The 72,089-nt window shown below is 36.4% G+C and overlaps 5 protein-coding genes across 5 annotated transcripts in view; all 5 read right to left on the bottom strand.

Annotated features, from left to right (window-relative positions):
* Positions 1 to 1,958: 1,958 nt before the first annotated feature.
* LOC128509303 (interferon-induced protein 44-like) lies at positions 1,959 to 6,867 on the bottom strand. The gene is made up of 7 exons (XM_053480980.1): positions 6,270 to 6,867; positions 5,451 to 5,502; positions 4,402 to 4,600; positions 3,989 to 4,141; positions 3,567 to 3,738; positions 2,494 to 2,594; positions 1,959 to 2,380 (listed from the first exon to the last, which is right to left on the bottom strand). The coding sequence occupies exons 1-7, from the start codon at positions 6,790 to 6,792 to the stop codon at positions 2,189 to 2,191; spliced, it is 1,392 nt and encodes a 463-aa protein (XP_053336955.1). The 5' UTR covers positions 6,793 to 6,867; the 3' UTR covers positions 1,959 to 2,188.
* Positions 6,868 to 10,045: 3,178 nt separating this feature from the next.
* On the bottom strand, positions 10,046 to 15,820 carry LOC128509283 (interferon-induced protein 44-like). Its single transcript, XM_053480939.1, has 7 exons — positions 15,258 to 15,820; positions 13,606 to 13,657; positions 12,224 to 12,422; positions 11,845 to 11,997; positions 11,418 to 11,589; positions 10,649 to 10,749; positions 10,046 to 10,533 (listed from the first exon to the last, which is right to left on the bottom strand). Exons 1-7 carry the CDS (start codon positions 15,775 to 15,777, stop codon positions 10,342 to 10,344), a joined length of 1,389 nt encoding a protein of 462 aa, XP_053336914.1. The 5' UTR covers positions 15,778 to 15,820; the 3' UTR covers positions 10,046 to 10,341.
* Positions 15,821 to 19,326: 3,506 nt separating this feature from the next.
* Positions 19,327 to 28,267, bottom strand: LOC128509274 (interferon-induced protein 44-like). The gene is made up of 7 exons (XM_053480928.1): positions 27,648 to 28,267; positions 24,337 to 24,388; positions 22,513 to 22,711; positions 22,095 to 22,247; positions 21,647 to 21,818; positions 20,938 to 21,038; positions 19,327 to 20,059 (listed from the first exon to the last, which is right to left on the bottom strand). The coding sequence occupies exons 1-7, from the start codon at positions 28,180 to 28,182 to the stop codon at positions 19,871 to 19,873; spliced, it is 1,401 nt and encodes a 466-aa protein (XP_053336903.1). The 5' UTR covers positions 28,183 to 28,267; the 3' UTR covers positions 19,327 to 19,870.
* Positions 28,268 to 29,712: 1,445 nt separating this feature from the next.
* LOC128509297 (uncharacterized) lies at positions 29,713 to 43,951 on the bottom strand. The gene is made up of 6 exons (XM_053480965.1): positions 43,860 to 43,951; positions 42,844 to 43,191; positions 42,456 to 42,599; positions 40,193 to 40,395; positions 30,847 to 31,079; positions 29,713 to 30,296 (listed from the first exon to the last, which is right to left on the bottom strand). Exons 1-5 carry the CDS (start codon positions 43,871 to 43,873, stop codon positions 30,850 to 30,852), a joined length of 939 nt encoding a protein of 312 aa, XP_053336940.1. The 5' UTR covers positions 43,874 to 43,951; the 3' UTR covers positions 29,713 to 30,296; positions 30,847 to 30,849.
* Positions 43,952 to 71,729: 27,778 nt separating this feature from the next.
* The window catches only part of LOC128541073 (uncharacterized), a 758-nt gene continuing 398 nt past the window's right edge, over positions 71,730 to 72,089 (bottom strand). The window contains exon 2 of the mRNA XM_053511188.1: positions 71,730 to 72,089. This exon is cut by the window's right edge and continues 193 nt beyond it. Coding sequence (XP_053367163.1) covers positions 71,730 to 72,089 — 360 coding nt within the window.

Raw genomic sequence — 72,089 nt, forward strand, 5'->3', positions numbered from 1 at the left:
TCCAAGATGAACATGAATAAATTATGTTGTATTTGCATGAAATTCAACAACTTAATATGTATTAGATTCAATCATGTTAAGATAAACCAAAGAGATCTTGTCACTATAAAAACCGGAAATATCAAAGCAAACATCGCGAGAAGACATCGGGAGAAGAGAACACAGCGTGTTGAGAAGACAAACGTTTGGCGAGCGTGTGGAAAAGGTAAGCAGGAATTAATTTCCATCTTTCGAAATACTGAACATAAATGTCACCTGCTGTTTAGCGATGTTTAGTCACGTTATTTTGGTTTAAGCTATTTCTTGCATTTTTAATCACACTTAAAATACCGACAGTTATATGCGCATGCTTAATCTGCGGTTCAGTTCTGGTTTCGGTTTCGTTAAAAGTCATAACGTACAGTTAAAGTACAAAAAGTTTCTGTTGGTGATTATTTTTTTCTATGATTAATACTTATTTGTGGTGTTTTAGGTTTTGTACATCTTTTCAAATTGAGACCTCATTTGTAAGTTGCTGCTGGTGTAAAATAAAAAAGTAAAAATTCTTTCCATAATTTAATTATGTTCATTCAACGAGTTATTTTTTTTTTTGTGCGGCTGTGAGCCTTATATATGTATATGTTTTTGGATTTATTTTAACAGCTCTTCGAAGAGACGCCACAGGTTCCATCCAGGCAATACCCTTGTCTTCAAATTTCTTTAGTGACAGCTTATTGGAATCTTTCTCTGATGCCTCTGCTTATGACTGCTGTACAAGTGTTTCTGTATTGGCTGGTTCTTTCTACATGATTACTTAACATCAATATATGATGTATACTACATCAACTACCCTTAAGAGAAATATTATTTGATAGCTGAAGTACTTTAAAGAAAAAAAATAATAAATCTGCTCTGAACTTTGTAGAACTTAATGTATTATACTGTAGATAAAAACAATGTTTCAGTCAAAGAATGAGCGAGAATATTAAAACCAAATGCTTTATTCTAGAGTTTTTTAGAAGTTTACTGTTTTGCATTCTTTTAGACTCTGCATTGAATTCTTACTTAGCCAAGTTAACTGTTGCAGGAAACCTTTTTAAAATTCAAATGTCATATATTTTTGATCATTTCTTGCGTATATTTGTTTTTAATTTAACTCTTGAGTTTGAAATGTAGAATAGATTTGGATTTTGCCAAACTAAAAAGATTTTAGATGGAATTTTTGTTGCAATTTTTTTACAACCATGTTTACCTTTGCAAGAAAACATTTTACCATGTTGACATTTTTTGCTATTTTTCATTTGGGAGTTTTTATATGGGATTGCAGAGTTTCATCTTTCTATTTTATATCAAGTATTAAGTTGAAGTTACATTCTTTGTAATAAATATTTGTGTGTTTTGTATCAATCTGTACTGTTTCCTTTTTTTTGCTGAGACCATAACTGAGCCTTTAAATCTCCTTTGTAAATGCTTTACAAAACATAAATAGTCCTTACTTTAGATTAGCTCACAACAATAGTTAACTAGCAAGTACTAAATGAGTTTTACCTATCTGAATAAATCATGATTTATATCACAGATGTGCATTCATTAAGCATTTGTTAACACAGTATTAGTATGTCTAAACAACTAGATGTACATTTAAATAGTTTATTAGTTATTTACTTACACTTTGTAAATGATCTTATGAACCACTCACAATCTCTTAATAACTGGTTTATATGTAATTTAATACTTCTTTGAAAAATATGAATTGATCATTAATAAAGCATCGTAAATGCAATTATCAAAGACATTATAAATATGCAGTACTAAAGCATTTATAATGGCATTTATAAAGTGGTTGCTAATGCCAACTAATGTGGAAGCGATGCTATCTAAATGATAAACAAAGTATTTAGTCATGCTTAACTAATGCTTCATAGTGTGCAGTTATTATAAATTGTTAACGCTGGTATACAGTATATGCATGCAGAGCATATTAGTGAAACAAAGGAATGTAGGATAGAAATGAGAAAAGAAACAAGAACATGCCAAAACAAAAGTTTTCACAGTGTCCATTTTTAATAAGGACAGGAATGATATCTTATGATGATATAAGGGAAATAAATCAGTTTAAACGTGCATGTGTTATGTCATGCAGTATAGACATCAGATTAAAGTCTATTTAATGACCATATATTTGTTTTTTTTTTCAATACAAATAAGTCTACACTAATTCATTTTTATGTGTACAGGGATACTGGTCCTCAAGTGTATCATCCACAGCCTGTAGAATGCTTGTAATCACACTCAGGATCAAGATGTCAGAGTTGCAGTCGACAGCCTGCTGGGTAACGTAGTTCTTAACTGGCAGCACGTAGGACAATGGTAATCCCACCAACTCCGCTGCTTTCTGCATCTGTGTACAAGCAATGGATGGACTAAAACAGTAAAGAGCTGCACAACAGAAAGACAACACTCAACAAATCCAAAAGTTTCTTGCATTGTATGTTTTCTACACGAACATCGTACCTTATCCTGCACAGTTCGGCTGGAGTAAACATTCTTCAAATTCTCCTTTACTGCAACGCACACCTGGTCCACATGAGTGAGCACAATCAGCTGAGGAATACCTGTAGAGTGTTAATAAAAATAAAAACGTGATGACAATCATTTATCAACCTATATCCTCACTTAGAACTGGCCATACAGAAAACAGCTGATAATATTAAAAGCTTATTTATAATCCAACTGAAATTTGTCCTCTACAACCACAAACTTAAATGTTTTTTTATTGGGATTTTATGACAAAACAAGAAAAAGTGGCACATAATTGTAAAGAAAAGGAAAATGATAGATGGTTTTCATACTTTTACAAATAAAAATCTTAAAAATGTGGCTTGCATTTGTATTCAGCCCTAATACCGCGACACTGCTCCGATACTCCAATACCGCTAACTAAAATCCAGTGGCACCTGATTAGTTAAGAGTCCACCTGTGTGTTATTTAATCTCAGTATAAATACAGCTGTTCAGTGAAGTCCTCAGAGGTTTGTTAGAGAACATTAGTGAACAAACCAGACAGGTCAGGGATAAAAATGTGAAGTTAGAAGGTTGACTTTATAAACAAATATATTGCACGTTTTGAACATCTAACTGAGCACCGTTCAATCCATCGTCTGAAAAATGGAAATAGCATGGCATGACTGCAAACCTACTGGCTGGGCAAAAAGAGCTTTAATCACACAGATTAGGCTCAGGTGGAAGAATCTATCTACATGGCAATATTGTACAGTATTAGTTGTGCACTCCACAAATCTGGCCTTTATGGAAAAGAGGCAAGAAGAAAGCCATTGTTGAAAGAAGGCCATAAGAAGACTTAAGGGGGAGGACTTCTTATGGCTCTTTTCTACAATGGCTTTATTTTTCCCACTCTTCCATAAAGGCCAGATTTGTAAGACACTGTCTTACAATATTAGTAAACTGTGCAGACAAACATTTGTCCAGGTGAGAAAAAAATAGATGCACAGATGTGATAAAATTGTGACTATCTAAAAGAACTACATGCACTGTAGAAGTAGCAGTTAAAGTAAAAGTCTTTCTCACCCAGGTCTGATAGGGTGGCATTTAGTTTCCTAAGTGTGGACTTCAGGCTGCTGGGGTATTGTGTCAACTTTGAGGCATCAAGTGTGAAGAGCACACAGTGAACCTGCTCATTTTTGGAAGGCTTTGCATTGTAGCCGCATACTGCATCTGTGATTGGAGTGTCAGGCTGGAACTGGAGCAACAAAGTGGAGAGAAAGCTCTAAAGTCTAAAAACAGAACTGACTATTTTTTTAAATTATCAATCAAACAAACTAAATTAAATCAGTAAATCGTGTGATGTTGAATTTTACTATGTTACAATGTATTTAATAAATAGCATTACTATTTTTTTTATATAATATAGAATAATAATAAATAAAAAGAATTTTCAGCACAGAGTAGCAATCTTAAAGCCAACGTCTACTCAGTGTCCAAAGCTGTACCTTGTATCCTTTCGGGACGTGGCCTTTGATGACAGCTAGGGCATCTGAGAAAGTGAGACCAGCAGTGTCATCATCTCCTAATGCCATCACATCATAGAGACTCAGAACAGTCGGAGAACCTCGTTTTTCTCCATGGACATCATAATTTGTCAGCTGAGTAAAAGATGAAATAAGTAGAATACTGTTTTTTATTTTGGGTATCTATCTCATTGTCTACAGTTCACATATTAAGTGAAATTTTTTTATGATATTAAAAACATTATGGTCTCCTGTATACTGTACATGCATATTACATATTACATGCATATTACTTCATGCTTATTTCTTTAAATATTTATTCATTTTAAATTTGTATTTTTAGAAATACAACACTTGTATTGTAAATATTGTATTGTATTGTAAATTTCCACAACCTTCTTGGTGAACCCATGAACTGCAGTGCCGACGTTGGGCAGACGAACAATCCGCTTGTACATGGTGGATCTGATGGAGTTGATGAAACAGGTTTTTCCAGAACCCACTGGGCCCAAGAGCAAAGCCTTAACCCGTGACACTGGATAGTTAGCCGGCAGTTTGAAAGAGACAAATTCCTCCCTTAGGGCTTCCCTTGTTCTAAAGACAATATACAACAGTAATTTTCCACTCCGCCTACTTACAGGTTAGGTTTATTTTTATTTAGTACAATGCTAGAAATTATGATTTATTATAAAATCTAATAATATAGTTTAATAATATAAATGCTTAAAATTAGATATTAAATATTATTTCATATGAAGTTTTATGTACCATAATTTTCAGCAAAAACAGTTTTCTCTTTCTTTCCCTATATATCTATTTCTTAGGTATGTACTGTACACTGGAGTCATTTATGGGAAGTAAACAATCAAATTCAAGTCCATTTTATAGACATACAGTGACAATTGTGGCTTTGCACAATTTACATTTAAAATGACCTCAAAAGAGCCACCACTGAACAGATATTATTTAGGTTAAAAAAAAAAAAAAAAAAAAAACACTTGTGCAAAACAGTCATTTGCAGCATTGCAGCACCCTAATATATTATCACTGGTGATCCTGTTGTGGTCTTAGGTGGCTAAAAAAAAAAAAAAAAACAGACATTGAAATAACAGTATGTTGCAAATTTACAAGTTTAAACCCCTCATTCACTCATCTTCTATACTGCTTTATCCTGTATTTAGGGTTGCGGGGACCTGAAGCCTATACCTGGAGGCTTAAGCCACGAGGCAGGGTAAACTCTGGACAGGGGGCCAATCCATAGCAGCCTAACCGGCAGATCTTTGGACTGTGGGAGGAAACCAGAGTACCCGGAGGAAACCCACTAAGCACGGGGAGAAAATGCAAACTCCATGCACAAAGAGATGGGAATCGAGCTCGGTTGAGAAACGAACCCAGACAAGTTTAAACCAGATTTTAAAAAATATATATTTTAAAAAAGATTTACGTCTCTGTCCAGGACACTTCGTTCCAAGGAGTTGGTAAAACATCAGCCACATCTGAAAGACAAACAAGCATCAATAGAAGCATCAGTTATTATGGTTTCACAACTGTCTGATTAAATTGAACAAATTCTGATATTTTAGCAGCCTTGACAATATACAACACCCACATAAAGAGCACATTGTATTGTAATAATTTATATATATATATATATATATATATATATATATATATATATATATATATATATATATATATATATACACACACACACACACACTGTATATATATTGGTACAACAATACAAGTTCTTGGAGAGAAATTAATGTGACTCTGGGGAAAAATAAATGTGACATTACATAAACTTATCATTCTAATAAATAAATGAATTATACAGTACACTTTAGCATGACAAATAGAAACATACATGCTTCTCTTCTGACAGTGACATGATAGCTTTAATGATGTTGCGAATACCAACAGAGGAAACAATACTACACGTTGCTGCAATAATGCAATAAAAAAATAAAAAAAATAAAAAAGGGAACAGATACTTTGAACTGTTAACTGTTAACCCCCCCCCACCCCCCCCCAAAAGGAAGATCTACCTAAGGAATCAATAACTAGAAGTAATAATCTCCTGTATGACTATCAGTTTCTCAGCTTTATTGTCCTCTTGCCTGACTAACTTCCAACCAAGCTTCTTTTCTAAACCAAGAACAGATAAAAGTAACCCTTCTGTTGAAATTAATGTAACTTTAGTTTGCTAAATTTAAGTTAAAGCTTAGTTTGGTTTACATCTGTTTTTTTTTTTTTTTTTTACCTTGGACATGGTGCAGTTCCACATCTAAACAGTAAATGTTGCTCTCCTGAGCCCATGTTGTTCCATAGGTCACATCTGTACAGAAGCTCACGGTCCAGGAGCCATTTTCCAGTTTTAGGTTTAAGCAGTTTCCAAAGGAGATACTAACTGAATTCTGTGCAGTTTTAAAGGAACGGGACTGAGCTGCATTTTGTTGGTTGCTGACTGTGACAGCTTTGGCTGGGTTTATCACTGGAAACTGAGTGGCATTAAGATCATTTATTTCAAACACAAATGCTTCTGGATCAGAGAAGTCTGTTCCATGTTTCAGGGATTTACTTGTAAAAGCTCCCCTGACTGACCCCGACTGCAGGAACACAGCGAGCAAATATTTTCCATGTGTGTCGAAACTGGAGAAGAACTGACTGCTTTGGGTTCCATGATGACGGCTCTTGTACAGAAGATGAAAACGAACAGGAAGGGAGAAAAACCTTCGAAGTTTCACCTCTTTTTCATTGCCCAGGGAAGACGCAATGAAAGACATAACAGAATTGTGTTGTTCAGAAAAGAACACAAGTAGCTGTTTTTTAGTAAAGGAAGTGCGCCACAAACAGTGAATATGAACCTTTGAGAAAACAAAAGTGAAACTTCACCAGACCTCAACCCAGTGCTGACGAGGTTTCTAAAAGGGCAAGCAGCAAATGCCTGCTCAGTATGCCTGCTCAGTACTATTATTATTATTATTATTATTATTGTTATTAAAGCGTACAGATGGACCACACAGATTGTTCAACATACACTGAAATGCTATACTACTGTCCCTAATTTAAAATAAAAATGTGTGAAAAAAAGAAGTCCTTCAAGAAGCCTGGAGAACTATTCCTATGTTTCTGTTCCTACAGACTACATAAAAAAAGTAACGAGACAGTACTCACGAGGAGCAGAACCATGCATATATAATCTGCACTGTTCAGAACTCCGCTGCTACCCAGCAGAGTTCTGAACAGGTAGCGATATGGCCAGGTAAACACATGGTTATCACACCTGAGTTTAATTTCTCTAGCCACACCCAGGCCAGATTATTGCCACACCTGTTCACAATCAAGAAATCACTAAATTAGGACCTGCTTGACAAAGTGAAGTGCAGATCAACGGTAGTTCAGTTTTAAATCCTATCGATTTTGGGTCTCCCACAAACCATCTCTGCCTCAATTCCTGGTTTAATTCTATACATTTAATCCAAAGAGCACTAAGGATAGCAACAAACTTACCAACTTGCATATAAATATTTATAGTCAAAATGTGATTTTTGACACCATGAGTAACTAACAGCACACATCCAACTGGCTGATTTCATTTTTTTTTTTATCAAGTTGTAAATTTCACAGTAATAGAAAAGGTTATGGTACCTTAATAAAATCTCTAGAAATCACATACATGATTGTTTGAGTTAGAGGTGTGAAGGTGTGCAATCTTTCAGACGTCAAATGTGACTTAGTTTCTAATACAAAAGTCTACTTTACACATTAACTGTATAATACAGATTAATGTTTGTGAGACTGTTTACTAATAAGATGAATTCAGCTCATTGTTTATGATCTTGTTACATGTCATTTGCCATACACAAGTAAACCAGAGTGAGTTTAGACTTCATGTCTTGAGAAATTTGGCGAATAAATGTTTAATTAAAATGGTAATGTGTCTATTGTTTGTGTTTATAATTTGGTGTCATTAGATACATTAACCTGAATTAAAATACTTCTTGAGTAAAGGGTAAATATAGTTTAAAAATTAAGTGTAACATTAATTCTGTGATGGAGCAGTATGAAATAAATTCAGTTAAAATGTTTAGTAAATGTAGCACATTTGTTTGTTTAATAATAGTTTAATTTCCAGTTTCTTCAACCTTGCATTTCAATTATATCTACTTAATTATTTTACTTATTTTAACTTGGGGTAACCATTGCATTAACTTTAGATGTTCATTACATTTACTCCTTTGTACATTTTTTACATCATCATACTAAATATAGTTATTCAGGTCTATTTAATTTTTTTTACTGACTTGTACTCAATTCATGAAGTATATTTTACATGATTTTGCAAATTTTACATTTACTCAATTTTAAGTGTAAAAATGACTCACCGAAAGAAAAAAGAGTACAGCACAATTTTATTTTTTAGAGTGTACTGTCAGTGTTTCCTATCCATGTGCTGATATTCAGTCCCAAATGAAATGCATGAGCTGAAGCATCCACAAACACATTCAGACTTAATCAGCTAACAAAAAACACTGAAACATAAGCTGGTATATATGAATAGTCATACAGTGGGGAAAAATATTTGATCTCCTACAGATTTTCTAAGTTTGCCCACTTACAAAGAAATGAAGGGTCTATAATTCTTATCATACTGTAGGTTTATGGTAAATGATTAAGACAGAATATCAACCAAAAATCCAGAAAACACACATGATACAAATGTTATGAATTAAGTTGCATTTTATAAAGGCAAATAAGTTTTTGATCCCCAAGCAAAACATGGCTTAGTACTTGGTAGAGAAACCCTTGATGGAAAGCACAGTGGGAAGATGTTTCTTGTAGTTGTTTACCAGATTTGCACACATCTTGGGATGCATTTTGATCCACTATTCTTTACAGATTTTCTCTAAATGTTTAAGGTTTCTTGCCTGTTGCTTGGCAACCTAAAGTTACACCTCTCTCGATAAATTTTCTATTGGATAAAGGTTTGAAGACTGGCTAGACCACTCCATGACCTTAATGTGCTTTTTCTTAAACCACTCCTTAGTTGCCTTGGCATTTTTGGGGTCATTTTCATGCTGGAAGACCCATCCACAATCTATCTTCAGGTGGTTCTCATACAAAATTTTACAACACATGGCCTCATCCATTGACCCCTTAGTGCAGCAAAGTCAATCTGTACCTTTAGCAGAGAAACAGCCCCAAAGCATAATGTTTCCACCTCCGTGCTTGACTGTAGGGACTGTGGGGTTCTTAGTGTCATAGTCAGCATTTTTCTTCCTCCGAAAACAGCAAGTCGAGTTGATGACAAAGAGCTCAATTTTGCTCTCATCTGACCACAGCAGTTTATACCAATCTTTCTCTGTTCATTGGCAAACCTTAGATGTGTCTGTACATGTGTCTTTTTGAGGAGGGGAAGCCTTGCTGCGCTTTAGGATTTCAATCCATGCAGGCGTATTGTGTTACCAATGGTTTGTTTGGTGCCTGTGCTCCCAACTGCCTTGAGATCATTCACAAGCTCCTCCCGTGTAGTCCTGGGTTGGTCCCTCATTTTTCTCTTGATTATTCTTACTCCATGAGGTGAAATCTTGCATATAGGGCCATTAATGGTTACTTTGCATTTCTTCTATTTGTAAATAATCACTCCAGCAGTTGTCTCTTACCAAGCTTCTAGCTGATGGTCCTGTAGCCCATTCCAGCCTTGTGCAGGTCTAAAATTTTGTTCCTAACTTGCTTTGACAGCTCTTTGAATGGAAGATTGAGATTTTGTAGACAGGTGGCTTTTATACACATACCACATTGTTGTTAGGAGCACCTTTTTAAATTAATATGTGTACCACAAGAGCACATAACCAGTCTGTGAGAGGCAGAATTATTGTTGGTTCCTTGGGGATCAAATCTTATTTTCCTCATTGAAATGCAACTTAATTCATAACATTTGTATTATGTAATTTTTCTGGATTTTTGGTTGATATTCTGTCTCAATCCTTTACCGATAAAAAATTATAAACCCTTCATTTCTTTGTAAGTGGGCAAACTTACAAATCTGTAGGGGATCAAATACTTACAGTATTTTCCCCACTGTACATTGTAGTGAAACAAAGGAATGTAGGATAGAAATGAGGAAAGAAACAAGAATATGTCAAAACAAAGGTTTTCACTGTCTATTTTTAATAAGGACAGGAATGATTTGAGATGTTTAATATTAATAGAAGTGCTCTATTATAACGGAAATAAAACATTATAAACGTGCATGTGTTATGTCATACAGTGTAAACACTAGATTAAAGCCTACTTAATGACCACAATTTTTTAATACAGATTCTATAAGTCTACACGACTTCAACTTTATGTGTACAGGGATACTGGTCCTCAAGTGTATCATCAACAGCCTGTAGAATGCTTGTAATCACACTCAGGATCAAGATGTCAGAGTTGCAGTCCACAGCCTGCTGGGAAACGTAGTTCTTAACTGGCAGCACGTAGGACAATGGTAATCCCACCAACTCCGCTGCTTTCTGCATCTGTGTACAAGCAATGGATGGACCAAAACAGTAAAGAGCTGCACAACAGACAAAGACAACACTCAACAAATCCAAAAGTTTCTTGCATTGTATGTTTTCTACACGAACATTGTACCTTATCCTGCACAGTTCGGCTGGAGTAGACATTCTTTAAATTCTCCTTTACTGCAACACACACCTGGTCCACATGAGTGAGCACAATCAGCTGAGGAATACCTGTAGAGTGTTAATAAAATAAAAACGTGATGACAATCATTTATCAACCTATATCCTCACTAAGAACTGGCCATACGGAAAACAACTAATTTAAAATCAGATAGTTGACGAACTGAAATTTGGTCTCTACAACCACAAACGTAAATGTATTTTATAGGGATTTTATATGACAGAACAAGAAAAAGTGGCACATACAGTAATTGTAAAAAGAAGGAAAATGATAAATGGTTTTCAAGCTTTTTTACAAATAAAAATCAGAAAAATGTGGTGTGCATTTGTATTCAGCCCCAATACCATGACACCGCTCCGATACTCTGATACCGCTAACTAAAATCCAGTGAGGCCCAGGGTAACTATGGAGGCTCTACAGAGATTCAGAAGAATCTATCTACATGACAATATTGTACAGTATTAGTTGTGCACTCCACAAATCTGGCCTTTATGGAAAAGTGGCAAGAAGAAAGTGGAAATGTGGCAAGTGGAAATGTGAAAAAGTTAAAGCGGTATAAATACGTTTGTAAGACACTGTCTTACAATATTAGTTAACTGTGCAGACAAACATGTGTCTAGGTGAGAAAAAATAGATGCACAGATGTGATAAAATTGTGACTATCTAAAAGAACTACATGCACTGTAGAAGTAGCAGTTGAAGTAAAAGTCTCTCTCACCGAGGTCTGATAGGGTTGCATTTAGTTTCCTAAGTGTGGACTTCAGGCTGCTGGGGTATTGTGTCAACTTTGAGGCATCAAATGTGAAGAGCACACAGTGAACCTGCTCATTTTTGGAAGGCTTTGCATTGTAGCCGCATACTGCATCTGTGATTGGAGTGTCAGGCTGGAACTGGAGCAACAAAGTGGAGAGAAAGCTCTAAAGTCTTAAAACAAAACTGACTATTTTTTTAAATTATCAATCAAACAAACTAAATTAAATCAGTAAATCGTGTGATGTTGAATTTTACTATGTTACAATGTATTTAATGAATAAATGGCATTACTATTTTTTTTTATATAATATAGAATAATAATAAATAAAAAGAATTTTCAGCACAGAGTAGCAATCTTAAAGCCAACGTCTACTCAGTGTCCAAAGCTGTACCTTGTATCCTTTCGGGACGTGGCCTTTGATGACAGCTAGGGCATCTGAGAAAGTAAGACCAGCAGTGTCATCATCTCCTAATGCCATCACATCATAGAGACTCAGAACAGTCGGAGAACCTCGTTTTTCTCCATAGACATCATAATTTGTCAGCTGAGTAAAAGATGAAATAAGTAGAATACTGTTTTCTATCTTGGGGTATCTATCTCATTGTCTACAGTTCACATAGTAAGTGAAAATTTTTTATGATATTAAAAACATTATGGGTGTCCTGTATACTGTACATGCATATATTTTTAGCTTATTCCTTTAAATATTTATTCATTTTAAATTAGTATTTTTAGAAATACAACACTTGTATTGTAAACATTTCCACAACCTTCTTGGTGAACCCATGAACTGCAGTGCCGACGTTGGGCAGACGAACAATCCGCTTGTACATGGTGGATCTGATGGAGTTGATGAAACAGGTTTTTCCAGAACCCACTGGGCCCAAGAGCAAAGCCTTAACCCGTGACACTGGAAAGTTAGATGGCAGCTTGAAAGAGACAAATTCCTCCCTTAGGGCTTCCCTTGTTCTAAAGACAATAGAATAATATTGACACGTAATTTTTCACTTACAGGTAAGGTTTATTTTTATTTAGTACAATGCAAGAAATTCTCATTTATATTGCCTGCATAAGAAGCAGATAAACGCTTAAAATTATATATAAACTATTATTTCACATGATGTTTTCTGTATATTTAATAATATTATATACAGTGTATATATATATATATATATATATATATATATATATATATATATATATATACAGTACAGGTCAAAAGTTTGGACACACCTTCACTCATTCAATTTGTTTTCTTTATTTTCATAACCATTTACATTGGTAGATTCTCACTGAAGGCATCAAAACTATGAATGAACACGTGTGGAGTTATGTACTTACTGTAACAAAAAAAGGTGAAATAACTGAAAACATGTTTTACATTCTAGTTTCTTCAAAATAGCCACCCTTTGCTCTAATTACTGCTTTGCACACTCTTGGCATTTCAGGTTTCAGGTTTTCAACAGTCTTGAAGGAGTTCCAGAGGTGTTTAGCACTTGTTGGCACCTTTGCCTTCACTCGGCGGTCCAGCTCTCCCCAAACCATCTCGATTGGGTTCAGGTCCGGTGGAGACCTTTTTTTGTTAAGTACATAACTCCACATGTGTTCATTCATAGTTTTCATACCTTCAGTGAGAATCTACTAATGTAAATGGTCATGAAAATAACACATTAACTGACAGATGAGAAGGTGTGTCCAAACTTTTGGCCTGTACTGTATATATATAATGATAATTTTCAGCAAAAACATACTGTTTTCTCTTTATTCCCCTATATATTTATTTCTTAGGTATGTAGTGTAGACTGAAGTCGGTTACGGGAAGTAAACAATTAAGTGCAAGTTCGTTTTATAAAAAAGCCTACAATGACATGTGGCTTTGCACAATTTATCAGTCCTTATCTACCATCATTCAAAATGACCTCAAAAGACCCAGCACTGAACAGGTTTAACTTTTAACTTTAGGTTAAGGAAAACACTTGTGCAAACCAGTCATTTGCAGCATTGCAGCACCCTACAGTAATATATTATCACTGATGGTTCTGTCATGGTCTTGGGTGGCCAAAATAACCAGACATTTAAATAACAGTATGTTGTAAATTTCAAGTTTGTACCTGATATAAAAAAAATTAATTCATTAATAAAAAAGACATACGTATCTGTCCAGGACACTTCGTTCCAAGGGGTTGGTAAAACATCAGCCACATCTGAAATAAAAACAAACAACCATAGAAGCATCAGTTATAAAGGTTTCGTATAATAATAAGAAGAAGAGGAAGAAGAAGAAGAAAATTTATATGCAGTGGTCTGACTCTACCATCATCAATGGAAGATCTTTGAGATTATGTAATGTGGCACTGGATGGAAATAAATGTTGTGACATTGGAAAAAGCTTACTGCAATGCCAAATGTGTGCAATAATCAAAGCAAAAGACTTTGATTTTCTTGAGGATACATACATTAGTGTAACTTTAAATATACACATACAAATGCAAAAACAATTCAAATACAAATATATACATAATACATACATATACCACACAGGAGAGATGCTTTGCCTTTCTGGTCCACCGTACTATAAAGCAACTGGCTGCCGTTTTACTGGGATTTGCAGCAAACTTTAGCAGGATAAATTGCTTACAGATGTAAAAATATATAAAGATCTTTGGGATCATTAATTACTTTGTAAATCAAATATTTTCAACCTTAATATTTTAACATTGCTCTAAAACTAGATACTCTATATGTAACAAGTACAAAGTGCAGGGTTTAACTTAGGAGTATTTTTCCAACTGGTATAGTAAGATCCAGAGGTGGAAAGTAATGAATTACACTTACTTGCGTTACTGTAATTGAGTAGATTTTTTTGTGTACTTCTACTTTTTAAAGTAGTTATGTAAAATCTGTAATTTTACTTTTACTTAAGTATGATTTGTTTAAAGTATTCACTACATTTTTAAATCATATTCGCTACTGAGTAAAAAAATAAATGAATGAAAAGGAAAAATAATAAAAACTGACACTGCACTGATTGATTGATGGGCGCATAAAACAGATGCCAGTGATGCTGACACAGCTGAAAGTGAAATGCCAAAATTTTTTATGAAGCAAACCCCTGGCCATATTTGAGTGACCACTTTGATTTAAAGCACAACAAAGGGAACAGATTTATTATGCAAGGGTGTTCCATCTCCCATCCTGCCCCCACTGTTAAAAAAAAAAAAGTAACTCAGTAACTTTTACTCTGAGTTTAATGAGCTACTTTTTACTTTTACTTGAGTAGATTTTTATAACGGTAACTTTACTTGTACTACAATAAAAGTTCACTAAAGTAACAGTACTTTTACTTAAGTACAACATTTTATTACTCTTTCCACCTCTGGTAAGATCTTTAGTAGCACATTTTGATAGAGTACCACAGTTCCTTAGTTGCTTTGGCATTCTCATAACAACAAATAAGTTCATGTATTCAATTATGCACATCACAAAAACAATGGAAAAAAATATCTCCAACTATCTGCTTTTATCTATATCATCAATAGCTTGTTAGGTCATGTGGACTAAAATGTGCTATACATTTGCGATGTGGGTGAATATCTGTGGTCGATATACAGCGATATACAATTCCCCATACTGTACATTAGGGAAAAGTAACATTAGTACCTTAGTAAAGTTATTTCCAAGGAGTGTTCTCTATACTTAAGTTTTTAATATTTTTTTCCACCTTTGTGCTCTGCAGCTCTGCAAAAACTGTTCACATCTTAAAACTTTATCAAAGTTTAAGCTTAGTCAGACTCTGTCGTTTACCTTGGACAAGGTGGAGCTCCACATCTACACAGTAAATGCTGTTCTCCTGAGCCCATGTTGTTCCATAGGTCGCATCTGTGCAAAAGCTCACATTCCAGGAGCCATTTTCCAATTTTAGGTTTAAGCAGTTTCCAAAGGAGATACCAACCGAATTCTGCGCAGATCCATAGCCATAGTTGGTGGAAGCTTGTTGGTTGCTGACCGTGACAGCTTTGGCTGGGTTTATCACTGGAAACTGTGTGGCATCATGCTCATTTAGTTCAAACACAAATGCCTCTGGGTCAGAGAAGTCTGTTCCATATTTCAGGGACTTACTCATGAAAGCTCCTTTCACTGACCCCGACTGAAGGAACACAGCAAGCAAAAACTTGCCATTTGTATCGAAACTGGAGAAGAGCTGAGTGCTTTGGGCCCCATGTTGACTGCTCTTGTACAGAAGATGAAAACGAACAGGAAGGGAGAAAAAACTTCGAAGCCTTGCCTCTTTCTCGTTGCCCAGGGAAGACACGATGGAAGCCATACTGTAACAATGTTGTAATTCAGAGAAGAATACACGTAACAGGCTTGTAATAAAGTAAAACAGGGAGTGCAAACCTGTAAAACAACAAACGTGAACCTTGTTCAGCCCTCAGCTTAGCACTGGCAGGTTTCTTAAAGGGCAAGCAGCTAATGGATGCACATTGGACTGCGGTTAAGCCAGTTTCTCTTAAAAATAAAAATAAATTCACTAAAATTCCTTAAGAAACATTATTATTATTATTATTATTATTATTAAAATTATTATTAAAATTATTATTATTATATTAAAGCATACAAATGGACCATGTGCACTGACATGCTACACTCTTGCCTTTATACTGTATGCAAAAATAAATAGAATTTTTTGATGAAAGTTAAATTATGCAAAAGTTTAAATTTTCAAAGTGAAAGTATACGGAAACATAAAAGTGTGGAAACAATGTACAGAAATCTAGGACTTTGATCTAGGACTTTGGATGATCTGCGAGCGACAGGTGAAACCGTACCTCCTACAAACATGGAGGAAGATAACTACAACTTCCAACCAACTCAGTGTGTGGTTCAAGATCAGAGTTTTACTGTCTGTTAGGGGTCCCAGGTCATGATGGATCCAAGCGCAGGAAGGGCACTACTTGAAATTTATTATGTTGTGTAGGGAAGTTGAGTGTGCAAAGAGAGAAAGCTGGATGCGGAATGTGGAAGCGCAGTAAGTCAGCAGAGAGCCTTGTGTGCGGCGTGACTCATGCAGGAATGTGGAAGTGTGGAGAGCCGACGAGAGCGAGGAGAAATCACGGAGGTTGATGGCTGGCTTTGCAGGGCTTAATCGTGGTCAAAGGCAAACAGGTTTCAGGGCCAAAGAGACGAGAGAGTCGGTATCAATAAAGCAGGGCATAGACAGAACCCTGTAGAATTAGGCTATGGTGGGCACTCAGTAATCTGGTGGCGTGGTGGCATCAGTGTGTGGTTTAAATAGGTAAGGGAGATGATTAATGATGGCGTACAGGTGTGTGGAGAGCGGAGGGTGAGGCGGTGAGATATACTGTAAGAAACAGTTGGAAACGTGGAGCAGGAGTGCTCATGTGATTATGGCAAAGCTGTGGTTTGGCTCTCACATCAATCACAGCTCTACGGCCAATCATAGGTGTCTGTGAGCTCACGCGAGCAGAAGGAGTGTACAGGGTTGTCCTCTGAGTGTGTTACACTGCCCCCAATTGTGTATGAGTAAGCAGTTTGATGCAGTTGGCTGGTGTCATGTGGTCCCGATCTGTTACCCCGTCACAAAAAAACTTCATTCACATCAACTGCTGCACAGAGCTTTATCAGTAAACTCCCAGCGTTATCCAAAATGATTGGATCACCATCTGACTCCAAAGTACTCGATCAGGCGCTCGATCAGATGCTTAAAGTCAGCGTTTTGTTATCCTCTAGATAATGTTTGTTTGTTCAACCATTAAGTTGTGTCCGACTCTTCATGACCTAATAGACCATGGCACACCAGGCCTTGCAAGATGCTATCAGTGGGGTTTTCTTGGTAAGGATAGAGGAGTGTGTTGCCGTTTCTTGGCCCTTTGCTGTTTTCGCTTTACATGCTTCCTCTGGGTAACATAATCCATAAGCATGGTATTAGTTTCCACTGGTATGTGGATGACACAGTTATATGCTTCAGTAAAGCCAGATGAGAGACAGCAGCTTAAAAAATTGAGGAAGGACATTAGACACTATGCATATTAACAAATGAGAGGCCAGAGAAAACCAAGCGTTCACCCAAATGATAGTTTTAATAAATCAAAAAGTATATATTAACTTAAAGAAAGCAATATTCAAATTTCAAATAAAATAAAATATTTAAAAAGGTCAAAAGAATCAAAGCTAAATTTAAACTAATAAACTTAGAAGAACTTAACTGAATCCAACTGACCTTAATATGAAGAACTTAAACCAAACTAAACATGAAAACAACTACCCTCAACTTCCCTAGACAAGACAATGATGGGTCGTTCATAAACGATTCGGTCTTTTTGAACGAATCTTTAACGTGACTCAGAAGAACGAGATCTTCTGTTTAAGTGTTTATTTTTTACTTGCATGCGCAAATCACCGCAAAACCTTCGTAGGTTATGTACAGGAAACAGAATTGAGCGATTCTTTCCCAATGACTCTTCTACTCTGAGTCATTCGTTCTTTTGTTACGTTACTCCTATAGACACTATTCAGTGCAGTACACAGGAAACAGAATTAAACGGTTCTCAACGAATCTTCAAGTCCCGTGTCGGTCGTTCTTTTGTCACATGACTTCCATAGATGCTATGCCATGCAATAGATTTAAAAGAACGAGGGACTCAGACTAGAAGATATGAGAGGTGAGCTACTCATTATTTATTACAATATGAATTAGCTGCACTGTAATATTTTCATTACTGGAACTATAGACAAAATTTTGTGTATGTAGACGTATTGGGGGTCATTTTATTAAAAATGCAGCATTTTATTTTATTTCTAATCAAAAGAATGAAATGAACTAAATGATTTAAAAAAAAAAAATTGTTCATTTTGATGAGATGAGAAGAACCGAGTCACTTAAATGATTCAAACTTCCCATCACTACAGTACAATGGGGAAACATTTAAAGGGATGGACCAGTCCATTTTTAAACACATAGGGGAAACTCAAGATCACAACAAAACTAAACAACCAAACTAACAAACATGGGGCAGTAAAATAACTAATATAATTAAACAGATATTAAAAAAAAAAAAAAAACAGAAAAATTAGAATAATAAATAATAAAAACCATATGCATATTGTCACGGTTAGCCCCTAGAGGGAGCCAGATGCAGAGACTCCATTTTGAGTTTAGTTGCGTTTTCTTGTGTTAGAACTTCATTTCCCAGAGTAGGAGAAAATTCCCATAAAATACAGCAACTCTTGATGTTTTTTTTTTTTTACATAGCTAAGGTGTTTTAAAATGGTTTTCACTGTACAATTTTTTTAGCAACTATGTAGGAAAAAGCAGTGACTTTCTTTTTTACTACATACTGTATAAACTGATAAAAAAAATCATATTAGTTTTAGAAACATGCATTTTCTGTAAGTAATCATCACAAAATAAAATCATAAAATATAATATTTAACAGAAATGCTTTTAGAAAATTCAATTCATTATAATAGGCATGAAAAAGTTAAATGTTGATAAAATCATAGTAATTACACAAGCTCTTTTAAGTACAACTAATTTGCAAGTATCAGGTAAAATGCACTTAACACTGAACTTTACATTCATAAAGATATTAAGCACGTTATCTACATATATATTAGTTTTACATTATAGTTACTTAAAATATTTAATTTAAGTTCGATTTTAATAAACATTATTTTAATTAAAATATTGAGTAAATCTTAAATATTAAGTCAGTAAATATAGTATATAAATGTTTTGCATTATTTAGTTTATGCATATACATTATATTACGTCTATTTGTGATAAATGTTACCAAATTAATGTAATAAATTTCTTTACCCATTTAATAAATCACAAATCACACAGGACAAATTTGATAAAATGTTTATTTTGTCAACATTAAACACCAAAGAATAGGAAAAATGTTAAATCAGTATTACATATATTAAATTTACTGTATGTATACATTTCCACTTGCCTGACTGAGTCTAGCATTGCAGTGTTATAGCTCCATGTAAAAACAGCCACAGCTCCTCCACCCTCAATTTACCTCCCATGTCAATATACCGCTCAGAGCCTCCCATGTCCCTGTACAGGATACAAGTCCCATAGAGAATGATTGAGTAAAAGTGAGGGAGTTATTAAATCCAGAGCATCTTTGCATAAGCTGGAATCTTCTTACTGATTTACTATACACACTGGACATACTAAAAAATACTGCCCTCTAGTGTACAGATAAAGTAAAACACTTTAAAGCACATCACACAGTATGTTTTCAGTACATCATTTGCTAAAAAATAATAATAATAAAATATTGGTATAGCTTTTGTTTTTTTGCCCGTTATTATCTGTTTATTGTATTTTATTAACATGTATGCCTTAATAAACCCTTTTGTCCCCTTCAGATTGTACAAGCCTAGTCTTCATGTTTAACTGTACAGGGATACTGATCTTCAAGTGTATCGTCTACAGCCCGTAGGATGCTTGTAACCACAGTCAAAAGCAGGATGTCAGTTTTGCAGTCCACAGTCAGCTCAGAAACGTAATTTTTTACTGGCAGCACGTAGGACAATGGCAAACCCACCAACTCAGCTGCTTTCTGCATCTATGTACAGGCAAGGGAGGGACATAAAACAGTGAAAGTTTTATAAATATAATATATTTATAAAACATTATATATATAAGCTATCTGATTTTTATTTCTTTCTACATTGTAAAGGAATGCTGAAGGCGTCCAAAAATGCATTAATCTCCTTTGAACAGTTAATGGTGAGATGTTTCTGCTACTTCTGCTCTGTAAAGACTTCATAACGCCTCTAATCTGAGGTGCTGTTAATTGGTCATTTTTCAGGCTGATAACTCTAAATGAACTTCTCGTCTGCGGCAGAGGTAGGTTTTGGTCTCGCCCTCCTGGGACGGCCTTCATGAGAGCCAGTTTCATTATGGTGCTTGACGGATTTTGCAAATGCACTTGACAATACTGTTCTTGTAAGAACTATTATAGAAAGGCTGACCTCTGTGTCTTAAAATAACAACTTACTGATGTTTTTCTTGTTGTTATGTAATTACTAACTCTCATACTGTATATGTTATTTTATAGTTTTGAAATTCCCAGTATTGTTGTAGAATGTAGAAAATAAATCACTAAACAAAAACAAAAAAAAGAAATTTCCAAGTGTTCTAAAACTTTTGAATGGTAGTTTATATATATACAGTAAATAGATAGATAGATAGATAGATAGATAGATAGATAGATAGATAGATAGTATAACATTTAGATTTTTTTTTTTAATAAAAAGCTCTGAACACTGTGGGTAATTAAAAAAATAGATGCAGAACCTAATTAATATCAGGGCTGTGAAAGCAAGACCTGTAATTTTAAATTACAGGTTTTTATTTGCTTTATTTGGAAAGTTACTTTGGATAAAAGTATTTGAAAAATGCATAAATTAAACTGTAAGCCTAAAGAACACTGTACAGTACCTTATCTTTCACAGTTTGGCTGGAGTAGATATGCTTCAAGTCATCTTGTACTGCCGGGCACACCTGGTCAACATGAGTGAGCAAAATCACCTGAGGGATACCTGTACAGTGTGGAGCGGGGAAAAAAAAAAATTCAAACTATAGACCATAAAATAAGTAATCATTCATCAACCTACAGTACACCACTCATTGTTCATATCTACATCAAATAAAATTATATAGTTTAAATGAAGCTAGATGTAGTTTTTGTTCTTGAATGATTCATAGGTTATTGTGTGGCCTAACAAACAATTCTCTGAAACTGCTCAGGTACTGTACTGTACATTGACTGGACTGAAAATGAGAGCTAAATACTAGACAAAAATAAGCCAAGTACAAGTCTGGTTCTTTGAAAGCAAAATTTGGAGAAATGAGAAGTGGCCCATAATTTTTGCACCGTACTTTATATTGCCACTAATGAGGAAATGACTACAGAAATCAACTGATTGGAAAAGCATGCAGCAGATTTTACATTACACAGTTGACAAACTGTCAAACTTTATTAAAATAGTAATTAGTTCACATAAACCAAATTTGAATTTCAGCATTAACCAAAAATGCTAATGAATGTAGTACTAAACACAAGGTTTTAATGTTAAGCAGAATAACTACATACCTGTACTGTCTGGTATAGCCAGGAGGGCAAAAAGCACAGGATAAGGTATCTTACCCAGGTCTGATAGGGTGGTGTTTAACTTCCTAAGTGTGGATTTCAGGCTGCTGGGGTATGATGTCAACTTGAAGGCATCGAGTGTAAAGAGGGCACAGTGAGCCTGCTCATTTAGTGAAGGGTTTGCTTTGTATCCGCTTATTGCATCTGTGATTGGAGAATCAGGCTGGAACTGGAGCAACAAAGTGGACAGTAGACTGTAAAACATTATGCAGATTTAAAAAAGCTCTGTAAAACATTACTGCTTATTAATAATGCCAATATCTAATAAAAAAGCAGGAAGGAGTAGCAATCTTAATCATACTGTACAGTACCTTGACTATTTATCTGTTGAAAGAATTTTTAAATGCCATAAATGTATGCAGTTGTGAGGGACTATTTATATACACTATCACTGAAGACCAATCGTACTGTATAGCCAACTTCTAATAAGTTATTAAAGCTGTACCTTATATCCTTTTTGAACATGGCCCTTTATAACAGCCAGCGCATCAGAGAAACAGAGACCAGCGACCTCGTCGTCTCCTAATGCCAGCACATCACAGAGACTCAGAACAGTCGGGGAACCTCCTTTCTCTCCATGGATATCATAGATTGTCAGCTGGGGAAAAGAAGAAACAGGCAGCAGTGTGTTGCTATTAAATACTATTAAAGATGTTTAATTCAACATAACCCATGAGTTAAAAAAAAGAAACCCACAAATGCATCAATAAGTACACACTTTTACAAAAACAAGTGCATGTGTTCTGAAAGTTATGGTTGAATAAGTCTCATAAAAATTAGGGGTGTGCTGTATGGAGGTTTATTTATTAGTTTTTACAAATAAATAAATAAAATAAAAATGTAATTTAAAAGATTTTTACAACCTTCTTAGTGAACCCATTTACTGCAGTGCCGACGTTGGGCAGATGAACAATTCGCTTGTACATGGTGGATCTGATGGAGTTAATGAAGCAGGATTTCCCAGAACCCACTGGGCCCAAGAGCAAAGCCTTAACCTGTGACACTGGAAACTTTGATGGCAGCTTAAAGGAGACAAATTCCTGCCTTAGGTCTTCTCTTGCCCTAAACAACAGAGGAAAATTTGGAATAAATTTCAATTAGGTGGAATAGGCACAGTCGTTGTTTTACCTTGTTCCAGACCCACCAATATTTACAAACATTATTTTCCAGTTAACCTACTTACAGGTTAGGTTATTGTTTGTTTGATTCTATGTTAAAAATTTTTAGTAATTATGCCTGCATGAAGTCATGCATAGACGGTAAACTGTAAGCAGGTGTATGAAATGTTATCTTTTACATGAACCTTAAGAAAATAAATGCTCATATATGCACTGTCGTATTTATATTGGTTTTAATAAAAGTGCACTAGAATGCGTTCAACTTCATGACTAGCTCATTCAGAATCAGGTATTTATTGTAGATTGTTTGACGCAATTTTCTTGTCATACATTTCCGTGCACAGCGCGTTAAACCCTCCTAAAGCCCAGCTTCACTGGAACTCTATGGGCAGCACAGAGGAGCTTTTTTCACTGCAGAAAAGCTGGACGGTGATTAAATAAATGCACCAAAATCATCACTTCCAGGGAAGCTCAGCTTCTCTGGGAGTGAATGGAGCAGTGGGCGGGCCAGGACACTGGGCTGCTGCATGATGATTGGAGGAGCTGTTTAATGGGCGGAACCCCTTTTTTGATTGACAGCACGTCTTAAGTATACATCAGCACGAAAGAGATTCGAGTTCAGTCCCATGCGGATTTGCAGGTAAAGTGGTACAACGAACTGCTGCACTCTGTATTGTTTGCTGGTAATATAAACCATTTTTGTTCGTACAAATCATTCTTTAAATAATAACAAAAAACATATTATAGCGTTCTTGACTTTGCCCCTTGTTTCAGAATTGTAAAGTTAGTTCGTTCATATAATTTAAAGTAGCTTGTGGACTACTTTAGGGGAAACTAGCCAGCTAGCAAGCTGTGCATAATGTAGAAGGCAGACACAGAATATGCTATTGTTGACCTGCTTTTGGCAAAACCATTTAGTAGTCTTCCTTACGAAGAGAGACTCAGAATTAAACGGCAGGGAAGACCAATGCCTAAGATTGATCTGGTGCAAAAATCAGGAAAAAATAACAGTTTTTTTTCTGCTCTCCTGATATGACAAGGTGAACTGGCTGACTGGGAGTGCTGTGACAAAGAAAATGTACTGTTGGCCATGCCTTGAGCAACCTTGCTCTCCTGGCCATTGAGAGGAAACTGGTTAAGTCCCTGGAAAAGATGGCCGATTAGTACGACAGGGTCACAGACCATTTTCTGCAAAAAGAAACAGAGGGCAGATTTTTGTACAAATAACATAATGAATTTCGTGATAAAGGCCTAATATGAGCTTCCCCTGTTTTAAAAGCTAGCAGCCGCCACTTCTGTATACAGTATTAGCATCTAATGAAGGACCTTTAATATCCACTCTAAAATTCTTGTCCATGAACAATTTCTCCACTCTGTCAATTAAACAGACCTCAGTAGAGGCATGACAGAGCAGATAATATTTAGATTGTGTATCACAGCAATGAAACAAACTCATGTAAGTAAGTCAAGCATATTGTAGCTGCATTGCACAACCCTCCCTATCTTATCACAAAGGTGGCTGGCAAGATAACAAGCCGGATACAGTCTAAACTTAAATCTGTGACTTACACATCTGTCCAAGACACTTCTCTCCACGGGGTAGGTAAAACACCAACCACATCTGAAATACAAACAAACATCAAAACAAACAACAGATATTGGGGTATTCCATGGTACCAGTTTTGGAAATAATTTAAAATACCCTTAAGTACAGTTCAGGCAATGTATTGTACTTATATAGAGAAAATAGCAAACTAAAATATTTTCTGGGTCCCTGGTTTTGTTCCATAATTGACTATATACAGTACATGCCGAAAAAATACCAATACTATGAGTCTGTCACCGGTTGAAAAGGTTTTGTTTTCTTGGTCCACTTTGGTAGGTCCTGACTGCTGTGGACCAGAAACATCAAACAAGAGCTGCAGTTTTGGAGTTAATCTGACCTAGTTCTCTAGTCATCATAATTTGGCCTCCTATCATAGCTATAGTTACAAAATCTCATTACAATGGCAACTGAGTGACTTTGAAAAGGGACATACTGTATTGTGCTGGCTAGATGACTAGGTCGGAGCAACCCCAATACTGCAACTCTCATGGGATGTTTTCTACCAAAAGTGGTCCAAGGAAGAAAAGCTGGTGAAAAAAAGGCGATCCCCTCTGACTGATGGGAATAGGGTATGCAGGCTAGCTTATGCAGTTCGATCCAATAAAAGAGCTACTGTAGCTTGAATTGCTAAAAAGATTAATGCTGATTCTGATGGAAAGATGTCAGAACACACAGTGAATCACTATTTTAATTGCAAATAGGGAGCTCTATTAATATTAAACTGATATGGTTAATCAGTGTACAGTGAACCCACGGATTGCGAGTAACGCGGTTTGTGAGTGTTCCGCAAGACGAGCAAAGGTTTTTAATAAATTTTGCCTTGAAAAACGAACAAGTCCTGGTTTACGAGTATTATGTATTATTGTTACGAACAGTACACTTTTTTTTTTCCTTGTGTATGTTCTATTTTCTGTTTAACGCTTCTAGGTGCCGCCTACTTTCAGGACACTATTGGTGGATGTGCCTGTCAATCATCGTTGGTCACTTGTGACGTCGTGTGGTCTCCGCCAATTGCGATCTGCTCTGATGCCCTTAAAACAGAAGTGGCATCGGGAAGATGGAGGGCTGCTTGACTTGGCGTGTCACTGTTGTGTTGTGTTGTGTTGTGTTGTGTTGTGTTGTCCGTCTTCTGCTACTATTTTAACCGCTTGTGAGACTTCCGAGGGACTGGTTAGAATGATCTGTGTAAAGTTGTCTCTGGTGACATCTGTGTTCTTGTTGAATGAGTGCCTTTGATACTATTAGCCCGCTTAAGCTCCACTTAAACTAACTGCCGTCTTTCAGACAACGGAGACGTGGAACAGCCTAGTAAGTCACGTGACATACACACCTTGCAAGTAGGAGTTTTTTTATGTATTAGATACACTAGTATAGCGAAGTGCGCTAAATATGTATTTTTGTGTTTTTAGTTAAGTTCAGGGCGCATTTGCGCTGAAGACCTTTTTTTCATATTTTTGTTTGCTTATTTAGAGGACTGGGAGGAGACAGTGGGGGTTCTTTTTGTTATATTTATTTCTTTGAGTTTCTAGCGCCACTTCTAGTTCCCTCTCCCGTTTGTCTTGGTTATATAATTTATTGTTGTTTATTATTTTTGTTGTCTTAAATGTTTGTTAATATTCATGGCTTGGGAGCAATAAATCTTTTGCGGTGCTAATTTGAGTGTCCCTTGTTTCTCTTGCCACATACTAAGCTTTTTCCCTTGGTCATCTCAATGTTACTCCTTTTTAAATTCCTAGACAAAATTTCCATCAAAGGTCGTAACAATTATGCATGTGCTTCTTGTTTTGACACCAAGCGTCACATGATCATAACTGAGCCAATGTTTTTCCTCTCTCTTGCGCTGTGAAATTGTGGGTAATCGTCTCCACCGCTGGGTCACCGTGTCCCCACTGGTATAATCAACATCTGTGCACACGTTTACTGTTTACTTTAACACTGTGACCACGTGTGTGTGTGTGTGTGTGTGTGTGTGTGTGTGTGTGTAAAACATATTTTATTTTGTGTTTGTGTGTACTGTTTTTTATGATACACATGTGTGCATGTGTAAAGCAATAGAAAGTCTTATTAGAGTGGTTAAAGATCCATTTTCTCCCTCAGCCTGTCGTTATGTGTGCGCGAGCGTAATTTGACAGTTTTGGAATAATTTTCTCTCTCTCTCTCTCTCTCTCACCTTTAGCCTCTCGCCTTTACACGTGTGTGTGTTTGTGTGTGTGTGTGAAGCACACCCTCTACACCCTCTACACCCACACATGCGCAAACACATACACACACTTTGCTCTACACAAAAACTCTCACTGTCGCCATTCTTTTTAAAGGTAAAGTGCAGGTTTATTTGTTTGTTTTACTTTACAGCAGTGGTTCCGTTAGTATGCGCTCACACAAGTGTCATTAGCGATGTTCCTTGCTAATTTTTCCAACAAAACAGTCTTTCCATTATTGTCTGTGTGTGTGTGTTAGCTTCACACACAAACACTCACAATTATTTTTATGTATTTTTTTTTTGGGCTGTGTAATGAATTATTTGAGTTTCCTTTATTTCTTATGGGAAAATTCTATTTGGTTTACAAGTGTTTTGGAATAGGACTCTGCTCCTGGAAAGAATTGTGCTCATAAACCAAGATTCCACTGTCTTCTTCTTCTTCTTTGTCTTTCGGCTGTTCCCTTTTAGGGGTCGCCACAGCGACTCATCTGCCTCCATCTAACCCTATCCTCTGCATCCTCTTCTCTCACACCATCTAACTTCATGTCCTCTCTCACTGCATCCATAAATGAAACCAAGGTTCCACTGTAATTGTTTTATTGTATTATGAGCAATAGTGAAAACAATTCTAAAAGTATTTTTGCATAATGTACTGTATATAGTATAAGAATCTTGAAATTATGTTTAATCTGAAGTATTTCAAGATAAAAAGTTTAGTAATAAAGGTAGCTTTTAAGTTTCAGTGGATAGACATTTAAGTAGAATTCTTTACTACAAATTATAAGTAGTATAAACTGTTACAGTATAGTATTTGGCCAATATATTTACAAAAGGGAAATACAAAATGGATAAGAATTGTTTTATAGTGGACATCACCTGGCCAGTTAAACTAAGCTTTAAGATTAGTCAAAGGTCGGTCCAAAAATAAATATTGACATAATAACTACACAAAAATCATCTTTGTCAAACTGAAACTGATGAAAAGGTTTAAACACTCCATTGAAATAAGTTTAGTATATTCAGTTAGTTTTTTTTTTTTTTAGTTTAATATTTATGGTGAATAGTTAAATGTACCTTGGACACGGTGCAGCTCCACATTTACACAGCAAATGTTGTTCTCCTGTGGCCATGTTGTTCCATAGGTCTCATCTGTGCAGAAGCTCACATTCCAGCAGCCATTACCTGATTTTAGTTTTAAGCAGCTTCCAAAAAAGATAGAGGCTACAATCTGAGAAGAGACCCTTACAGCTCCAAACCCAGCAGGTTGAACTGGATTTTGTTGGTTGGTGACCGTGACTGCTTTGGCTGGGTTTATCACTGGAAACCGTGTGGCATCGTGCTCAGTCAATTCAAACACAAAAGCTTCTGCATCAGAGAAGTCTGTTCCATGTTTCAGGGATTTACTTACATAAGCTCCTCTGACTGATCCCGACTGCGGGAACACAATGAGCAAAAAATTGCCGCTTTTGTCGAAACTGGAGAGGAGCTGACTGATTTGGGCTCCATGATGACTGCTCTTGTACAGAAGATGAAAACGAACAGGAGTGGAGAAAAACCTTTGCAGCTTTGCCTCCTTCTCATTGCCCAGGGAAGACACGATGGAAGCCATAACAGAAATTTATTATTCAGAGAAGAATACAAAAAGCAGGCTTGTAGTTAAGAAAGTATGCAACCTAGGTGTGCAGTATGTGCAACACCATAAGTCTTTCAGGAAATGAAATCGAAACTTAACAAACCCTCCTCTGCTCAGCACTGGCAATTTTTTAAAGGGGAAGCAGTTCTTATTCATTTACTCATAGATAAAGTTAAATAGAAGGACTCTGTCATTTGTGTGTTTGTGTCTGTGTGTGTGATTTTATAAAAGGACATAAAAAAGAGCATGGTTGTAAAGGAATAGTGGGTTCTGCCTTGTACCACTCAATCACTGCTCAGTCTTGAGCTACCGTTGTCATGTGTAACTGTGCAGTTCTGGTTCTACCGGGTGTAAGTGACAGCATGAAGGAGCTTTTTTTAAAAAAAAGAGAGGTTTTTCCCCGCAATCTGTTAAAATTAAGTACATTATTCAAAGCTTTTTGACACAGTATGTAAGGAAAGAAATAGGATATAGGTAAGCAGTTTATTCAAATAAAAATTTTATTTGTCACATACACAGTCATACACAGTATAATATAAGGTGAAATGCTTAAAGGATGCCCATGACCTTTAAAAAAAAAGATTATTAATAAGAAATAAATACTGTATGGAAAAAAAATAAGAAATAAATATAGAAAATAACTTCAGCTAATAAAAGAAAAATATATCTATAGAAGATAAGACAAAATATAAAATATAAGAAAACCTAGCTATACAAATAAAGGACAAAAGTTTAAACAAAGGAACTTGTTCAACGACCCAAAAGAGGCAGCTTTGTCGTATGAAATATTTTCTATGATGGTTTGAAAAAAAAGAAAGAGATTGTCTTTTTCCTTGCATACTGTACCATAGAGATTTGTTAACTGTTATATATATATATTTTTTTACTTTTTACATCCATAGTCATACTATAGCCATGTAATGTCCACAAGGCAAGTTTAACACTTTTATGTTTAAAACACTTATTTATTTATTTATTTTTGTAATAGTAAGACCAAATTTGTTTCATATAAAAAACAATCAATGATTTTAAATATGTTAATTATTATTCTAAAAATATAAAACAACTGTCAAGTCAATGTAAAAAAGATAATTATTCTTTTCATTGATATATTTATTTTATATACTGTACTGTATGTCCATGGACATAGCCATAAACATCTACAGTACAGATTCGGGCAATATATAAATATAATATTATATAATTCTTCCATTACAGTATGTATTTGTGCATGTACTGTATATAATCCTTCCATTATATATTTATCAGTCTTCCATTATACCGGTTTTCAGTTTCACAATTGTACAGGGTCTTTATTGCCATATTTTGCACTCATAAAGCACCAGGCATTCTCAATTACAGCAGAGCAGCCAGTTTAGCACCCATGAGTTTAGAATCCATACATGTGTAATCCAAGCAGAATGCAGTTTGGCACTTTTCTGATTAAAAAAAAAAACAAAAAAAAAAAACAATTACAATTACGTGGTTGTAGATTGAACCCTAGTCTCCACACCTCAGCATTAGTAGATTGTGGGGCATTGTACCTTACTGTCCATGTGATACCATTTATAGATTGAGGGACACTGGACCCTTACTGTATGTCTAAAAAAATTTTTTTTAGATTGAGGGGCAATGTACCATAGTGTATGACCCATAGTGTTTGCAGATTAAGGGGGAACTGTAATCTACTGTCCATGCAATAGTATTTGGATATTAAGGGGCACTGTACACTCGTGTCCACACCTCAGCATTTGTAGCTTGAGAAGCACTGTGCTCTAGTGTCTGCACCATAGCATCTGTAAATTGAGGGGCAATGTACCCTAGTGCTCTTACCTCACCTTTCCAAGATTCAGCGGCACAGTGTGCTACAGTAGTGTCTACATCTCTCCATTCGTACATTGATTCAGCAGTTGTAGATTGAGAGACACTGTACAACTGTGTGCAAGCAGCTATTGTGGATTGAAAGGTATGGTGTGAACCCAGAAGTTAACACCGAAGATTTGGTTATTAATACTGTAATAAAAAACAAACACATTATTTCTGGGTCATCTCCCTGCAGGATCCCATCCTTGATTTCCGCTGGTCCTTGCCTGGTATGGAAAAAAAAAGCTTTCATTCTTCAAGCTGATTTATTTTTGTAAAATTTAAACACTATAACATTATGACTTTAACAACTAGGTACTAGAAACGGGTTTGTCTACAGTGACAGCAACGATAATGAAATTATGGAGCAGAGGGGACATGAGGAATACACTTCCTCACTATCCCCCATCCCTCCTATGTGGGAATATCTCGTCACAGGGAAACAAACGTCTGACTCACATGGATTCTGTGTTATGGTATGTTGTATATAATATGTACAGTACTTTATTATGCTTTGTTACAAGCATAGGATGGCTGGTCCATGGAAAACTGTCTTAAATAAAACCATTCCATGGTGCAAAAAGGGTTGGAGACCACTGCTGTAGAGCAGTGTCTATAAAATGAGTGACAGAAGTCAGTTTTCCAAATAGGTTTTTTTTGCTGACTTGGTGAATAAACTTTTGCTAGGGCTTTGACTGCATCAATCAGATTGTAGACAATCTTGTTCTACAAACTGTCCAAGTTATTTTTACAATAAAATATATATTTTTAAATCACCTTTTAATCGGAATCTGAGCTGCTGCAGGTTGGCATTTCTGTGTCTTCCACTTGGTGTTCCTGGTTACTGACTATTGGAAGGATGGGCTTTGTTCCAAGTCCGTCCCTGGTCTCAGGAATAGATAAGGGGCAAGAACACTCCCATTCCATATTCTCTACTGGATCCAAGTTGGAGCTGTGTGCACCTGAATTAAAAGGCATTGCTCCTGCTACTTCTCCAGTCTCGGGGATGCCTATAGAGTGAAACAAAGAAAAGGGGTTAAATATATACCAAGGAAATTGGGGCATACAAAAGAAAAAATTATAAAAATGGGCAACTTGGATAGGCAGGAATGGCAGTTAGAGTTACTTGATTAGTCACTGTTTGCATTATGTGTGAAGTTCATAATGTTATAAGTGATATAGCCCAGGGCCCGTATTCACAAAGCTTCTTAGAATTCTCTTAGATAACTCCTATCTTAGCTTAATAAGTCCTAGCTGGGAGTCCTAACCTAAAAGTGATTTAGGAAACTTCTCAGAGCAGCACTGAGGAAGGAAAGTACAAAAACCTTTATCTTAGTGAGGGGGCGTGGTTGACCCTGTTGCTAGGGATGATGCAGCAATTCAAGGACTGTGATTGGTTGATGAAAAATTACCTCTGCCCCCTGTAACGGTTAAATGCGCTCTTTGTGAAAATAGAATATGTGATAATAGAATAGACAGTGAAATCATACCGTTTGTAAATAAAGAAATTGTATAATCATGACTACAGGCTACTTTATCCAAAGTTTCTGATATAGTCTAAATATCTTAAAGGTAATTAAAACAGCCAAATGTTCTACTTTTTAAGCAACCAATTTCCACACAGTAGTGACTTAAGTTCTTATATTTTTTTACCATGCTGATTTTATTACTTGTAATCCATTTTATATTGATGGGGCCAAAATGGCTCAGCTTTTTACTAATTTACATGATTGAGGACAGCCTATTTAAGTTGCACTTTTGGATCGTATGTAGCCAACAATCCAAAAGAAAACCAAATTGGACAGAACAGCAGTGTTTACTTTTAGTGCTTGGAGAACATTTATTCTTTCCACCCTTTTGTCCTTTGCTATAAAAACTCTTAAGTCTCTTAAAAGTCCTCCTCTCTACGCTTAACAATATTTTACTTTGGGAGCTGTTTTTAGGGCTAAGGGGTTTCATGAATCATCGTTATCTTTACTAAGATTTAGCCCAAAATTTAAGGGGAAATTCTAAGAAAATGTCATAATTCTAAGAATTTTATTAGAATTTCATCACTTTTTCACTGCTTTGTTGGCCCAACATCAGCATAATTTTGGTAACCTTTTGTTAGTTCTCCGATGTCAGGCCAAAGTTGGCCAAACGGCAGTGTATTTATTGGGCCCATGTTGACATCAGTGGTTGGCCCAACATAATTTTGTCTGTTGGCCCACTTTTGGCTTATTGATGGGGCCAAAAATGCAATGCATTGAGAGAACGAGACAGAGAAACAACAGCTTGCATGCTAGCTTATGTTGAACATTTTGTATGCTGCCAACAGACTTTTAACAATATTACTGGAAATACTGTATAGGTCCTATTATCGTAAAATTATATCTAAATAGATTCACTACGATGTCAGCTAAACAATCTTTATAATGTGTAGTTATTCAAGAGACCCCAGTTTTTTACATTTATTTTCTTATGTTTTCGAAAATGATAAATGTTACAGTAAATACATTGTGCTTTGTACTCTCCTGTGAACACTGTCAAACAGGTCACTAGATGGTGCTCATTGCTGGGAGGAAGCTAAAAGCCCACTGAGACCTGGGCCCATTTTCACAAAGCTTCTTAGAACCTAATTTAGGAAACTTATCAGAGCAACTCTGAGGACGTTGTTTGTCTTTCGGCTGCCTCAGGCAAGCGGAATACCCAGTCCGCACAACAACTTGGCACAGGTTTTACGCAGGATGCCCTTCCTGACGCAACCCTCCCATTTTATCCGGGCTTGGGACCAGCACTGCATCCAGTGGCTAGGGGGTTTGGGCACTGGCTGGGAATCAAACTCTGGGCCTTCCGTATAGCAGGCGAAACACCTACCACTGAGCCACCAGTGCCCTCGCTAGAGCAACTCTGAGGACAAGAAGTACAAAAACCCTTATCTTAATGAGGAGGTGTGGTTGACCGCATTGCTAGGGATGACGCAGCAATTCAAAAGGTGCTTTCCAATCGGCCTGAAGTACTCTCCCGAGTATACTTCACAGGGTGTTCAGCCATGTTAAGTGTGATTCCAAACCGCAGGGAGTGAAAATGTTTAGTTCAAAGGGAACTGCGAAAGGTGTAGGGAACAAGTAAACAACATGTGTTCACTTCACCGGAAAAAGGAATAAAAAAATTCCCATCAATCATTGCATCTCGCTGGAGTGTGTAAAAATGGAGCTCGAAAAAGGGTTTATATATTTATTATCATTATTATCAAGGACGACATCATATTAAAAGGACACAAAAATTCACATTTTAATTTAATCAGGAAATCCTTAGCATTATATACAGTAGGCTAGTAATCGGGAAAAAAAAATCTTCGCAGATTGTTCCAAATGGTGGAATTTTGTCAATGGAAGTTCCCTTCACTAACATTCCCTGCAAAAGGAGCAGGGAGGAGGGAGCACCCTGTGAAGTATACTTCGGAACGGAACACAGCCAAGGACTGTGATTAATTGATAAAAACATCTGAAACGGACTTAAAATGCGCTTTTGTGAAAATAGAATATATGATATGAGTTGAAAATAGACAGTAAAATCATAAGGTTTGTATATGAAGAAATTAATCATGACTATACAACTTTTATGAAAAGTTTCTGCTCTAGGCTAAATATGTTAAAGTTAATTCAAACAGCCAAATGTTGAAAATGTGTCTACTTTGGAAACAACCAATTACCACAGAGTAGTTACTATATTAAAGTTTTTACATTTATTTACCGTACTGATTTCAGTACTTGTAATCCATTTTAGATTGATGGGATCAAAATGGCTCAGCTTTTACCAATTTACATGATTGCAGGACTGTCTATTTAAGTTTTGGATGGTATGTAACCAACAATCCAAGAGGGATAGAAGAGACTAATAAACAAGAAAACCAAACTGAACAGAAGAGCAGTGTTTACTTTTAACTTCATGTTTAGTGTTTGTTTTTCCTCTGCTATAGAAACTCTTAAGCATCTTAAAAGTCCTCCCCTTTATTCTTAACAATTTATACCTTAGGAGCTGTTTTTATGGCTAAGATGTTTTGTAAATCATTCTTATCTTTACTGAGATTTAGTCCTAAATTTAAGGGGAGATTCTAAGAAGATGTCATAATTCTAAGAACTTTCTTACAATTTCATCACTACAAGCAACTTTTAGACTTAAGAAGCTTTGTGAACACGGGCACAGGTGTTGCTGATTAAGTCCTGCAGCCAAGCTAAACACAAGCTAAAGTTTTGTGCCTCTTTGCTCCTAACTACAGGTTGGTTTTTATTCCTCCAAATGAGATGTAAATATCTTTGAGTAAGACATGAGTGTTAAGAATCTGTGGTGGTAACTTAAACCATGAATGCAGTTAGTAGTTTTGCTGTAATGTGGTGAGAAAGATATTTCTATTAAAGATGCACTACAGTAAACGCAAGGCTAATCGACCTGTTGCCAGTGAATATAGCAGCAATGCTATTGCGAGGTTAAAACCATAGGGCTGGTTGCCATAGTAAGTTCAAGAAATGTAAATATACAGTAAACATTAAAGGGCTGACATACAGTACATATTGTTTTGCATATTGTTTCAAAACAAAACATGTACATTTTTGTATGTTTATGTGGTTATGTTGATGTTGATGATGATGATGATGATGATGTTGATAAAGAACCACTGGACTACAGTGACAAAGCTGATTGTGAAAGTCTTGAGGTTATCAGTGACCATACCTAACTGCCATCTCTTCTCTTCTTCTCTTTCCCCCCCGCTTTTTCTTTCCTCTCTCCTCCTGTCTCCCCCTTTCACTCTTTCTCTCTCTCTCTGTAGAGCTACACATGTCGTTCCTGAGCTGCCAGTGATCCAGACTCCCTCTGCCCCTCCGGACCTGTCTGACCCATCCTGGTGCCCCGCTTCTGGTTAAAGATCTCATCACATGGATGCCCCATGTGTCTCTCTGGGATGTGTCTGGTGTCTGGGGATGGTTCTCTCTACCTAGAAGACGGTTCTGGCCTTGACTGGTGTTGGCAACTGTTTCTCTGGGGACTTGACAGTTTGATAGTTCATGACTGGAACTTCTTACAAGTCTACCTGGGTCTTCAATAACTACCTGGACTCCATATTAACATCAATTAACATCAGCTATTATAGCTGAACTGCCTTCCACCCTACACACTGTATAAATGCAGATCATTTACTGCTTTCTGTTTCACCCAAATGAGGATGGGTTCCCTGTTGAGTCTGGTTTCTCTCAAGGTTTCTTCCTATTACCATCTCAGGGAGTTTTTCCTTGCCACTGTTGCCCTCGGCTTGCTCACCAGGGACAAACAGACCATTTTGATTCATACAAATTCACATTTCATACAAACTTAAATAATTCTTTTGACTGTGTAAAGCTGTTTTGCGGCAATGAAAATTGCTAAAAGCGCTATACAAATAAAATTTAATTTAATTGAATTGAATTGATGATAATGAGGAAGATGCAGAACCATCTGATAAAAAAGACAGTCTGGGGAAATGGGTGCTTTGTTTGTATGGTATGCATTTATTTTCATCCACCTTGCAGAGAGAAAAAGTGGTTGTACTGGTTGTTTGTTTTGTAGTTTATCATAATGGTTTCATATGTTTTCTTAGTTTGTAATCATTTTATCACATTTGCAAATACATTTCTGGAGATATAAATGTGTTTTCTTATTATTGGTGATGATGAAAAGAATCTAATTTAATTTCCTAATTTCCAACCTTGCCATTATCTACTGGATCAAGAAGTCCTGACCTGACCTTACCTGACCCCTAACCTGATAGAACACCTTTGTGATGAATTAGACCGGAGACTGTGAGCCAGGCCTTCTCGTCCAACATCAGCATCTGACCTCACAAATTCGCTGTCTTCTTAGTTTTGTTTGTCTAGCAATACCATGTCATGCACACATGCATATACAAAATCAATACTACAATCAACTACATGCATGTATATGTAATAAGATGCCTTTTGGGGAACTACAAATCCCATCAGCCTCAATGTTATAAAAGGAAGTGATGGGATTTGTTCTTTTATTTTGGTTTTCGCGGCAGATTTAACGTACAGTATGGTATTGAAACATTAGATTAGCAAGTCAAAGAACGATGAAGTTTTTATTTGTTTTGTTTCTTTTATACATCCTCAATTTGTTTATTGAATGGAGGTCGTAGTAGATTTGCCTTTTGCACAGCGGCAATATACTAGCAGTGGCTTGGTCACTTTATTTTTTCTTTCATAGGTTTGCAGTGTTATTTGCTGTGAGCTGGATTGTAGTGAGGGCATGTTTGTCTGTACACCAATATACTGTAGGTAACCTGTGGCCATCCATGGTTTTTTTTTTTCTTTCTTTTTTTTGGGGGGGTATTTGCATTAGAGGCCTGTTGTGTGTTTTTGGAAATACTTATTGTCTTGTATGTAATAAAATAGTTTTTGTTTATTGACTCCACAACACTGCCTTTTCCTGATTATTTACTCCCACTCCTTTTAAGTGGTGTCACAGTGCTACGTGCTACATATACAGTACATTCACATATACACATACAGAATCATATTCACTCATATATACACAACTACAGTATCCATCATTACTACAGTACAGTATACTATTACCAGATGGTGATTTAATACAATCATATAAAAAAAGAGTAGGCATGCTTCCTAGAGATGAATGACTCCCTGTAATTCTGTCTGTTTTGAGGGAAGCAGAGAAAACAGTCCTCACAAAGAATTTCTTTCTCTATTCATTAAAAGAGAATCAAGAAAATGATCAAGAAGCTGAGCTACAAACAAATAAACAACTTGAAATCATCAATATAAATAACCAAACAGAAGAAACCCAGAATGAATTAAAAAGATTTTAGTAAATTTAAACAAAATAAAATAATTAATTTAAACTGAATTAAATAATTATACTCAATTTCTGATTCATAGACTAAGACAAGAGGATTTCGTCAGGGAAGGATTCAGCAGCATAAACCATGTCTTTTATTCAAAAAGACCAAGTCTAAAACCAAGGTTTTATAGTACATTATATTCATCAGAAAAAGACCCAAATCAAAAGGACATCAATTAATTTCTCATTGACATCAAATGATTTCTACCACAACTCAGTGAATATCACAGAAACAGCCTTGAATCACCCATAACACACCATAAACGTTCCACTGCTCTAACACTCTAAAACTGACAAATAATGAAGCATCAGGTCCCAATGGAGTTCTAAAAACACTTTTGGTCCGTCTTATCACCACTCAATGAACACTGCCACAATTTCACTGCTCCTTTCTGAGAATTTCACTCTCTTTAATTAACTTACTGTAGATATTAAAATCATTGACAAAGCACTTCCCTACATACCGATTTCATAAAAAGTAGACTCACATCCACCCACACATGTAGAATGTTGAATGTTTAATTTAATGTACTATTTTTTAGTTCAACAAGCAAAACCCATACACCACACATCCCTTTACTTATTTAGACATCAGTGTTTCCCATAAGCTGTCAGAGTTCTTTGGGCTCAATTTCACTTCACTACTCAAAATAATAGATTTTGAACACTGGGTTAATTTACCATCGTCCTTGGGCAGAATATTGTCATTTTAATAGTTATTTACTCCCTAAATTAACCCTTTTTCAATGACCCCAACACAGCCCACCCTCACCTGGTTTAAATCTCTGGACAATCAGAAAGCACCCCTGTTTTAAAACATTCAAAAGCAGAAACTCTGACAGCTTGGTAAAAATTTTATCAAAGCACGGACACTCCTTTTGCACCATCCAAATATTCCTTCATCGGAAACAACCTAGATTTCAGAGTTAACAAGAAACTAATGAACCCCCGCACAAAGGCAGACAAGGGCATCACTCAAACTCAACACATCTTTCAAAACAATAATCTGGCCTCATGCCCCGTCATTGAATCCGTCCTGTGCAGTTCAATAACTGTCTGGTTTGGCTCAGCTACGAAAGCAGACATCAGAAGACTACAAAGGATGGTTCGGACTGCTGAAAGAATTATTGGCACTCCCCTGCCCACGCTGCAAGAACTGTATATATCCAGAGTGAAGAAAAGGGCTCGGAATATCACTTTGGACCCCTCACACCCAAGCCACCTTCTATTTCAACTTTTGCCGTCGGGTTTTTTTCCCCGGGCAATCTACCTCATAAACAGTTAAACATCATTCTAAATGTCAATAAATATATGTGCAATATTGTGTACAATACCACATATATTTATGTAACTTTTAAAATTTTAAAGTATCTCACACCCTACTCCATTTGATGTCAACCTTTTTTTTTTTTTGTCATGCTGTTTTCTCTTGTCATTTTTTTTGTTCTGGAAGCTCTGTCACTAAAACAAATTCCTTGTACATGCAAACGTACTTGGCAATAAAACTCCTTCTGATTCTGATTTACTTGGTGCAGAAACATGGCATCAGGGGTAAATATTTTTAGAGTACCTACTGTACCATCAGGAGCCGATTTAAGCTATGGCTATGATGGTATCGAGGGCAGCCTTAGTTAATATCAACAAATAATAATAATAATAATAATAATAATAATTATTATTATTATTATTAGTAGTAGTAGTAGTAGTAGTAGTAGTAGAAGTAGGAGTAATAGTTGTATTAGCAGTAGTAATAAGAGAAGTAGTAGTAGTAGCTTTTTGTCAATGTCTCTTTTCCTTTATGGCCTTTTTCCCCTTATTTCTGTTGATTTGCATTGATTGATAGTGTTTTTGTATTTAAGTCACTGTTTCAGGGGCGTAGATTTAGGGTGGACGGAGGGGATGTGTCCCCACCAATATCCCCACCAATAATTTAATCCACTTTAAAAAATCGTGCTGTCAACATTAACCTAGACACGCAGAAAGGGATATATCACGTTCTCTCCTTGAGTCCTCCCGCCCCCAAAACACATATTAACATTTTGACTGTGCCTTTCCCTGCTATCATGTGAGAGGCTATGGCTGCGTTCAGATACAAGCAGCGCCAAATGCAATGGATTTTTTTTCAGTGCAAGCAAAAAAAAAAAAAAAAAGCTGGACATAAGGAGCTTTTTTTCAAAGAAAAGTGTAAGTCACTTTAAGTTCGCTAGTGAATCTATCAAAGTCCATCAAAGCAACGACAACAGTTAACGTTAATGCTAATGGGGTTTTTGTTTTGTTTTGTTTTTAAGACTTTGACGCACATTCATTATAGCAGGACAGGCTATAGTCTGTGAATACGGACTTAAAACTAACAGCAGATTAAACAGCTAAATGTAAAAGTATAAATATGATCCCTGTCAGTTCTCCTAATCTAATGACGACTGTTTGTCAGAAATCAGTCTTGTGAAGGAAATTGATATGCTACATACTAATATTGCCATGGCTAGAATTTTGTTGACAGTTCACCACTAGACAATCCACTTCGCACAAATAATTTTAAAAATGCATACACTGACTTGGCAAACATTAATGATTTGATTCGAGATTTGCACATTAAGACACAGAAGAAGTGAAATAAAATGAATGCTGTTTAAATGGCATGTGTTTATCCTGTTTTGTCAGGTGACAGAACATAAACAACTGCTGTATATCAGACAGCGATGGAGAGAAGGGTCTTTTTGCCTCCTTCATATGGGAGCAATGGGCATTGAGCTGTTGTGTGGTACCTAACAGTAGTTCATGTTTAGATGTGATCTACTTTTATATATACTGATGTTTGAGATGTTTCGTTTGCACTATGGCTCAATAAAGAATAGTCTTTATTAAACTATCTTGTTGTCAGTTATTAAACATTCCTTTAACATTACACTATTCCTTAATTTAACTTAATGAATTGCATTTCGAGTGAAAGTTTACTTATTAATACTAGCAATCAAAGCAGTGCCAGGCAGGGGATGGGGGGGGGGTTTGGAGTCATAGGTCCCCACCAATGTCGAGAGCAAATCTTCGCCCTTGCACTGTTTGCATAATTATAATAATAGCACAAAAAAAAAAGAAATAAAAAAAAAAACCCACTTCCTTTTGATGAAGACCTCACCTGGTATCTGTGTGTCTGTGGTACTCCAAGTCAAGGTCTTACAGAGAGTTAATAAATGTAAAACTAAAACTGAGATTAAAATGCAACTCTTACTATGTTTATATTGCTGGCCTTGGGCTTTGTTAACATATCCAGCCAAATAAATGCCATATTCTTTAAGGCTTTTAAGGTCGAAAGGCTGAAATGAAGGCTGTGTTGGATCATTGTCATACAGATGCCACTTGTCTTCTGAGGACTGGAAGCACATAGTCATGTGCTCGTTTTTGCCTAGCAGCAAAAACTGAAGGGCAAAGCACCTAAAAAAAAGGGGGAAAGGAAAATAACATAAATAAACAAATAAACTTTAGGGTACATTAACAGGTAAAAGTGGCTTATTTTATGGTGATGTTTTTGCCCAAATGTAACTCAGACTCATCCTTGTATTTATTTGTTTGTTTGGAACAGCTAAAAATGTTATCACAGTGAGAAATAATGTACAGTAGGTGTTAAAAGTTGTGCATCATATTGTTTTAATATTGTCAAGTATTATTATTATTATTAGTAGTAGTAGTAGTAATAATAATAATAATAATAATAATAATATATAAGTCAGATAAAAAACACAATTTAAACACCATAAAAATTAATCAGATATAGGCCACTTTTGCCTACAACATGAACAAAGCCTGAGTATCAAACTTCAGATCCCAGATGAATTAGTGACAGGCAGACTTCAAAGGCAGGTGGACTCAGCACCACCATTAGATCGCCGTAAAGGAGCCACTAATGACTGAATGAGCTGCTGCGGCACTTTCACTTCCATCAAGTGCCAGCCGTTACGATCCAGCGTCCGAAGAGGAAAAGGCTGCTGCATCTGATGTTAAGGCCCTCTTTCCCTGCTGGGAATTGACTGCAATCACGTTAGACATGTTAGGTCTGCAGCCACAATCTAGAAAATCTGTGTGAGTCCAGTTGGCCACAATTGCGAAACCCATGCAAAAGAGCCCACAGGAGCTGCTTTTCATGCAGATTCATTCTGACACTCTGCCTACCACCATCACTCACCAGCTGAGTGCCAACATGCCAGCTGGGCACTGCCACTAGACCTGAATGTGCATACCTTACCACTTTCCTCTCCTTCTTTCTCTCCTCCCTCCTTAAAACCCTTTCCTTTCCCCATTTTTCCTAATAAAATGACCCTTTTCTGGTAAGACCTCACCTCGTGTCTGTGGTGCTCCCTGAGCTAAAGGTCACAAATATACGTATATATACAGTATATATACTATATACTGTATACTATATACAGTGGCAAGAAAAGTATGTAAACTTTGTAAAATAAAAAAATTAAACGAAAAAAAAATCATATTTTTTAGCATTAACCTGTCATAAAATATAATCTGATCCTTATCTAAGTTAAGAGTATTGACAAATATAATGTCTTGTCTTTATTGAACATACTCATTCAACATTTAAAATGGTCATGAAAAATGTAAATGAACCAATGGAATTAATAACTAGATGACCATCCTTGATGACCTCGCTTAACCTCACCCAGGTGCTTCATGCAACTGTGAATCAGATCCTGCACATCATTTAGGAGGAATTTTATCCCATTCATCTTGGCAGAACTGATTTAGATGTTTGTTATATGTTTGTATATCTCGTTTAATGAAACTGCTTGTTTAATGATTTATGTAAAGTAGACTCATGAATACAGTATTCAGTTCCAATGATGCTTTCATATCTTTGGCTGTCACTCTGGGTTGTTGCTTTACCTCATTGGGCAATTTTGACTGGCCTCCCACTTCTTGGTAGAGTATAGCCACAGTCAAAAAATGTCCTCATTTGTAGATTATTTGCCTAACTGTAGACTGAGAAAACCCTTTCCAGTTTTATGTAAATGAAAAACTCTTTATCGTGGATCCTCTGAAAGCTCTTTTTTGGCGAGGCATGACTCACATAAGTGTATTCTTTATGTGCAGAGCGAACTCAAAAGTTTGAACGTTTTTTTATCAGTCAAAGTATCTCTAGTCCACAACTCCAAATCATATTAACTATAAGACTTTAGGTATGCTAACACCTGACTCCAGTTAGCTTTTGAGTTCATTAACTCAAGGATTCAAATACCTTTTCCACTACAGTATCACTGTGTGGTTTTCATGGTTGTTTTTAATAAAGACATAAAAGATCAGATCACTATTATAATTATATTATAATATATTCTATTATTATTTGTTATTATTTTGGCACATTATATTTGTCAATATTCTTAACTTGAAAATCAGCTCACATTTTATAACAAACTAATACAGAAAACCATGCAATTATAAAAGGTTCACATACTGTAAAATAATTGTTAATGCATATGTAGACTTACCTTTTTTCGTCATCAACAAAGGGTGGCAGTCCTCTATTCTTGCAATCCTGGTACAGATCATTGTGAACTTCACGATGAACCAGAATTAGAGTTGGATCAAATGGGTTACCCAAAACAATTACATCTCCACAATCCTTAAGTTTGCTGCCAAGACAAACATCACATTACTGTATGTTTAGGAAAGAAATATATTTTACATATTAAGGAATGTACACTGAGTATTCATAAAATTATTTATGGCTTTTTGCTGTAAATTAAGCTTCTTATGTATGAAGTTATTTTTTTAAAAACATGCTAAATAATTTAAAATGAATTATTACAATCAGAGCATATGTATTTATCATTTATAATGACAGTGACTAGTTTTTTAAGTTGCTTGGACACTTACCTGGGTATTTCTTTGTAGATAGCATTATCTTTTGGGAGGGTTTGCTTATAGGGAATTTCTTCACATGGCAGTTTAGCAAACAGAGGGAAATAATCTCTGATATTGCCCTTAAGGTTAACTTTACCAAGATTTGTCCCTTTGACACAGAGATCTCGAGTCTCAATATACTTCTTGTCTTTTAACAAAGACATAACTGTTCTGAAAAAGTCATTTTTGTCCATAAGATCTTCTATGTTTGGATATAAGATATAAGTTGTATGAAGGGCAGCTAACAATGAGTCTAAGACACAAGTATTGGTGAAAGGTCCAGCTGCTTTGATGTATGGATCTTCAATCAGCATCAATAACCTAAGTAGTATAAGTAAAATCAAATTGAGAACCGAGAGATGCCACAAACATTTAGAACATATACAACATGAGATTTGACAACCACTTATACTCTATCTTTGCTATCTAGATAACAGCTGCAATGTGCACTATGTGATATTTGGATCATTCTTAATAAAAAACAACAGCAGGATGGAAACGGAAACCTTTGCAAGCAGCTCTTTTGACTACTCTCAATTCCTTTACAGCTGCTGATGCAATTATCTATCATTGTGCAAGTGTAAATTATTAACTGTAAACATAAACATCTATAGTAACTAGTTGACCTATCCAATTATTTGGATCTTAAATATATTAATTGCTTCTAAACCTTTTGCAAGTTAGCTACTTAGTTAGCTATCTTCTCGTATTTCAGTCTGTTGTGTTTTGTAACTAATGCACGACAGTAAATGAAACAAGAAGTAAAATATTATTACAAATCATTGCTCAACAAGCTTCTTTTATATTTAGCACTTCCTTCTAATTTTGGTTTTACATCCTAAATCTTATGTTGACACGCTCATTACTTTACGAAACTAGCCTGATTACGGTTCTATAATAAGTGCTTGTCTGAAGTGCTTACAGTATACAATATAACATTGTATAAACTGCATTACAGATTATTATTGCATTTTGTAATACTTCCGTACCTTTTTGTTTCCATTTATAATTCATTTTAAAGTCTTCACAGTGAAGAAAATCATACAAGTTCTCAGTAAAGAAAATAATACAAATACTTCCTGCAAAGCATGCTGGTCATGTGATCATGTGTGAACTCTCATAACCCACACTGTCAAAGGAAATGAATGCTGAGATAGAATAAAGGCACGTCAAAGAGAAAAAAAAAAAAAATATATATATATATATATATATATATAACCTTTTTAAACATTAGAAAAATTAGGTACCCCAGGCTTAACTACAAAATCATGCTCGAGTCCTCTGACTACAGTACATGCATGGTATTGCAAAAAGGCAATGTTTAGGGACACCTATTCCATCTTCAACGATCTACATAATGTAGGCTCATAAGAATGAACCCCATGGCAGGGATGCATAAGTACCACATTTATATTTAAACCTTAGGCATTTGGCATACACTCTTATCCAGAGCGACTTACAAAAGTGCTTTGAAGTTTCTAATCATTGGATAGATCCTTACACTGGTTACTAGGTTGCTAAATAAGTATCATCAGTCAAACCCTGTTGGGAAGAGTTTTTTTTTTGTTTGTTTTTTCACACAGCAAGGGTGATTTAAAAGTTAATATAAATTAAGATTCCTGAGACAAAAATACATGAAGACAAATTTATGTGAAAGACTGGACTACTGGAACACACACCTGGCAGGTATGCCTCTGTCCACCATTTAACCACACCCCAAAAAATAAATCAATAAAATGAAAACAGAAAAAATAATAAAATCCCCCTCCCAACTGTGTTTGACTGATAGGGTAATTATGATACAGTATTATGATACTTTATAAGGTAGTGTGTGTAAGGATCTATACAATGATGGAAACTTCAAAGCACTTTTGTAAGTCGCTCTGGATAAGAATGTCCGTCAAATACCTAAATGTAAATGTTTTGAAATGATACATTTTCAAAGCAATCAAAAGTATGGATCAAGTTTTGCAAACCTAAATATGTCACATAAGTGGGATATTGCATGCACAGTGTTAAGGCAGATGTTAAGACTGTTATTAAACAATACAAGAACAAAAACATAAGTAAGATCAGCAATACTGTAAATTATAATAAACTGTAATATTATAATAAAGTAATTATTAATAAAATGCCCTAAGTATTCCGGGATAGGGTCCATGCCCTCGTGACCCTAAATATAGGATAAAGCGGTATAGATGATGATTGAGTGAATGAGTCAGTATTTTGTTTTTTAATATGGTAAACGTAGAGCCATCTTTAATTTAAATTTATTTTATTACCTCTGTAATCAAGTACACAGATCAAGTGAAACCAAATAATGAAAATATATTTTTTTAAATAAAATAATTAGATATATTTTTTAGCAATAAGGAATTTGTCTTGGAAGCAGATCAATAAAAAAACTTGAAGCTACTTAAGTCCTACTGATAAAACGAACTGAAGCCAATTTTTAGTTTTTAATATTGAGTTTACTCAAGCAAAAATTTAAATGAGCTGTTAAATCAAATGAACATCAAATGAACTGAATATGTTTAAACTTTCTAACTCATTATTTTAATGTGTTAACCAAAAGTGTGACAAAAGTGATTTCTTGTCTAGCAGCATCTTGTCCAATTAGATTACTGTTATATAATAACAATTGTTTACTACAGTAGATATAATCACAATCAGCAGCACAGGCAGTTTTTACTGAACTATAAATCCACTTCTGTGAGCTGATCTGGGTAATGCTGCAAAAGCTATAAATAAAAATATAAATAAATATAAATGTAAATATGCCCTACGATTTCCATGTTGTTTTCTATTGTTAAAGGAGTGCACAACCCATTGATGGGTTGCCATGACAATTCTTGACATGAATAATTGTCATGGGTTGCCATGACAATTCTTGAATGAATAATTGACAAATAATGTACTAGTGTGATTTAACTTTTTATATCTGATGTTCCTTAATTTACTTTTGTGCCCCCTCCCCTAAATATTACGGAAGTAAAAATAAAATAACTATAGGGGCCAAAATAGAACTTTATTCAAATAAAAGTCAATACATAAATAAATTGTATCATTTATAAATTACAATTGTAGCTCTACAGCAAAAAAATACAAACTAAAATTACACTTTAAATAAAACATTTATAATAAATAAAACAAACAATAAAAAACTGAAATGAAATCAACACTGTCATCTGCTGGAGCTTTCCAAAGTTCAAAATTTCTGAAGCGCACTTCTGCTTTTTTTTTTAGGCAAAGTCGTAAATGAGCTCTTCATAAAGCCTTTGCTAATTCAGAGTTGATGCTGACAATTGCCAGACCACTCATGCGCTCTTGTGATATAGATGTGCTTCATTTTAGAAAAACTTCGCTTAGCAGAGGCAAAAGTTACAGGAAGCGTCACTTAAAACACATTTTTAACATCGACAGAATAAAATTAAGTTTCACAGGATTATGATTGTACCTGAAAGTGATGCACGAGCTTCATCTTGGGCTTTTTTTTTTTCTTTCGTTTCTCGGCGCCGGACTGTTGATGTCTCTTTCCAGGACAAGGCATATTGTTCAATTATTATCATTTTTGGCCAAATTGGCAGCCGTAACAGAGGTAAGGGCTGCGCGTCATCACGTGTGCTTAGCCTACCCTGCGTTCACTGTAAAATGCAAGATATACGTTTATATTTTTGTTTACTTGTATATGTATATTATTAATATTAATTTATTATTATAACATATAAAAACAATTTTTTTGAGCAGCTGGAATGGTGCCCCCCTAGGAGTTGGTGCCCTATGCAGACTGCGTACTGAGCCGCGTTGAGAATAGGATCACTAAGGTTAACAATTAAGAATGTATTAGTCATAAACAATAGATATAGAGTAAGCCACGCTTTATATTTTATATTTGTAATATTTGTGCTATTCCTTTTATAAAATGCCGATTTGTACTTAGGAAAGTTCACAATAGCAGTTTCCTTTTTTATCACTTTACAGCATCTATAACTAGTCTGGTTATTCTGGTCATCATTTTTTTTTTCTTTATCTTGAAAATAAGTTAATTAATTTTAAAGAATTTTTGTGAATTTTAGGGACCCTATAATTTTAGATGACCCTACATTGTCAATTTACTAGAAGGCTAAATGATATGAAAGCATCTTCCTCCAACTTGAAAGCTTTATTATTAGCATAGTATATGTCCGTAAAATGTTATACCTGTATTTATGAGTAGAATGGTGACTTTTAATTAATATCATGGAAAAGGTCAAGTTGTAGGGAAAAAAAATTATTTTATTTTTGTACATCAAAAATATAATCTTTTATTTTGAAGTAACTTCAGTGGTTTGGAGGCATGTGGTACACTGAAAAAAATATAACACTGGCTCAACTTAAAAAAATTGAAGTAATCTGTCACATCTAATTTTTTGATCATTGATGTAATGTAAATAAACCATTTACTTTAACTTAAAATTTTTAAGTTCATGTAAACTAATTTCTGAAGGTAAATCAAACCAAATTTTTTAAGTTGTTCTAAATCAAAATAAATTAGTTGGCTATATTACTTAATCTAAATATTCTGCTAAATCTAACCTGAAACTTACGGTGGCCCAGAAGGGCAAATCATCTGTCCCGTATATGTGTGTGTTTTCCTTGTAAGAGTTTTTTTTTTCCTTGAAAATGTATGCTTTTTCCCTTAAAAATGTGCTTTTTATCCCTTATAAATGTATGCTTTTTCCTGTATAAATGTATGCTTTTTCCCTTTATGAATGCGTTTTTTTTCCCGTATAAATGTGCTTATTTCCCTTATAAATGTTTCTTTTTCCCTTATAAATGTCCTTTTTTCCTTTTAAAAATGTGCTTTTTTTCCCTTATAAATGTTTTTTGAGAAATGTTTTTTCCCTTACAAAACGCAACTGAACACGGAACCTTTCCGGATATCAGCTCCAGGACTCAACATCATGGAGTATACAGTGAATTATAGCGTGATAACGTTATAATTTTCACTTAATTTTCAACTCCACAAACTTACCAGGTAATGTTTAATATATAAGATAATCAGATGTTACTGTTTTAGGCACTAATGATAACTTTGTAGCAGTGTTAATACTATTGGAGTGTTTGGGGAAAATGCCGAACCGAGTGTAAATGGCAGTGATTAAAAGGAATATCATCTCATTTAGACTATTAAACACTGATGTAAACCATCAGCTCCATGGCATCTCTGTAATATACATCCACATATGGATTTATAAGCAAGCTAATATCACTATGCTAACCGCTAGCGCTTAGCATGGGGAAACTAGCTTGTTTATTTATATATTAGTTTAATAGTGTATTTGGACACATACGTGATGTAAACAGTTAGCTCCATTGTTTCTGTAAAATGCCTGTCCAAATATGGATCTATAAGCAAGCTAATATCACTATGCTAACGGCTAGTGCTTAGGATGGGGAAACTAGCTTGTTCATTAATATATATTAGTTTAATAGTGCATTTGGACACATACGTGATGTAAACAGTTAGCTCCATTGTTTATGTAAAATGCATGCCCAAATATAAATCTATAAGCAAGTTAATATAACTATGCTAAGCGCTAGGTTACTAAAAGAGCCAAGATAGCAGACTATTAACTGTTGCCCATCAACTATTGCTAATTATCCCTGAGCTGCTCCTGTTATGGTAAATGTTACAGATGGTTAACGAATTGTTGTATGTAGTTTATTGGAGCTCCTGAGTGCCATATAATGTATACTGCTGTATAACGTAGTGGTTTTATCATAGCTAGCCCACTAAACATTGGACGTCGGATAGACGTGCAGATCACGTCTATATTGGGTCCGTCGGTCCATGACCAGTTCTGGACATCTATTCGACGTCCAAACTAGGTCCACTATTTGGACGTCCAACCATGACCCAACTTGGACGTCGTTTTGACGTCATTTTGACGACCTAATCTGGCTTTTTTTTTATGTCATTTTGACGTCCAAACTAGGTCCACTATTTGGACGTCCAACCATGACCCAACTTGGACGTCATTTTGACGACCTAATCTTAATTTTTTTTAATGTCATTTTGACGTCCAAACTAGGTCCACTGTTTGGACGTCCAACCATGACCCAACTTGGACGTCATTTTGACCACCTAATCTGACTTATTTTTTTTGGACGTATATGGCAGTGGCAGTAAATGTGTTTTACAAAATATTGCCTATCAACATATGATTATACATATGAATACAGATTATTTATAAACAAACAAGATTTATTATCTGTATGACTATTTATTTATTTGGTAGACCATATATATTTTTTTCTACATTTTCCTGTTTCCCTAACAGTTTTTAACTGTTGCCCATTAACTATTGCTATTTATCCCTGAGCTGCTCCTGTTATGGTAAATGTTACAGATGGTTAATGAATTGTTGTATGTAGTTTATTGGAGCTTCTGAGTGCCATATAATGTATACTGCTGTATAACGTAGTGGTTTTATCATAGCTAGCCCACTAAACATTGGACGTCGGATAGACGTGCAGATCACGTCTATATTGGGTCCGTCGGTCCATGACTAGTTCTGGACATCTATTCGACGTCAAAACTAGGTCCACCATTTGGACGTCCAACCATGACCCAACTTGGACGTCGTTTTGACGTCTTTTTGACGACCTAATCTGGCTTTTTTTTATGTCATTTTGACGTCCAAACTAGCTCCACTATTTGGACGTCCAACCATGACCCAACTTGGACGTCATTTTGACCACCTAATCTGACTTATTTTTTTTGGACGTATATGGCAGTGGCAGTATATGTGTTTTACAAAATAGTGCCTATCAACATATGATTAAACATATGAATACAGATTATTTATAAACAAACAAGATCTGTATGACTATTTATTTATTTGGTAGACCATATATATATTTTTACATTTTCCTGTTTCCCTAACAGTTTTTATTTTATTTAAAGTAGCCTATAATCAAGTCATTTAAATTTTTATTTTATATTGTATTGTGGCGTAGGCGGGGCGACGGCTGATGACCATCATGAATTGCGGGAGGGTGTCTGTGTGTTCACCATGTTCTGGAAGTTTGTTTGGGCTAGTGGCTTCGGCCATGTTTGTGTATTAGGGTGTGTGTGTGACCTGTTAAATGTTCCCTGGTTTATGCTTAGGCTAAATTAGGTGTATGTTCCGGCTGAATGGTTTGCTCATGCTACAGTATAGAGTGCTGTGTGTAAATAAAGTACTCCTAGCAATTAGCATTGAGCACCAAGCAAGCTCACTCATTCTCCAAAATCCTACCGGCAATATTAAAATAAATAAATATATATTTATTCAGGTTCTATATATTCTATTATAAAGTCATTAAACATATGTTTATACTCCTTATAATATGTATGATTGTGTGTTTTTCTTCTCACAGTGAACTGTGTGTAAATCATCAACTGCCTGTGTATCAGCTGATTTCTACACCAGCTTTACATCCTGAGCAGAAGGTGAGTGCTCTGAAGTATTTACCTCTCTTTTCAAAAACACCACTGAGCACATCTTAATCAAGGGACAGGGACACATTTCTATTCATGGACATGATGTGTGTGTTAATGAATGGTGGAGATGGGGCCAAATTTTGCAGCAATTCTTAATAGAAAAAATAAATAATTGGTTTTAATACACAGCATTACTAAAAGCTTGCATTCTATGAAATGTTGTGTGCGTGCCTGCCTGCGTGTGTCAAACTGATGTCATATGATGTCAAACATCGTGAAGTGATATTAACTTGCTTATAAACCCATATGTGAATGTATATTACAGAGATGCCATGGAGCTGCATAGTAACACCATGAAGTCTTTTTACTAGACACTTATAATAACATGTCTTTATTTCTCCCCTGTTGTAGATTGTCGTGAAGAGGATGGACCCTTGATGCTCTGCCTTTTTGCACCACCAATACATACATGTATTTCATTAATTTGTAAATAAAGTATTTAATATAATTTACAGTTAAGTATTTATTTCTAGTTTGCTTATTATTTAGCAAAACAGTTAAAGTGCAATCAACAATGATTTTCTGCTAACTAAAGCATGCTGCCTTGGAGATATTAGTGACATCTCTCTGTCAGTTCGAACAACATATTCCATAATATTTATGAATACATTAATCCCATATGTTCAGCAGGTAAAACAGAGGTTCTTAAACATTTTACAGTGAAGGACTCCTTCAACTGTAAAACAAACACCTCTGCATACATTGGAATAGTGCATTTCCAAAAATAAATTTTTATGTTATTCAAAAAGTAAAACTTTTTGTTTTCATTTAAATGATTACTGTTTACACTTACATGAAAATCAAAAATCTAGTATGTCAAAATATTAGAATATTTCACTTTATTTAATAATGGAATATTTAATTCCAATGTATGCAGAGGTGTTTGTTTTATAGTTGAAGGAGTCCTTCGCTGTAAAATGTTGCTATCTTAGCTTTTTTAGTAAGCTAGCGCTTAGCATAATTATATTAACTTGCTTATAGATTCATATTTGGACAGGCATTTTACAATGGAGCTAACTGTTTACATCACGTATATGTGTCCAAATACACAATTAAACTAATATATATATATATATATATATATATATATATATATATATATATATATTAGTGCTGTCAATCGATTAAAAAAAATTACTAATTAATCGCAATTTTTTTTGCAATTAATCGCGATTAATCACAATTAAAAGACTGAGACTTTTTGGATATGTAAATGTAAATAATTAATGTAAACTCAAGACAATGAAACCATTTAAATTCAAATATGATTGTTTATTGGAATTTTTGTTTAACTTGTAACACAGATTTTCTCATGTAAACAACGTACCTGCAATAAACCATCAATATCCTCCAAATTAACTGTTGGCTTGAAAGCCATATTTATTACAGAAATAAAAACACAGGTATGTGCCATTTGTGTCATTTGAATTTCAAAACAATCAATGCAATTTACATTGGCGAGGCCCTGTAGAGATTGTTTCGGTGGGGTGTTTTGCTTTTAGGTGATATGTCAAAGATGAATTACTTCTGTGGTATTTAAATACGGCTTTGCAAAATGTACAGATTACTTTTGTTTTATCCACAGAACCACCCGGCAGAGTTTTATACTGAAACTTTCTGTCTAAAAGTCCTTCCTTGGTCTTATCCATACTTCTTTGCACGTTGAACACACGTCGGCCACAACAGGAAATAAAAAAAACTGCAACCGCGTTAATTGCGTAAATTTTTTTTAATGCATTAAATATTTCAAATTAATCGCATGCGTTAACGGGCTAATTTTGACAGCACTAATAGTTTCCCCATGCTAAGTGCTAGCGGTTAGCATAGTGATATTAGCTTGCTTATAGACCCATATTTGGACAGGCATTTTAAAGAAACAATGGAGCTAACTGTTTACATCATGTATATGTGTCCAAACACACTATTAAACTAATATATATTAATGAACAAGCTAGCGGTTAGCATAGTGATATTAGCTTGCTTATAAATCCATATGTGGATGTATATTACAGAGATGCCATGGAGCTGATGGTTTACATCAGTGTTTAATGGTCTAAATGAGATGATATTCCTTTTAATCACTGCCATTTACACTCGGCTCGGCATTTCCCCCAAACACTCCAATAGTATTAACACTGCTACAAAGTTATCATTAGTGCCTAAAACAGTAACATCTGATTAATTTTATATATTAAACATTACCTGGTAAGTGTGTGCAGTTGAAAATTTAGTGAAAATTATAACGTTATCACGCTATAATTCACTGTATACTCCATGATGTTGAGTCCTGGAGCTGATATCCGGAAAGTTTTCATGTTCAGTTGCGTTTTGACCTCACTCCCATAGTCCTTTGTGCATTAGCTTTAGCTTTTAGCTTGCAAAATATGGGAGAAAGAGTTCTCACACGGGAAAAAAGTAGTTGCGCACAAACGGAAAAGAGCACACATTTACACAGGAAAAGCACACATTTACACGGGAAAAAAGAACACATTTTTAAGGGAAAAAGCACACATTTTTAAGGAAAAAAAGGACATTTATACGGGAAAAAGCGCACATTTTAAGGGAAAAAAGCACACAAGGGAAAAAGCACCCATTTTTAAGGAAAAAAGGACATTTATAAGGGAAAAAGCACACATTTTTAAGAAAAAAAAGCACATTTTTAAGGGGAAAAAGCACATTTTCAAGAGAAAAAAAGGACATTTATAACGGAAAAAGCATACATTTTCAAGGGAAAAAACACACTTAAAAGGGAAAAAACACACATATACGGGAAATATGATTTGCCCTTCTGGGCCACCGTACATGGCTTTTGGGATAAAGCTTATATATATACTGAGTCATCTCACATTTTTTAGTCATGTGTGACTAGTTGATTTTATATATATATTTGACGCGAAGTAAATTACTAGCTAGTGTAAAACGGGAGGTTAGCAGGTGTCTATATTTGTGAGAGGGTCAGTGTTTTGTAACAGCATTTTATTGTCTCAAACAGTGAGATTAATAAAGTTCTAATGTTAATGTGGTTGCTAATGCTAGCAACCTAACTAAATGCTAGCGTCATGCTAATACTACAGTTACAGTTTCGTCACCCTGCAAACTTCTACAGAGAAAAATAAAAAGCTCAGAAATCTTATCTGTTTCCTTCATACACAGGTGGGGTTCTTTGGCTAACTATTGCGGCTATTGTCAGCTAAATTATCTTACCTCAGACCAGCCTGAAAGTTTAAGTGTAACCTTAACACAGTAACAGTAATAAATCTCACATTTTTTAGTCATGTGTGATTTAGGTGAGGGAACATGTGTATACAGACCTTGTATTTAACGTCATTTTCCCTTAAATAAACCGTCATCAGCGGTGTGGGAGCTCAAGAGAGACACGAAGCTCTGACAGACAGCCGCTGAATCCACCGGTGACCAATCAAACTTCAACCCAGCAGCTGGGTTACACAAAAACTACCCAACTCTCTGTAAATAACCCAGAAAAATAAACCAACAGCGGCAACTCAGCGCTTGGGTAGAAAAAAACAACCCAGCGTTTTTTAGTGTGTATGACATTTAGTGTGTATACATTTCAAGTAATGAACCTGTTGCGGGCTGACGCATGCGCAATTTAAAGCAAAAAATCCCACAGTTTTGGGGTATATTTTACTGCATTTTTCTATGTGATGGTTCTTACTGTTAACGAATGGGTAGCATAGATAGAATTTACCCATTACTTAAGGATTCGTTGGCTGGCTGCAATAATCATGTAAATTTTATATGGTTTCCACAGATCATATTTACCACTCTCCAAAATCACTTTTTTCAGTGCAGCAGCACAGGCAGTTTTACTGAACTTTAAATCCACTTCTGTGAGCTGATCTGGGTAATGCTGCAAAAGCTATAAATAACATATAGGCCTAAATAAATATAAATGTAAATATGCCTTACGATTTTTTTATAATTAAAACCTTTAGGACAATTATGCTAGTTCCATGTTGTTTTCTATTGTTAAAGGAGTGCACAATCTGTTGATGCTAACATGACAATTCTTGAGCGAATAATTGAAAAATAAGGTACTAGTGTGATTTAACTTTTTATATCTATATATTCCTTACTTCACTGCTAGTAGTGGCGTGATGTGATGCTAACACAATAGATCCAGTACACATATAAAAGGATATGAACTTAAATGAGAGCACTGTATAGTTTGTCAAATTTTGGATTTTACAACTGTGGACAAGTTTCTTACAGGCTGCAGAATTGATTAAGCTTACCAATGAGCATATGATCACAGCGATGAGGGTGCCAAAGATTTGGCCAATATACAAAGTTTCAGATTTTTTTCAATCTCATTTTTATTCATTACACAAAACGTCATACGATTTCGGCATATACATTTTATGAAACTGTTTTGCCAAACCTGCTATGACATTGTATCCAAATACATATTGCGAGTATGAAAGTTTTCACTGCTCTCTAGAGGCTGGGAATTTATGGACATTCATTCTGTAGAGCATTTATGAGGTCAGGCACTGATGTTGGACAAAAAGGTTCATAATCTCTATTCCAGGTTCATTTTTAAGGTGATCGATGGGGTTGAGGTCAGGGTTTTGTGCAGGCCGGTGATGTGTTTTCACTCTTAACTCATCAAACCATGTCTTCATAATCCTTGCTTTGTGAACTGAGGCACAGTCATGTTGGAATGAAAAATGTCCTTCCCCAAACTGTTGGAAGCATAGCAGTGTCCAAGATAAATTGCTATAGTGGAGCATTAAGATTCCCCTACACTGGGGATAAGCACCCTGATTAAAACACCTGCATTTAATAAATAACTGGTTTGAACAAATATCTTTTTTTTATATAGTGTATTTGGAGTAAAATGGTAACTTTTAATTACTGTAATATCATGGAAAAAGTCAAGCTGTAGGAAAAAACATTTTTGTACGTCAAAAATATAATCTTTTATTTTGAACTAACTTCAGTGGTTTGGAGGCATGTGGTAGTGCACTGGATATCATTGTTCTATCACAGCTGTACGGTCCATGGTTTGATTTTCAACCTGGGTTACAGTATGTGTGAGTTTCACCTGTTCTTCCTGTGTTTTGTATGGAATTTTTTTTAGGTTCTTTGGGTTCCCACCACTGTCCAAAAACATCAGGAAAGGAGGTGGATTGGCTGTATTAGATATGAGTGTGTGTGTGTGTGTGTGTGTGTGTGTACCCTGCAATAAACTGTCATCCTATTTTAACTCAATCCGCTCACTCTACACCTAATGTTAATGAGATAGGCTTTAAATAATTTAATCCATTATTAGGATATTGGAATCAAATACTGTACTTGCACACACACACTTGTGTTACGTGTGTGTGTGTGTGTGTGTGTGTGTGTGTAAAAATCCAGCACATCCAGCGTGAAGATTGAAGAGGTTTAAAGCCTGATGTGAGACCTGCATTACTGCAAATAAATGAAATCAATAAATACAGTATAACGTAAAGATTTTTGTGTCTCTCCTGCCTGAATAATGAAAACTATGGAACAATAAATAATATGAACATGCCATATGGAAAATTTATGAGAATATGCATCACAAAAAACAAAATAAAACAGTAGAAGTCAGTATTATTTACATTTCAATTTTTTATTTGTTTTTATTTTTTTTACAATACGTTTAAAATATATTTTACAATATTAATTTAAGAGCTAGTAATTGACAGATTTTGCAGGGCTGTTGCCAGGTCTTCCATCGGGTCTCGATCCAAACGTTTAGTCGGAAACTGCTGGTGCCGGGATAAGCAAAAAGGCTGGGTTCCAATGAATTGTCTTGTCTTAGGAAAACCTACAAAATAAAATATAAAAATTAGCACATTTTAATAAGTATGAAAAGTCATGCCAAAATTAAAGTGTTATTTAAAAAAAAAGAATCTTACCATGCTTATAGTCTTTTGCTTGGGTCGTGTTGACATATATGGCCAAGCAGATGCAAACATCGTTTAGGGATAAAAGTCTTTCGAAGTCAATACATTCAAAAGGAATTCCTCGGGTGTTATCATAGAGTATCCATGTGTTGTATGATAACTTAAAGCACATGTACATGTGCTTTCCCTTCCCGACCAGCAGAACTTCAAGCTCAAATTCCCTTTAAGGAAAGCAGACAAAAAAGGTGAAAAAATTATGTTCATATGTTCATGATTAAATTCAGACTCAAAATATTAGTCTAAATAGTCTACCAGAACTTCAGACCTGGGGTATTTCAAAAAGTAGGTTTAACAAACTGAAAACACATTCAGGTTGTGGCATTTGTGTGTTTGCCTGTATTATTCCTTAATTAGTCATTGTCATTTTTACATTAAAATCTTTAGAATTTATATACAGTCCAAATTACCTCCTAAACTATGTAAATCTACTGTAATGACGATATAACCATTTACTGTATACACATACTGACACATAATGACACAAATGTAATTTATATTCAACAAATGTGTCCTAAACAGTTTAGCAATAGGTGTTGACTTAAATGACTGTTTACAAAAAGAAAGAAAGAAAGAAAGAAGAAAATTGTTTTACTGCAAAACAACAAAAAAGATGGCTCAAAGTTAAAATAAAACAAATCTGAATGTCAAGTCCCACAGCTATTACTGTACTGTTACATTACCACATGTATGTATGTATGTATGTATGTATGTATGTATGTATGTATGTATAATGTCACATTGATTTTTGTTTGTTTCCATAACATTAGCCTAGTCCACTTCAACCTTGTCATGAATGTTTGGCCATATTTTGCATGCAAACTAGCACTGATAAACAGCTAACATTAAGAGAGCTCAAAGAAAGAAGTGAATTTTGTCAATTACCTGTCAAAATGTGCCTGATTTTGTTTTACATCTGCCTATTAGTAACTGCTAATACAATTACAAAATCTTCAAAAGTATTAAAATTGTTGATATTGTGCTAGGCCTACTGTACCTTATATCAGGGGTTCTTAAACTTTTGGGCCTAGCTCTTTATGATTATTAATAAAGATTAATAAAGTGAGAGGTACAAAACCACCATGTAGTGCAACATCCAACTGGAATGTCCTGCGGAAAAGCTTAATATACAAATTAATACAATAGCCTCATTCATCTTATGATAGATGTGTCCCTCTCAAGCCAGGGATTCATACAGTATTCATTTATTAATTTATTCATTCATTCATTTTCTATACTGCTTATCCTGTGTACAGGGTCAGTGATGTCTGTTAAGGTTGGTCAACATTACAGTGGAATCTCAGATTACGAGTTAAGCGGTTTGCAAGTGTTCCGCAAGACGAGCAAAGATTTTTAATAAATGTTGCCTTAAAAACGAGCATTGTCTTGTTTTACGAGTACCGAGTATCATGTATCACGCATGCGCTTCTTGTTTTGACACCGATCATCACGTGATCACAACTGAGCCAATGTTTTTTCTCTCTCTTGCGCTGCGGAATTGTAGGTAATCGTCTCCCCTGATGGGTCTTAACGCGCATCTCTCACTGATATAGTCAACATCCATGCACGCGTGTACTGTTTACTATAACACTGTGACCACGTGTGTGTATGTGTGTGTGTGTGAAATGTCTCGGGTTACTTTGCTGTAACCCTGTTCCCTGAAAAAGCGGGAACGAGATGCTACATGAAAACGGTATGGGAAAAAGGTCTCTGTTGACCGGTTGTTGAAGCATGTGTGTCAAACACGGCAAAAACGTGGCTTATATAACCTCGGTCAGGTGATGTCATCTGATCAGGTACACCTGGAGGTTATAAATACTGTAGGTCTGAACTGGAAACATCCTCAGGTCAATTTTGTCTGAAAGGACATCTAGTCACGCCCACAGTGCGGAATTGGAGCACAGCTGTCATGCGCACTCGCTCCGTGGCCAGCACTAGGACCCAAAAGTAGTACTGTTGCGACTCAGGAAGCATAAATGGAGACAACATGGCGCATCACATTGTCATTTAGTTGCCCATGCCGCTTCTGCCCATACCGGCACTAGAACCCGGAACATTATAATTTCCACCTTTTATACCGTCTGGGGTCCAAAAACACCAAGTCAGATGCCCTCTACCATCAACACAAGGAAGACGCCCCCGGGCGTACCCCGCGCCTGTCCTCCCACCTTCTTAAATCATTGCACTGCTCCACTGGGATTTGGAAACGAAGGTTCGCCAGGCACAGGCAGGCGTGCCTAACTCCATCTTCAGTGGGACCATTCGTCCCCCTTCTCAGAACATCCAGGCACTCGTCGCACCCTTCAGGTTATTCAGCGCGACTTCTGGTGGCCATCCATTACGAGGGATGTCAACGAGTTTGTCCAGGCATGCCCAGTGTGCGCCAGGGCAAAAGACACCAACCAGCCGACGCCAGCGGAACTTTAACCACTCCTGGTTCCTCGTCGGCCCTGGACGCACATTGCCATCGACTTTATCACAGGCCTGCCGGTCATTGAGGGAAAAAAACATTCTAACCATTGTTGATCGGTTCTCCAAGGCTGTGCACCTGGTGGGACTCCCATCAGCTAAGAACATAGCCGAGCTAATATTAGAGCACATAGTCCACCTGCATGGGTTCGTGAAGGACATCGTCTCGGACAGGGGGCCCCAGCTCACTGCCAAGCAAACCTGGCAATCCAGCACACCAACACCCGCTTTGCCACCCAACATCGCCGACACCCACCGGGATGATTGTACAATTTAGGTGACAAGGTATGGCTTTCAACCAGAAATCTTCACTTTTGACACTGAATCACAAAAACTTTCACCCAGATTCATCGGCCCCTACCTCTGGATAAATCCTGTCACCTACCGGCTCCAGCTGCCTGCGGCGCTCCGGATCCACCCGGTATTTCAGACCTCCCAACTCAAATCCTTCACTACCTCCCCTATGGTTAACCCCCCCCGCTCCTCCTCCCTGGATCATCGACGGTGGTCCCGCCTCGTCGGGTATCCTTCAGCACTCGCTCCGCGACCAGCGCTAGAACCCGAAAGTAGTACGGCCGCGACTCAAGAAGCATAAAATGAGACAAGATGGCGCATCACATCGCTCAGTCATAGAGTTGCCCATGCCGGTTCCGACGCTTACCTGCCAAATCGTGAGGACTATTTTGGGGTTAATCTTCCTGACCGAGTGTGTGTTGTTAGAACGTGGGTTTATTTGTGTAAACTCTTGCTCTTGCCGCAAGAGAGTTCTAATAATAATTCGCGTGGTTATCATGCCTGTTCGCGCTACTTCCGCATTTGGATTTACCATACATGCTACACAGGCTTAGTTTTTTGGTCCGTCTTCGGTTGTCCCGTGAACTAGTGTCCAGGGAACAGGGTTACAGCAAAGTAACCCGAGATATTCCCTTTTAAAAGCTACACTTGAGGCTGTGTAAAAACGCTATGGGAATGAGAATACCAACACCGCCGTACTCGAAGTGTCTGGATTGTGGGATGCTGACTCTAGGACTTGTACACACTTGCTACAAGGGGACACCTTGCAAACCCCTTAATTGAATGGGCCCTAATTCCTAGAGGTGAAGTTTGACCACGCAGTGGACGTAAATCTGTAGAGCACGTACTGGATACAGTAAGTGAAGTCTTTCCTGCTCTGGAGCATTACAGATGTCGCCATTAAAAACGCACGTTTCGAGAAAAGGGATCCCGGGACTTGCCGCGGCAAGCTGTGAAAATGCCCTTCATTACCTGTAGGGGGCAGTCGTGTTTCAGTCTGAAGTATTGTCTGTCTACTAAAGCCGAAAATGTGTTACTGTATGTCTCTTAGGCGCCCATTGACATCAAGCGACAGAGCTCATAAACGTGTCAAGCTCAAAGTGTAAATACTGATACGTACAGTATTTATTCTTCATTTTCTTCTCCTTCAATGATGATACTTCTTTAACTGTGCTTTCTCAATTCAGTATTATTATTAGTAGTAGTAATAGTAGTAGTGCCCCGAATTTATTATTATTGTTATTATTCTTATTATTATTGTAACGCACCCGCACATGTGCAAAAAGACGAAATACAACTAATAATACAAAAATGTATATTATGTTAGCCTAAAACAATATTGTTTTACTGTGTTTATGTGCTTTAAATATACACTAAACAATAAACACTGCCTTGTGCAAAGTGAAAGTGAGTTGCGCGTGCGGCTTTTTAAACAAAAGGCTGATAAACGAGTGTGCAGATATGAGCAGATTTATCGATAAAACTACAGACATGAAATGAAACAAACACAAAAATATACACCGCGACAGCACACAGAATCCCCGGGCTTTGACTGAGCTTCCTCCATTCATTAGTAAAAATGATGGGTTTTTATAAACATGTCTTTGGGTTGTTTATGCTGGGTTAAAATTCTGTGTTATTTCGGGTACTTTAATCACACTGTTGGGTTGCTTTTGCTATGAATACTAAAAGTGCTGCATGATTAAACTCAATGCAAAAAACAAAACTTCTCCTCCCTTTTGTTCCGGGTATATGCAGTAAACCCATGGGTGAACTTGATGGTTTAAGAATTTAATTAAACACGGATATATATAAGTGCCATTTTAATTCAAATCCAACATTTTAATGGTTAGTGATTGGTGCATGGGTGCAACTCGCACGTTTTGTAATATTCCATTGTCATTCATACTGCTATTGTTTTAAAGCCCTTTACTTAAGCATTCTCTGGTTAGTAAGTAAGTAAGTAAGCAAATAAAGGAGAAATGAATAAATAGCTTTAAATGGTACTTTAGCGTAGTAAAAGTACCCTAGCATGAGTTTATATATAATGGAAATATTATGTATAAAGAAAATCTAATTTATATATTTGTGTTTAATTAATTTTTTAACATTTTAATGGTTAGTGCTTATTGCAGACATTGACAATTTTTAGGAAAGAGCTTGGCTTGTACAGATCAAAGGAGCATTTATCGGCTATGACACGTAGACTTCTGAGTTTGGAGGCCAGGGTTGGTTGGTTGGTTGGTTGGAAGCATGTTTGAAGGAGAAGATAACGTCACAAACACACACACAAACTCTTCGTGCATACGGAGAGTTCTCCGTGCATACTCTCCGTGCACCTACTGTACAGTATAAGATGCGCGCACGGACACAAAACTTCCCGTGCACACACACACACACACTATCTCTCAGTGCAAATAGACCATGCAGAAAACAACTACTGTAAACAGGTCTTCATTTCGTAATACACCTAGCCATTAATAAAAATGAATATTTAGGCCTAAAGAAGATGCTTTAAAATACATCTAAAATAAATTTATTGGCGTGTATAAACCCGCGGCTCGCACTTTCACTTAACCAAAGGCAGCGTTTTAATCAAAAGGATAATAAACGCGTGCGATTTATTGATAAAAATGCAGACATAAACCCCCCCAGAAAAACAACAAACACAAATATATAGGCTACTCGTTAGATAAATGCTGGCTTTTCCAACACGCCAAAAATAAATAATAGACGCCAAAAATAAATAATACTATGTAAATAATAAATTAACATAGAGAAAGCATAATATGACTGTCCATACAGTAAATAAAAAGAAAAGTATGAAATCCAACTATTCAATTGCTATCATTAACCATTTTTATTTATTATTTTTTTATCTTTTTTTTGGCAGAGACGTCCGCTCTCTTCTTAATTCATCTAAAAAAAACCTACAGTATTTGGCAACAGCACCCAAATTTTGATAATTTCACACCTATCGTGAATGAAAAGTGAGAAGAGATTCCGCAGAATCTTCTGACACAATACTTGCTCTGAAGGACTATACTCGACATGAATATAGAGAATAAGAATCATATTTATAATTAGATAATTAATTAAATAATAAAATTATATAAAATAAAAACTTTATCTAAAAGCCAGACCGACCAAATTTCTCATTTACTGCTGAAGTAGTTAAATATTGTTATACTGCAGATACGTAGGTTACATTTTAAAAGTACAATTGCAAGTAAATTACAAACTGCATGTAATGTAAAATATAAATAAAACAGTATTAGACACAAATATATGATATGGTAGTATATAAAATGAAAAAGCTCAACGAGTGCTCAAATGTAAAGCAAACGCAATTATTAATTTATTGTGTATATTTAACTTCATTTAGCTGTTTAAGTTATATGAAAAATAACTTTCCTACCAGGGCACTATTATTTTCTGTTTAAATTTAAAAAGATACTTAAAACCCTCTTTTTCTGTGAATAAACTAGAGAGAATATTCAGACACTATCATGGCTGCTGTGTGTGGGTGTGTATACTCATCAGCTAATGGCCAAAGCTGTCTGGTAACTGTATTGAGGAACAGCAGAGTCTTCAAGGAATTCATATTTCATTTAACACTTAGCAGGTTAAGCTTTTATGTTGTAGTGAAACACCCAACTGCAAGGTACTGTGGAAAAGCTTAATATACAAATCAATAAAATAGCCTCATTTATCTTATGACAGTTGTTCCCGTCTCCAGCCATAGCCCCAAGAATAGAAAACCATTTTAATGTGTTTCATACAGCATGCTATGTATTAATTCATTCGTTCATTTATCTTCCATACTGCTTATCCTGTGTACAGGGCCACTGAGGCCTGTAGCCAATCACATGCCTATGACTTGTTAACTTACAGTATTGTTGATAAATGTGATGATCTTGCTCGCTGCAAGATATCTGTAAAAAAAATAAAATAATAATAATCCTCTTTCATTGTGTTCCTAGCCTGTCAAATTTAAATCACTTCCACCCCAGACTTTGAGTTTCCTCTGAATTCCACACAGCCTATTCTATGTACCTAAGACTTATTTATTAAACCTGTTCTTCTGGCATAAAAGAAGACTCAACACTTCCTTGTTACTGGAGTGTTTCTGAGTTTTTCCGAAATCCAATTCTCTCATGTTACTTTATGGCTTAAATGACCTTGCCCTAGTTTCCTACCTTTAACTGGTGGAAACAGAGAGGATAGACCCAAATGCAGGTTGAAGAGATGAACATAACACCCACATACTTTGTAATCCCTCAGGAAATGACCTAGGACTTAAAACCCTTTTTTTCTAGGAATAAACTAGAGAGAACATTTAGAAACTATCATGGCTGCTGTGTGTGGGTGTGTCTCCTCATCAGCAAGTGAGCCAAAGCTGGTTGGTAAGTGTATTGAGAAACAACAGAGTCTTCAAGCAATTAATATTTCATTTGACACTTAGCAGTTCAGCTTTTATGTTGTTCCAGCCAGAGTTCGAAGAATAGAAAAACATTTTGTTGTGTTTCATCCAGCATGCTATGTATTCATTCATTCATTCATTCATCTTCCATACTGCTTATCCTGTGGTCAGGGCCACTGAGGCCTGTAGTCTATGACTTGTTAATTTGTAAATGGCCACTCAAACACTTCCTTGTCACTGGAGTGTTTCTGAAACCCAATTCTCTCATGCTACATTATGGACTGCCTCAAATCACCTTGATCTAGTTCCCTACTTTTAAATGGTTGAAACAGAGAGGATAGACCCAAAAGCATGTTATTGATTGATGAGGAGTATGTGAATATAAGGTACAGCATGTTGGGCCATTACATAATTTAATTTTCTGGAGTGTGAGCTTAAATTAAGGAACTAGACAGTGGCTAAATCATAGTCGAAAATGCAGAAGCAAGAGTTACTGTAAAAGGACATGGTTTCAGTCAGCACAAAGATAAATTCAGGTTGGTAGGCAGAGTTGTAATCAAGGGCAGAGAAGCTAGAGTTCAAAGCTGTGATTTTAATCACTGGGAAATAATTTAAAATCGTGAGGTGAAGACATAAAAATGTAAGGAAAACTTGCAATTGCAAAGTTAAAAATGCCCAAAAAAATGCCCAAAAAATTAAAAAAGAACAGGGGATAACTGGTCTAGAAAACACACAATAAACAGGCAACAAGATAAATGCTAAGCTCGCTAAAATGCCAGTGGTGATCAATCATAAATGGGCCTTCAGTGTGCTGGAAAGACTGTCGGGAGGCGTAATACTGTAGATCAGAGCAGAGAAAGCATGACAGCATAGGAACAAAAACTTTATTTAAAGATATAGAAGAGTTGGGCTTGTTCAAGGTGGAAGCATGACACTCGCGATTTTCAGATCTGTTGTTTTTCCATTTATGTTTCTATGTTTCTGACTTTGACCTTTGACCTTCTGGCCTTGCATGTTTAAGGATAATGGGACTATTTTGAATGTTATATTGGATATCACACCCTCAACAAAACTAACTACAATAGTGTAGTTCATTATAATTATTTTCCATCCCTGCAGTGTGCAAATTTTCGGAGAGTGGAACCGTGGATTGCAAGTAACTTGGTTTGCAAGACAAGCAATTTTTTTAAATATAGTGAGGCCTTGGATTGTGAGCATAACACTCATAAATTAAGGCACATTTCCCTTATAAGAAATAATGAAAACTCAAATGATTCATTCCATAACCCAATAAAATAAATACATAAAAATAATTCATACAAAATATCAATATGAAATAAAACAAATTAACCTGCACTTTACCTTAAAAAATTTAAAAATAAATCCTGACAGATAAGTGTTTCTCTTAGTGTTTGTGCGCGCATGAGCTGTGTATGTGCATGTGTTTGTTCTAGCAAACGCTGTGTGTTTGTGCATGTACTGTACGCGCTGTGTATGTATGTGCGCTGTGTATGTATGTGTGTGTGTGTGTGTCTTTGTGCGACACCCTCTTCCTCTTCTTGTCTTACACAGTAACCCTTTCTCTTTTATTTGAGAGGGAGGAGGAACTACTGCCTTATTGGAAAAATTTACAATAAACATCTCTGTCACTTGAGTGAGCACACACTTTAACAGACTCACTGCTGTAAAGTAAAAAATAAAACAAATAAACCTGCACTTTACCTTTTAAAAGAATAATGACAGTGCAGAATGTGTGTTAAAAGAGGCTTTACGTGCAAACACATGGTTATAGTGTTATAGTAAACAGTATTTTTTTTTTTTTTTACAGTAGATGGGCATTGGTGGCTCAGTAGTAGTTTTTTTCCCTGCCATGCATAAGGGTCAGGTTCAACTCGTGCCCAACCCCCAGTCAGCTGTGATGGCCCCTTGACAGGAGCAGCCAAAATTGTGATTTTATAGATAACTTAAATTTTATATTACATTGGTGTGGCAGTTAATGCAGAAACACCTGGTGACACAAAAAGAACAATCTTAACCACCCTTAACTGCAAGTGTACTATAAAGTTCGGAGTAAGTAATTTTGGGGGGCAGGAATTAAGTTTAAACAGTTGTTTCTCAGAAACTGTGAATCAAATTGAGCTAACTCTTTAATGTCCTGAGTCATCATGCTAAACTGTAGATGTTTTAAAATAATGATTAGGCTATTTCTAAGCCATGACTTCTGTTATCCAATCAGTTTATAGGAATTGTTTATGATCATCAATCATAACGTATACTTTCCTGTTTACAGGGTCACTGGGGGCCTGGTCCTTATCCCAGTAAACCAAGGGCACAAATCCATCGCAGGGCACACACATTCACACACTTAGGGACCTTTAGAGCAATTTGCATGTACAGATGTGGTCATTAAGACTGCGGGTGTTTTCCCGCGGGATGCCTCAATTTAGCGCGCGGCGCGCCGCGACTTGCCGTAAGCAACATTCGGAAATTTAAATAAATGTGTTGTGCTTCACTGAATATCCGCCAGATGGCGCATGGAAGGACTTTATTTAAACGCCGGACCAAGTACTGTACAACGAAGAATTGTGTATAATTACTTAGTCTAAAACAATATTGTTCCCAATGCTAAAGCAAACATGAATTTTACTTTGCTTTACAACAGATCTTTCATGATAATTGCGTGTATATGTGCTTCATATTTTTTTCATAATGATGAAATGAGATGCCCAAATTCGTGCTTTAAAATTCTTAATAAGTTTCTTATATATTTTTTGTAATGTTTTAACAGGGACAAAACAGTAAAAGACATGGCAATGTCTCGGTTTACATGGTGTTGAAATTAATTTAATTTCCTGATAGTAGGCTATCTGATAGACTTAACTATGCGAATGTCCTGATTCGTGAATATGCCAACATATCTTATTTAAAACGTAAAAAATGTGTCGACATCATCAGAAGACATGAATGAACTATATATATTATATTATTAAGTAAATATTATTTTATGACCACGAGCTTCTTCTGGCATTTTATAATAATAATCATATTTGCTGTTTGTGTCCAGCATTTAATAATTATTCCATACATTATTTAACCACGGCTGGAAATAATAGCTGGAATGTGATGTGGTTGTGAATTCATGACTGAAATAAAGCAGTTTGTCTTTTGTAAAGTACTTTCACTTTACAAAAGGCAGCGTTTTTTCAAAAGGTTGATGAACGTGTGTTGTACAGTATATACACCGCGACAGCGCGCGCAGTTACTCACTTCTCACCTTTCATGTAGGTCTGCTCGGACTAATTCGTTTTAAACCCCTCAAAAATGTGTGTGTATACAGCCCCAAACCTCCATCAGTTATTAACAATAGCATCTATTTAGAAAAAATGCCCTAGTGATTTCGGAGCTTCAGGAAATCTCCCGGCGCTCTGCGCATAACACCGGGCCAACTCATGTTGGAAAGAATTTATAAACGGTTTCTAAACGTGGGCTATTGTTTTTTTTTTACTTATAGTATTTGTTAATTTAATTTAAATGAGGTTTGGGCTCAGGACTTTAATTCGGCATCGTGATTCTCCTCTTTAATTTACTCCATAGTTTTAATCAGCGCTCAGCCGCATGCATGGAGTTTTCCAGAGCGGACCGGCAGAAGTAGACTTACGATTATGAATGCGTCGGGAAAACAGCAAGCAGACTGACTCTGACCATTTAAAAAAACTCAAGTTCACCAAAAACAATAAAGAACAGCGCAGCTTATTTGCTTTCAAACATTTATAAAATCACGTTTTTTCGTTATTGTGAGTGCGCTTAAATAAAAGTTGAGTCTTATAAAGGCATGTTGTCTTATATAGTTTTATTATATAGTTTTTGCACATTAATCAGAGTCCTCATCTGTTACATTTTTGAGGACAATAGTTTTTTTTCAGCCTGTCACGGCGTGCGCCCAAATCAATATCGCTCCTCGATCACTAGTTAGGCGGTCTCTCCTTCAGATATGCGAAGAAGCAGGGCTGCAGAATTAGGCACGAGTAGTGAAGAAGAGCTCTCCTTGATAAAGGTCACGGGCTTCCAATCCGCGCTATAAAATACTCGGGGTTTGTTGGTTTACAGTGGATTTTACTATGCGGTGTGAATGAGACGCGCGCACACAACGCGGAAGTGCGGCATGCAAACGGGGCAATTGGAACGCGCCCCAGACTTCAAAGAAGAGCAAGCGCAAGCGGACGGAGGCAGGAGCTGCTGTCTGCGGATGGCCGTCGTACTCGTATTTTATAGCGCAGGGTACAAGCCCGAGATCATTGGCATGGATGAGCTATGTCCAGCTCTGTACCAGCATGTCATGTGGGCATTATAAGACTAAAAAGTGGCAACTGGCACGCCTAAAAATAGACGCAGGTTAATTTTTTTATAGTCTAAATTAAAATCATCCTCTTTAGTGCCTCCTATTCCTATTAATCCTATCGTTCTTTTAGTGTCACCGCGTGTGCTTACAATGCCAGACAACATTCAAATGCAAATTATTCACTCTCCCCAAGTGTGAATCAGCTGTTCTCACCTATACATATTAACCTATACGTTCTCACCTAAAGTTTTTAGGTGAAATTCCACCTATACAAGTGTGACAAATATGCAAAGAAAAAAAATAGGAAGGGGCAAATACTTTTTCATGGCACTTCACATGTAGTCAGATTGTTCCACTGGGCTGAAACTGTAGCAGGTGGAGTTATAGCACTTTTCAAATCACACTTACTATACACTGATATGAATAACTTTGAATGATGAATCCTACGTTAATATGATCTCGGGCTTGCTCCACATTATAAAAGCAAAGCGCGGAGATGGAGATCAGGGAAGTACGTGATGTGGTGGAAAATAGGCAGTGGCGGTTCTACACTGAATTGCTCTGCGGGCGAGACTCCCTCCCACCCCGCCGTCAGCGCCACTTCTAAACAACCAAACCCCCTGTCTGAAGTCTGCTCGGTCTTGTTAATTTGTTTAAAAAACCCCAATTCTGTGAATTCCCCCAGCAGCGTAACCAGTTTGATGACTTCACACCTGTTGTAAAGGTGAGATGGGGGATTACAGTAACTGTGTGTGCGCTTCACCTCGGAGCGCCCTGTCGCGTTGTATTCAATGAATAGACTAAAACTAAATCATGTTTGCTTCAGCACTGGAAACAATATTGTATTAGATTAACTTTATTAAAGATTATACACTCTTGTATTCTTTGTCCACACACGTGGGCATCTTTAAATTTTTAGATATTGATCCTTTCTCGATGCAGCGAATTTTCTGAGCAAATTAATAATAATTTCCATGAATGAAAAGCAGGAAGAAGAAAAGGTTACGCGAAAATAAGAAAAAGCTTTAGAGGTAAATGCTGTGAAATGCTTTAAATGAACAGGATCTGCCTATAACAGGTCAGGGACAGTGAGGCTGGATCCAGCAGCGCACCACATCCCACATCATAATACATGCTGATGATGACCAACACGTCTCCCCTCATCTACCAGAGCCAAGTAAAAAGAATGGCAATCAAACAGAATAAAAATAGTAGCAGCACTAACCTGTGCTAGTTATTATGATGGTGGTCAATATTAATTGAAATAATGTTTCTCAGCATTATTTCGTGTTAATATTGACTACCATAATAATTAAAATAAGTAACTAGTTTAGCTTGAGCTACTGCTGCTACTGATTTTATTTCAGCTTACCTGTTCAGTTTTATTGCCATTCCTTTTAAAATATTGTCTTTATAGATAGTTGTTTGTCTTGATGTTCTTTTTTTTCGTTTCTTTGACCCAATATATGTTCAGTGATACTTCAAATAACATGTTTAAATAGCATTGATTTCTGTATTGTGTTATATTTTTATACTAGTAACTGGTGTTAAAAATGTATCTCTACATTAATGAGCCAATGTATTATGGTGTGGGCTGCTGTGGGCCAGGAAGTCCAGGGACACTTTTTGGTCCCAGTCCGCCCCTGTAATTACGAATGGAGAAAGCGCAGTCAAAGCCCGGGGATTCTGTGTTCCGCGGGGGCCAGTCGTGAATAGCTGACACTCAGTGACAGCCAATGAAATTGAAGCATTTTTGCCGCTTTCCACGTGGTGTGGCGTTGCTTAAATAATATCTGTATAATATCCGTATATCCTATAAAATCGTCCAGACCCTGGTTCGAATCCCGCTCTGGGTGAAAATGTAATAAATGTGAATCCTTTGTTTTACACTTTTTGCTTATGATTATCATTAAATTATAGCAACTGTGAGGTGAGTGCTAATGTGTTTCATAGCTTAAGCAACAAAAAAAATTCTCAATTGCAAACATGTATTTAGTACTGAAGCATAACTTGATAATGTAATGGCTATATCGTGGCATTTTAGCGCATATAACTGGCATTTTAAGCACTGGCTGGGAATCGAACCCGGGTCTTCCGCATGGTGGGCGAATCACCTACCACTGAGCAACCAGTACCCGTCTGCGTTTAAAGCGCACAAAAAGGCTAACGTCATACATCTTTGTAGTCCTTTTGCACACACGCAGGTGCGTTACAATAATAATAATAAATTCAGAGAACTACTACTACTAATAATAATAATAATTCTGAATGAAAATGAAGAATAAATACATATCAGTTTAAGTTTAACACGTTTATGAGCTGTTGCTTGCTGTCAATGGGTCAGTGTTGCCTTCGCCGCCCGGCCTACTCCAGCGATCCAGTGCTGCCTCAACTGCCTGGGTCAGATAAACGATCCAGCAGCTGCATCCGTGGCTCAACTACGGCGGCTGCCCAGGCGCGCCCACCCTCCAACCCAGCTTAACGAATTAGATCGTCGACGTCGGGAGGTGGGCGAAGGTATCGCCGATAGCGCTCCAGAGGAGCGTCATAAGGGGGGGGTACTGTCAGGGACTGCCCCTAGAGGGCACTGTGGCCGTGTTTGTAGTCTTGTGAGAAGACCAAGTTTCCCAGAAGGCACCTCGGTCAGGTGATGACGAAGCTTCACCTGAGCCGAGGTGGCTCATTAGAGACGTTATAAAAAGTTGTTAGTTCTGGGAAACTGGGTCGAGCATTAAGACTGTCAAGTGGGCATTTGTTTTGTGTGTCGTTTATTAGGAATTTCTGTTTAAACTGGCTCTGAAGGCTTGGGCTCTGTTGTATGTAGATATGTGTATTTACTTGAATTTGTGTTTGATGTGAGTGCTGTTTGTGTCTTCTGTCCTTTTGTTTTTTAGGTTTTAAGTTATGTTTTGGTTTAAGCCTGGGTGTGCGTGTGTCGCTCGAAAGAGCGTGAATGTGTGGTATGCCGCTCTTAGGAGCATAGGTGTGCGTGTGTCGCTCGTAAGAGCGTAAATGTGTGGTACGCCGCTCGTAGGAGCGCAGGTGTGCGGGTGTCACTCATAGGAGCGCAAGAGTGTGTACCAGGCTTGGAAGTCTCTATGTCTGTTAAGTCAGAAGTCTCTACGTATGTTAAGCCAGAAGTCTCTACGTATGTTAAGTCAGGAAGTCTCTACGTATGTTAAGACAGGAAGTCTCTACGTATGTTAAGACAGGAAGTCTCTACGTATGTTAAGACAGGAAGTCTCTACGTATGTTAAGACAGGAAGTCTCTACGTGTGTTAAGTCAGAAGTCTCTACGTATGTTAAGCCAGAAGTCTCTACGTATGTTAAGTCAGAAGTCTCTACGTATGTTAAGTCAGAAGTCTCTACGTATGTTAAGTCAGAAGTCTCTACGTATGTTAAGTCAGAAGTCTCTACGTATGTTAAGTCAGGAAGTCTCTACGTATGTTAAGTCAGAAGTCTCTACGTATGTTAAGCCAGAAGTCATTACGTATGTTAAGTCAGAAGTCTCTACGTATGTTAAGTCAGAAGTCTCTACGTATGTTAAGTCAGAAGTCTCTACGTATGTTAAGTCAGGAAGTCTCTACGTATGTTAAGTCAGGAAGTCTCTACGTATGTTAAGTCAGGAAGTCTCTACGTATGTTAAGTCAGGAAGTCTCTACGTGTGTTAAGTCAGGAAGTCTCTACGTGTGTTAAGACAGGAAGTCTCTACGTGTGTTAAGTCAGGAAGTCTCTACGTATGTTAAGTCAGGAAGTCTCTACGTATGTTAAGTCAGGAAGTCTCTACGTATGTTAAGTCAGGAAGTCTCTACGTATGTTAAGTCAGGAAGTCTCTACAGTACGTATGTTAAGTCAGGAAGTCGCTGTGTACTGCGTGTGTAGTCCGGAAGTCTCTACGTATGTTAAGTCAGGAAGTCGCTGTGTACTGCGTGTGTAGTCAGGCGGTCTCTGTGTACTGCGTGTGTAGTCAGGCGGTCTCTGTGTACTGCGTGTGTAGTCAGGCGGTCTCTGTGTACTGCGTGTGTAGTCAGGCGGTCTCTGTGCACTGCGTGTGTAGTCAGGCGGTCTCTGTGCACTGCAGGTGTAGTCAGGCGGTCTCTGTGCACTGCAGGTGTAGTCAGGCGGTCTCTGTGCACTGCAGGTGTAGTCAGGCGGTCTCTGTGCACTGCAGGTGTAGTCAGGCGGTCTCTGTGCACTGCAGGTGTAGTCAGG

The sequence above is a fragment of the Clarias gariepinus genome, chromosome 2, assembly GCF_024256425.1.
Source record: "Clarias gariepinus isolate MV-2021 ecotype Netherlands chromosome 2, CGAR_prim_01v2, whole genome shotgun sequence".
NCBI lineage: Eukaryota > Metazoa > Chordata > Actinopteri > Siluriformes > Clariidae > Clarias > Clarias gariepinus.

Bases quoted from the DNA above. Each gene is read 5' to 3' on its own strand.
- LOC128509303 (XM_053480980.1), bottom strand. From the start codon at position 6,792: ATGTCTTTCATTGCGTCTTCCCTGGGCAATGAAAAAGAGGTGAAACTT. The intron at 4,601-5,450 runs GTAAATCTTTTT...TATTGTCTTTAG, and splicing joins GAAGTGTCCTGGACAGAGAC to AACAAGGGAAGCCCTAAGGG. The intron at 3,739-3,988 runs GTACAGCTTTGG...TTGTTGCTCCAG, and splicing joins ACGTCCCGAAAGGATACAAG to TTCCAGCCTGACACTCCAAT.
- LOC128509283 (XM_053480939.1), bottom strand. From the start codon at position 15,777: ATGGCTTCCATCGTGTCTTCCCTGGGCAACGAGAAAGAGGCAAGGCTT. The intron at 11,998-12,223 runs GTTGTGGAAATG...TCTTTTACTCAG, and splicing joins TTCATGGGTTCACCAAGAAG to CTGACAAATTATGATGTCTA. The intron at 10,534-10,648 runs GTACAATGTTCG...GCTTGTACACAG, and splicing joins GCCGAACTGTGCAGGATAAG to ATGCAGAAAGCAGCGGAGTT.
- LOC128509274 (XM_053480928.1), bottom strand. From the start codon at position 28,182: ATGGCTTCCATCGTGTCTTCCCTGGGCAATGAGAAGGAGGCAAAGCTG. The intron at 22,712-24,336 runs GTAAGTCACAGA...TCTGTTGTTTAG, and splicing joins GAAGTGTCTTGGACAGATGT to GGCAAGAGAAGACCTAAGGC. The intron at 21,039-21,646 runs GTAAGATACCTT...CACACTGTACAG, and splicing joins CACCACCCTATCAGACCTGG to GTATCCCTCAGGTGATTTTG.
- LOC128509297 (XM_053480965.1), bottom strand. The intron at 42,600-42,843 runs GTAAGTGTCCAA...TTGTCTTGGCAG, and splicing joins ATCTACAAAGAAATACCCAG to CAAACTTAAGGATTGTGGAG. The intron at 31,080-40,192 runs GTAAGAGTTGCA...TTCACTCTATAG, and splicing joins AGGCCAGCAATATAAACATA to GCATCCCCGAGACTGGAGAA.